This window comes from Manis javanica, chromosome 13 (assembly GCF_040802235.1).
Source record: "Manis javanica isolate MJ-LG chromosome 13, MJ_LKY, whole genome shotgun sequence".
In the NCBI taxonomy this organism is placed as follows: Eukaryota; Metazoa; Chordata; class Mammalia; order Pholidota; family Manidae; genus Manis; species Manis javanica.
Window position 1 is genome coordinate 17,725,024 of NC_133168.1, and position 72,089 is coordinate 17,797,112.

Sequence of the window (72,089 nt, forward strand, 5' to 3'; positions counted from 1 at the left end):
CTTTGGGATTACATCGGGGTCTAAAATGAGTAGACTGGCTTCCCCGACAACTCACCCTTCTCTCTGGCAGTGGTTGCAAAGTGCCCATCACACCTCAGGGAATCAGGTGCTTCTGGATTAGCTGACAGCAGCCATCAGGGCAGTTTGGCCTAATCAGGGTGATTTGCTATACTTACCCACCAGCTGGAAAACATATTCAGAGCTCCAGCAGGTGCTATGGGAGCTGAGCATGAAAAATATCAGCTATAATATGGACCCCCAGAGCCACAATGAAGAGTTGTTCAACGTAGGAATGAGAAATCTGGTGCTCCATACAGCTTCCCCATCTCTCTTTGGGTCCCTAGTGACTATTCTTGCTCCCCACATAGGGCGACCCATAAGTGAGGCTACTTAGCAGATCTGGGGGAGTTGAAACAATAAGAGCCTGGAAGAAGTATGGGCTACGACTGAAAGGAGAGGTGCAAAGGGCCCTGTGAAGGTCTCGAGGACCCAGATGTGGGTTGATTTGATAAAGGCCAGGGTAGTGAAAGGAAAACTTGATGGGTAGCCCAGTAGGATCTTGTTAGAACTGTGGCACCAATTAAAGCCAGAGAAGCAGTTCCAGCCACTGAGGTCCAGGACACAGAAACCGGAGGCAAAGCCCCATATCCAGCCTGTGTCCCTGCAAGAATTCCTGGGGGACAGTACTAAGGTTCCGCCTGTGCCTTCACCCCCACATGATTACAATTGGGCATTATGGTTTGACTGAGATGGTGTGAAGGTCCTCACCTTGGGGGACCTGGTGGGGACAGGAGGCCACATGTAGAATTAGGAATCATTGGTCTCCCATGAATGTACAATGTGTTCTGCCACTGGTGGACACAGGAGCTGAATGTTCTCTGATATATGGCAATTCTGAGCACTTTTCTTGGACCCTTGGTGTGATAGATGGCTATAGGTGTAAGGCAATTAGAGTGAAGAAAGCCCAAATCCCATTGGGGACAGGGTGTTTACCCCCAAAAGAGTATACTGTGTACATTTCTCCCATCCCTGAATATATTTTGGGGGCCAGTATACTGCAGGGCCTGTAGTTACAGACCACTGCAGGTGAGTTCAGACTGAGGATATGTGTGGTAAAGGCAGTTCTGAGAGGACATGCTAAGCCTCCACCTGTAGCTCTGCTTGTACCTCGGCAGGTGACAAACACTTAGCAGTATAAATTGCCTGGGGACACAAGGAACTTGGAGAAACTCTACAGGAGTTGGAGAAGGTGGGCATCATAAAGCCCACGCATAGTCCTTTTAAGTCCCTGGTGTTGCCAGGGAAAAAGCCAGATGGCTACTGGCATATGACTGTGGACTACAGGGAATTGAATAAAGTCCCACCCCCTTTGCATGCTGCTGTCCCCTCTATAGCAGCCCTTTTGGACACACCATGAACTCGGGACATATCATAAAGTTGTGGAGCTTGCTAATGCTTTCTTCTCTATTGACATAGCACGGGAAAGTCAGGGACAGTTTGCCTTCACACAGGAAGGCCTGGAATGGACTCTTTCACCATCCTTCCACAGGGATACCTCCACAGTCCCACCATCTGTCACAGACTTGTAGCCCAGGTCTTGGCAACATGGAAGAAACCGCAAATGCTATGGCTGTATCGCTACATTGGTGATATTATGCTCACATCTGATTCTCTGGCAGATTTAGAAGGGGCAGTTCCTAGACTGCTGCAACATCTACAGGAGAAAGGATGGGCTGTGGAAAGCACCAGGTTTCAGGGACCTGGTTTGTCTGTAAAATTCTTGGGGGTTGTCTGGTCAGGTAAAACTAAAGTTATTCCAGAAGCTGTCATAAACAAGATCCAGGCTTTTCCTCCCCCTACCACTGTGGCAGTATTACAAGAGTTATTGGGTATTTTGGGCTACTGGAAAGTGTTCATTCCACACTTGGTACAAATTCTGAAACCCTTATACTCGTTGGTATGAAAGGGCATCAGGTGGGACTGGGATGAAAAGTATGCAGCTGCTTTTACTGCCACTAAGCCAGCAGTCAAGGCTGTACAGGCCCTGGGTGTAATGGACTCATCAAGGCCCTGGTAGCTAGATGTTCAAGTAACAGAACATGGTGATGGAGGGGGCCTTTGGCAGCAGCTTGAAAAGACATGCCAATCTATTGAATTCTGGTCACAATGATTGAAAGAAGCAGAGCCCGGAAGGAGTGCCCTGTGTGCTCCAAGAGGGACTTACACCAAGTCCCACAGAAACATGGGACAATAATACAGGAGCTGATACCCCTTGTCAGGTGGCAGATAGACTATATTGAGCCTATGCACATATCAGAAGGATATCAGTATGCCATGAGTTGCGTGGACATGGCTACTGGACTGTTGGTTGCTTTTCCTGCACTTCATGCAGATCAGCAAACCACCAAGAGGGACCTAGAGCATCTGTTTGCAGCCTATGACCGGCCACAGGTGACTGAGAGTGATCAAGGCCCCCACTTAACTGGACATGCATTACAAGAAAGGGTGCAGCAATTAGGGATAAAGTGGAAGTTTAATGTACCATATAACCCTACTGGGGCAAGCAAGATAGAGAGGGACAATGGTTTATTAAAATCTGGCCTGAAGTCAAACACCAGTAGTTTATGGGACTGGTAAGTTCATTAATGGACAGTGCTATGGCGTTTGAATGAGAAGCTCCAAAAAGGAGTCTTGAGCCCTGTGGACATGCTAACACGCATTGCTGCCTCTCCTGTACAACTGTATGTGGAAACCAAAGAGGAGTTATTGAAGCCAGGATATGGCCAGCAGAGCAACATCCTGCTGCCAGCCCCAACTCCATAAAGCCCTGGTGACTTTGTTGAGAGGACACGGCCCTGGACATTTTGACATATGGACTAGTGATGGCTGGCCCTTCTGGCACCTTGGGGAAAAGGTCTAGAAGCTGGCCACCTGTGTATTCCTGGAATAACAGAAGAATGGCTCCCAAATATCATGGTAGTGTACCCAAAACAGCCAGGAAGTAAGAGCATCTTATGGGGAAGTTTTGTTTAATCTTTATGGCCAATGCATGTACCTCCCATAGCCCTATATATTGAACCATTTATAACTCCCACTGGGTGGGAAGTGGAGGTGTGGTATACCAGACCAGGATGAGATCCCATTCCTGCCACTGTCCTATACAGGACCACTCTCTTGCATGCATCCTACATGATGGACAAGATTTGCCTATGCTGGTGTCTTTAAAACGTGTATCACACCCTTAAGGTTATTTTCTTCTATAGTCCCTGTGGCCTAGACCCGCCCCCTGGCTGCAGCTGCCACGTGATGAGTGCACTGACTCCCTACTGGTTTAGCTATTGGCCTCCTGTTTAATGGGCATGTTATGGACTTAATTTACATACGACTTTGAACCTAGCTGAATCTTCCAGCTTGAGGATTATCATGATTTTATTGATGTTGTTATTGTATGTTATTAGTCTGGTTTCAGTTCTCCAGTTTTCTCACACAGGGGCCATTGCAGAAGATAGGGAGTAAGTAGATTGTGAGGTGAGATTTCTGGAGGGGTGGGCTGTGGGTAAAACTGCAGTATTTCCAGAATCTCTTGCCTGGGTTTAGTGCTTCTCCCTTTCAATAGGTATTTCCAAGGGGTGGAGAGAAGTAGTCCATCTCCATATCAATAGGTGATGACAAGGGGGGTGGGGAGCGAGGGCACACGTGGACTGGAGAGGTTTGGTGGGGTCCTTTTGCAGTCCAGTCACCAGAGACACAGGAGAGCAGAAGTAGGCAACTGCTTGTAAGCAGTAAACAAGTTTCTCCCACTTTAGTTCTCCCTTTGACTGATTTCAGCTTCAAAGATTATTTGCCCAGCTGGGAATGTATTTTCTCCCCAGAGTTACATTATCAGCTGGTAGTTTTTCTACCTTTCAATTGGTAGAGAAAAGGCATTTTGATAACATTCAACACAATAAAAGGTATCTGCAAAAATACAGTAAACATCATTAATAATGATGGAAAGTTAGAAAAAGAAACATTTCCTATCAAATTGGGAACAGGAAGAATGCCCATTTTCAACATTTCTATTCAACACTGAATTGGAAATCCTAGATAGTATGGTAACAGGGAGAAAAAAAATGAAAACAGAATGACTGGAAATGAAAAAACAAATCTAGCCTTGCTTGCTGATGATATGATTGTCTACAAAGAAAATCTAAAAGAAGCTACAAATTATATTAGTTAAATAAGAAGGTTCAGCAAAGTGACTGGATCTATAATCAATATATAAAATTAATTGCATTTTTATATATACACAGAAAAAGTAAGTTGTTTTGTTTTTTAAAGAGACATTTGTAGAAGTGATAAAATGCATAAAATACCCAAGAAAAAATCTAATCTGCAAAAAAATGTACAAGGCCTTTGTGGTGACCTTTATAAAATACTGAAATACATTAAAGAATACTAAGAGGACAGAACTCTACATCAGATAGAGAGTAAGACTCATTATAATAAAGATGTGAGTTCTCCCATATGTATGGATTCTATATGATTCCTTCAAGGTCTCAACAAGTTATATAGAGAAAATTGACTGATTCTACAATGTATATTGAAAAGCCAAGAATGAAGTATAGCCAAGACATTTCTGTAGATGGATAAAATTAAAGTTTCTGTTTATTGAAAGACTGTAAAGAAAGTAGAAAGCAAAGCCACAATATGGATGTAGAGAAAGTGGAAGTTTTGTGGTCAGGATTCTCACCTGACACTGGTCTGCGTGCCCACTGTGTACATGCAATGCTAGCAGGCACAGGCTTACACACCTATTGGCAATTGGCTATTGTTGACTCTAGGTAAAGAGCTCCGCCCAGTGCTCTGGGGCTGCAATGAGGCAGAGAGGCCCGGAGGCAGAGATCGGCTTGCTGCCTGCCAACTTGCCCTGAGGCACACAGGATACTAGTGCTTGACCTGCCACCATGAAAATAAGGTTGGCTATAAACCCTTTTACTCACAACGTTCAGTTGTCATTTTTTCATATTATCCAATCTAGAGTGAACTTGTCCCCTGCCAAAACCCTCCGGTGAGACATGGGAGAGGATACTTATGATACATGTAACCAATAACACATTATTATCCAGAATCAAATCCCACATCTTCTCATTCTTGCTTTCTCATTATCTGTCTTCTGCAATCAATAAGAAAAAAAAAACCTATATTATATATATATAATAAAAGTGAGCAAAACACATGGTCAGGAATTTCACAGAAGTGGGAATAGAAATGTGAATAAACATGTAAGGTATTCAACCTCAATGGTGATCAAGAAAAGTCCCACTAATATCAAAATGAGATACTTTATACTTACTACATATTTTTCAGAAAAATAAAATAAAAACAAAAAGTCCAGTAACACCAAGTTTTGATGATGATGTGAAGCAAGCAGGTGTATTCTACACTGAAGTTTGGAGAGCAAAGTGTACAGGCATTTTTTTAAAAATAAACTGGCATTGCAAATATAAGTCCTCTCCACTATAACCCAGCATTTCCATTCTTAGGTAAATTTATCCATGAGAAAATCCTGTGTCTTTTCTGGAGACATGCACAAGAATGTTTATAGCAATAAGCACCCTTCAAAATGAAACAGTTAAATTAACTGTGGTACATTCATATAGATATGCTATTCAGAAGTAAAAATAGATTCAGCTATTTAAAAAACAAGCTGGATGAATCTTGTCTACATGATATTGAGTGAAATAAGCAATCTACAGTACAATACCATTTTTATAAATATTCAAAACAGTATTTTCGGTAATAAATATGTGGTAAAATTTATTTGAAAAGAAAAAGTGAGGCAGGATAATTAAATTTCAGGATATTGGTTACTGTGATGGTGGAGGCAACATATGGGACAGAAAGGGAATACAAATGTACATTTTTGGAAGTATTAGAAATTTACTAGATCCTCAGTTGAGTAGTTATGTTTATAAGTATTTATTTTATTAATGTTTCACAATTTATTTACATCAATATAATCTTTTTCTGTTGCTGAGAAGTGGGGCAGCCTGAATGAGGACGGAATGAGAACTGGTTCTCTGACTGGGGTCCATGCAAGAGGTACCCTGAGCAGCTCACAGGACTGCTCTACTCCATCAGTATGTACTCGTAAAGGAGATGGGCACGGTAGGCTCCCTTAGCTTCATGACAGCTGCCCATAAGGTCACTGACCTTCTTTCCTCTGTTATCCTGCCTACCAACTACCTTCTCATAGTAACTTAACTTTCCATGTATTGAAAAGACTGTGCTGGTCAGAAGACTCGCAAGTGTGCAGTTCTTATCATTCATTGTCATTTCAGCTTATATACATCCGTCTCTTGTGAGTTTGGTTACCCTAAGTCAGCACTTAGAAGATCTAGAGCAATTAAGCCCCAAAGATAAGGTGGTATTTCTTATCATGCAGAGTTAAGGGTCACTTAAGGATGCTATGGGATCTCCTCCAAGGTGCTGCCACCCTGAATATTCAGTCTCTTTCCACATCGTGGTTTTTTAACTTTCTCAGATGTAATCCTGACATTTCCATACAATATGAATTTGTGTCAAAAAATGTTTTTTCTTATATAAGATAGAAAAAATATGTCCTTCTGTTCCTATATAAGACGTGTAATACCTTATATTTTGAGGAATAGGTGAATACATATTTTAATTCATTTACTTTTATTGAGTAGCTATCTAGCCAGCTGTACTCTAGGCTTTGAGGTTACAGGGTTTCTACTCTTGTAACAAATAAAGGGATTTTCTCTGCATTAAAAATATGCTTTTAGAGAAATTAGAAGAAGCACACGGTTAAATATTTTTAGAAGTTTGATAAGCAGGAGATGGACTTTAAGCAACCATAAAGGAAAAAGCATGGTAGTGTAGTTGCTTAGTAGCATTAACACATGATTATATAAATACCCAGGATACATGTTTAGGTGATATATTCCCTTTACAGTGAAATCAGACTGTATGACATTACCCATGCTTGTAAAACACACACTTATTATTACATATATGGATAGAGTAACCAGTTTGGATAAATATACACTAAATATTACTTATCATTTCTGGGTCATGGGATTATAAATTACTTTTATTAGTCATACTTCTCAACACTCTAAATTTTTACGATAAGCATCTATTACTCAGAATGATGAAAAATGGCAGTATTTCTCATTGAATATAATAATAATAATAATAGCAACAATGTTCTCAGCTTGGATATGAAGATTTTACTACCAACCTACTTTCAGTGGTGGTGAGAATCTATAAGATTCATGCTGCCTTTTGTCCCCTGGGTGATACACATTCTCTAGCTACTTGGCAGGCCTCAGGGTGGTGAGCAAAGGTCTTCAGTTTCTACTCGTCTGCAGTGTGCCTCACGGTCAGTCACCAGGTCAACCAACTTGCTTTCTCCCAGGAACAAGGAGGAGCTCTTCTGTTCACAAATTGCCGGTCCCTTGGGACAGAGCCAGGCAGGATTTTCCTGGCTGGGCTCGTTCTCCAGAGCTGTTGTGTAAGATTGGGGTTCTGGGGCTGCAGGATGAAGAAAGTATCCCAGGGCCTCAGCCAGCCAAGAGAAGTCAGAACTGGAAACCACACAAGCCAGCGTGTCCCCTCTGAACTGGGGAATGTCACTGTTCCCTAAAACAATATATTTCACTCTGTCAGTCACAAGTGTCTCTTTTTACAACAAATATTTTGTATTATAACCTTAACTAAAGTGAAATAAGATTTATATGCAATCTAATTTATTACACTAAAGATTTTTTTAAAATTAACATTGTGCCCTATATAAAATGTACAAACAACCCAAAGGAAAGTAATTTATATAATATACATGTATATCATTATGCACAAGCTTAGGCATAGTAGTGGCAGAGTCAGATTCTATATATAGAATCACTGTGAATGCACTAGTTATAAATAGAGACCAATAAAGATAGGCTGGTTTAGGACTTAAATGCCACAATGATGCAATTTTCCAAAATGTTTAACTCTCAATTTACGTGGTGGTTATATTCCTGGAAAAATTCAATGTATGTTAAAAACATGACAAAGAAAAAAAACAGCAAAGAACTTTGGATGGATTAAAATGTAAAACACCTATAGACTCTGGGTCCAGAATAATAAAGATTTTTCACTAACATGAATGCTCACCAAAACATGTGTAAATTGTATGGGACAAAGGACAATTTTTGATTGGGTGAGGCTACCCTGTGCAGTGCAACGTCTCATGTCCCAGCACCTATGCCACCCTTGCAATCATAATGACAACGGAATACCCCTTCTCTTACAAATTTCCAAAGCTCATCGGGGGCAGTACTGGTCTACCAGGTTTGAGTTAGCCCATTGCTGTCTTTGAGGTGAAGCCTGGTTAGGTTTTCATTTCACTCCAGCTACGTGTTTGTAGGTGTTGATCATGTCCAGCTCAGTACGCAATTGGCATTTTCTGCCATTTGAAATTTACAAAACTTTCACTCCCAAATTTCATTTCTAGGAATTTGCTCTTTAATCCACTCAACCAATTACATATACAATGTATAAAAGGATGTATATATCACACAGCAAATTCCTCTGGGTAAAGAGTTGGGAGATGGGGGTGTAAAGTCAGACTTTGACTTTTTACTTTCTATCACATAGTTTTTCATTATAATGGGTATGTTTCACCTTTATTAACACAGTAGGTTTTTAAATGCTACTTTTACTCAGAAATAATTTTAAAGACTGAGAATGAAATGATCAATTTAAGTATTGAACCCAGGGCTTGCTTTAGTAACCCAATCAATTGAGCACACTAGCTCCAACATACTACTGTGATGTCACTAAAAGATGTCATCTTGACATTGTATTATCTTTGAATCATTTTTTAAATCAAATAAAATTAAATATACATACTTTGTCTCAGTGTACTCTACCTTTGAGGTGGTTCCTAGACCAGTTTGTTCCTCTGTGGTCTTTTAGAGCAGAAAAGAATTAGTCAGGAGCTGCCCCCACAGAATATTCAGTAAATTCTCCAAAGTCAGCCCCTTGGGGCTCTCTGTAAAAGATGGCGCTATTATCACTTCAAATTAGGCCAAATGTCAGATCACAAATTTCACTTAGTATCTCATTTCTCATTTTTAGTATTTAGGGGACTCTAAGAAATATAAATATCATTGAGAATTCTTTCAGATTTTCTACTTTCCTCCTGTTTCTTTTTCCTTCCATTTTATTTTTCCTTTCCTATATCTCCCATTTGCCCAAAGGACTCCCATCAACAAAAACATCTATTAAAGGGAGAAAGAACTAGAGAAAGGGGAAAGAAAGTCTTCCTCTAGGAGGTGACAGAGAAGAGAACGTTTCAGAGTACTGGACATGTGGCCTTGACATTAGGATTCTCCATACAACAGATCATGATTGAAAACTTCAGAGATCAAGTTTTTTTAAAAAATGACAATTGCTGATGGTTCATTTCCCCATATATGTTCCTTAATAACTTTGACTCTACAAAATTGTCACATGATTTCTATTTCTAGACTATTGTGCTGAGTTGATACATGAGATCATATCTGGCAAATATTAACAGCCTCTAAATCCATTTCTTCCATGGGATTTCTACCCTTACAGCTGTTCTTCTGATGCCTGGAAACCACACATTACATGGAAATGAAGTTACCCTTATTTTCCTCAATACCCATTACAGGGAGAATATAAGTTATGCAGCCTTACAACTCAGCAAACATTTTGAAGAAAAGATGTTTGTAAAGGAAAAATAAATGGCTTTCCAGATTTTTGTGTATAAAGAAACTATGTCCCTATGAGTTGAAAACATAACCCCCGTGGGCAACAATTTGTAGCATGCAGTGGCAATAACCACAGACGGATCAGTCAATTTACCAGCTAAGAGGTATGTCATCCTGCACAGAACGAAATTTCTTTCAACATATGTAGTCATGCATTACATATACCCAGTATCTTTGCTTCAGAGTCTTCAACTTGGCTATTAGCACACTACATCTTCTTATTTGGGCTTTAGATGCAAAGTCAGTGCCTTCAAAGCTCTAAGCTCCACAATTTATTGTTTTCTCTTGAAATGAGCAGAATTACTCTATGTACTTTGGTACAATGTAGAACTTGAACTTAGAATTCAGTGGGCCATTGATCAGACAAATTATTAATGGTAATAAAATCTTTATTGAATTTTTCTTGAAGCTTTTTCCAATGTGTTTCTACCTTTATTATCTTGTTGGACATTCTCAAGGACTGTCTAAGAGAAGTTAGATTAGTGTATTCCCATCTCACAGAATAGGAAAGTGAGGTCTAGCAATAGTAAGCGATAGCCTGAGTCATCAGTGTCATAGCTGGGGGTTAAAATTTATATCCCCAGATGTCTTTCTCCAGATCTCATCTACATCCTGTCTAAATCAGTAGTTCTTTCAACAAAAATTAGAAGACAACATATTTTCAATTATCCAGTGCTGTCGAAACAATAAAGTCTGAGCTATATCTGTTTCCTTCACGTTTTGGATACAACAGACAAGACAATGGACTCACAGACTAATTGTAAACTCATTGGCTTTTGCCAATTCTCATTTTTACTGACAGCTGCAGTTCAAGGGAAAGCTGGTGAACTGCGGGGAGTAGATAATGGGGACTTCTCAAGGTATCAGTACATCCAGACCACTGTGCAAAGCAGATAATCAACGGCATCTGTTTAGAATGGGAGCGACAGCAAAGAAGTCACAGCTGATCCCCAAGAAACCCTCAAAATGTGTGCATTTTGTTCACAAATCTGCTGCTGACCCTGCGGTTTGAGGATTAAAGAACCTCCAGTGATACTATGGTCCTCCCCAGATATTGAATATAGATGCAGCTAGAGTGCAGCAGTAGCCGTAGAAGAAATGGAAGCAAGTATCATTTACAGACAGCCTAAGTTCCAGGCACCAGGTTGGAGTTTTGTGTTTATTATTTCACCTAATTCACATAACGCAATAGACGGTCCTTTCTTTCTCCTTTTTAAGTTCCAACCTGAGCTTGAGAAAGCCATGAGGAGCGCTCGGAAGAGCGCTTACTTGGAAAGCAGGCCAAAGTGACTGATTAAGAAGGACATGTCTTTTCGTATTATTTTTCTATTATTTGTGATTTGCGGATATTATAATACTACCGCTTGCCAATTTTTTAAATGAAATATTTAGACACATAATGTCTGTAGCCTTTTTAATTATAGAGTTCTGATGACTAGTTTGCAGAGTTTAATCAAGCGGGAACAAAAGCTTTATTAACCTGTTTTCTCCTCTTATTTGAACCATGTGCTTGTTTATTATCTGTTAGGACATACCCCTCACATGGTCTGACATGAAAGCATGATCCATCTCCTCATTACCCATCCTCTGCCTGCTGATAAAAAAAAAACAAAACAAAACCTATGAACAAAGGAAAAATGCCTTCCTGTCACTTCTCAGCCTTCTTTGCTGCTGCTCAGCTGGGACGTTAAAGAGTGGGGCTTAATGAAAGAAGGTGAGAAGGTGAAAAAAAAGCCCTAATGAGCATGTGTTAGTTATATGGAAAGATTGCTGAGAAGCAGCAGTGATTTCCTTTGTGCCTAACATAACACAGTGTCCCCTAAGGTCAAAGGGGCCCATCGTCCATCTTTTTCACCCATTCATTCCCTACCCTGGCAACCAGCTTCTCCACCTAGAAGAGATTTCATGAAGTTCAGTTTCTGATGATGGAGTGAAAAAGAATGTCATTTTCCAGGATCAGCTTGTAGCTCCTGAAAAACATGCAGGAGTGGTGAAGGTTCTTAGGTTGCTGCATCACTGGTCGAGCATCTTGCGAGCGAGCATTTCAGATCTCAGGCTAGGGATGACAGAGCTCCAGCACGGTCTGCAGGTTTGCTGACATTTACCCTTTAGACTAGGAATGCAGACGTAAATTCCCATCTACGAATGCAGAGCTGCTGCAAAACAAAATGCTTTAGTGCTTCAAAGGAGAGCCAGCAATAGCTGTCAAAACTCTAAAGCAGTGCTCCAAATTAGAATGAAATCGTGTAGCTATAATATTCTGAAAATGTCTTTAATCAAAGAGTGTTTCAGCCTTGTGGTGTGCACATCACACCAAAAATACCAAGTAAGACAAGAGAGACAAACTTGGAGAGAACTCCCAAAACTCTGTTAGTGATGTTTTTGCCTGACCAGTTCCCAAACCAGGAAATGATTATTCATCATTTTCAAAAGACCACTCCTTTGGGGAGTGGGAGAGAGGCATCACTAACTGTAACAAATGAAAAAATATATATTTAAAAAAAAATGAAAGCTTTAACTATATCTCCTTTTGAATCTATCTCAGGGAGGCAGGACATGTTTCTTTAATGTTCTATGTCCAGTCTAACTATTAACAGTTTGGCAGGAATAAACTGAGATCCTTCTTTGAAGTTGAAATATGTAGCCTTAACTAAGCTCTCATCCTCTCTACATTTCACTGAGTGAATAACCCAAATTACATAGAACGGCAGTAAATTGGCTCATCATAGCCTTGTTCTAATTTTAAAAGGATAAAGAACTAAAAAACCAGACAGCCTCACATGTAGCAGTTCAGGGACTAGTGAAGCCCATCAAAGGGCTGCCAGGGTCTTTCCCCAGAAGGTCACGAGTTCAAATTTAACCTATGTTTGTGGTGAACAAGGACCATTCAAGGTCTTGTGTTAAGAGTACGTGTGCCCTCACCATAATGTTCCTAACAGGGGTGCTGACAGCTTGCATTTGTCATTCTTGCTGACTTTCTCGTGAGCACAGTGGATGGCCGAGCACACATGAAAACTAAACCATTTCCTCCCGTGTGAAGGTGATCCTTCCAAAATGTGAACTCTGAGGTACAGGGAGTATCTTGCTTTCATACTCCCTGCTCCTCCTTCAGGGCTGAGGGAAGAGAACAGCTGGCCCTTTAGTGGTCTAACACCCTGATGAGCCCACGACAGACTTTAAAATTTAAAGACATACAGACATGCCCACAAGAATGGCAGTTTCCAAACAACACAACTCTCTCACTTTCAACAAAGCATTCACTTGTGGTGATAAAATGCCAGGTCACAAGTCAAATTTTGACTCCATTACTGAGCATTATCCTTGAGCTCTAAATGGAAAGTCAGTCCGATTCACCAGCTGTCAGGCTCCTGCCTTCCCCCACTCTGAACAACAAGGGAATAACAGGCTACACAGTTATAGCTGCTGGAATCACTGCTTGATTAGATTCTTAATGATTGCCTCTGTCCACAGGTCGCTTCAGCCAGTCACTCAACAAATAGACTTCAAACTATTCGAATCCTAGGTTTCTGCTAGGAGTTTGACAAAATGCAGTGAAGAAATCCACCACCAATCATAAGACATTTGGGATGACTTAGAGACCCTTAAGGTAATTAGATTGCTCCTCTTTATGAAAAAAAAAAATGGTGTGGCTCAGTTGAGCTATGAGATGTCCATGGATTACCTTTCATTGGTTGTAAACGGTTCCCACCTTTAGATCTGATGTTGATTACGAAGGGGTAGATTAAGTAGGAGAATACCCTGCAAAGGCACCCCAGGATGTGTCGAATTGTGTCTGTGAGGGATGCTAACACCTTGGCTATCCCAAGGACACAAAGCACCTGTCCCCAGGGGAGGGTGGCCAGCACCCATGTGAAATGCTGTTGCCTGAAAGTGCTCCAGGACCCCAGCTCCCCAGTTTTCCTGTCGCCTGAAAGAGGAGCTCAAAGCAGTGAGAAGCGCTGCCTAGATTGTTTAATTACCAGCTATCATTTGAACCTATGCTACCTGCAAGTGGTAACTCTGAAGTTATTTCTTGTCAAGTCACCGGGCCACTGGGGAAATAAGAGTCTGGGAGATGACAAGGAGGGCAAAATTTGCAGATACTTCCTTCTGCCAAGGGTGTGAGGTGATGGTTAAATCTAACAACCATGGACCCTAAAAGAAAATAAGCAACAGATGCTGAAGCCTCCCCACCGCCCTTTTAAATCCCCAGATGGAACTGTCCCGCAGTGGCAGTGCCCCGCGATAGGCTGAAGCCATCTTCTTCCACTGTATGCAGAGCGTGCCCGAGGCCTCAGGTTTAACGCCAGCGCTAATCCCGTATCTACCCACTTATAAATCATTCCTCCATCTAATAAAGGTCCATCGAACTTAACTTATAACCTATTCTATCTACCTCCTAGTAGAAATCGATCATTTCAGCTGCGGGCTCTATCCCAAATGGCCATTTCCCTGATAGGGAAATAGGAAATAATTTTTCTAACCTAAAGCAGTCTGGGGGATTTTCAATGACTGAACTAGCGCTCTGCAGGAAGCCTTTCTATGATTTGGCCTGACGTTTTTTCAAAAGGCACTTACTGCCTTCCCTCCTTCAGGGCTCTGTACCCACCAACCTGGGGCTGCCTTGCCGCCAGTTTTCCTTTCTCCTCGAGAGGCTCAAATTTCCGGAATCTGGCCATGTAATGCAAATACGGGGCCCAAAGGTCTGATGGCTGTGGGTTTCTGGGTTGGGACGCGAGAGGTGTGCGGAGGTCGGTACCAGAAGGATGCGGATGAGGGCTGGGGCAGAATTTGCTGGATCCCTGGAGAGATGTCTTAAAATGAACGCTGAAACGACCACGGAGAAGAGGGCTGGGAACCGAACCAAGTGCCTTCGCAGGGCTCCTGGGGCCGGAGAGAGTTGGCTCCATCAGGTGGAAGCCGGGCAGTTCTCCCTCAACCCAACTCACGAGAGATAAAAGATGTCTAAATAACCAAGACCGCCGCCGCCACAACCCTGCCCTGCCCTGGAGTGGGGGTGGGGGTGCGGGGGGAGCGCCTTTTCCGTTGAAACAGCGGCTGCGGCTTGTTTGTAGGTCCGCAATTCACCGTGATAAATGTAAAGACCAATTAAGGTTTGATCCGTGCACACGGGAAGCAGACGGCGGCTGATAGTGGAACCAATTAACGAGCATGTCCCCTAATTCCTGCAGCGGCCGCCGGGCGCACCGCAGATCCCCACGCGCCTGTGGCGGCTGTCCCCGAGGCCAGCGCTCCCCCTGCCCGGCCCTGGAGGGGGGGGCGTCCTCCTCCAGTGAGAAGGTGCGAGGAGCGGGTGCCCCCGGGAGGTTGGGGAGGGGGCGCGCCGGGCAGGGAGGCGCAAAGCCAGCCGCCTACAAAGCCCAACTGTTGGCAGCTGGGCCGGGCCGGGCGGGTGGGGCGCTCAGGACTGGTCGGCACCCGGCGGGGGCGGCGGGCGCTGGGATAGGCGGTGCCCCGAGGGCGGAGGAGAGGTGGCCGCACGGTCGCCACCAGGTAGCAAAGGCACGGGGGCTGCGCGGCGTGGTCTCAGGGGGCGCCAGCCCGGGGCCGACTCGCTGCTGCCCGCCGCTATAGCAGCCTAGCGTAGTGGGGGTCTGCGGCGGGGGGCCGCGCCGCAGCCTGTGGGCCCCCGCGCCCCTTTCCCTGCAGGCTCAGTCCGCTGCCCCAGACGTGACCCCCGCGCGCGGTGTGGGCGCTGCGCGCGCGCGTGATTAATGGCCTCGAGGTCGGGGGCGGCGCAGACACGAGCCCTTCCTCGGCTCTGCCAGGGCGTGTGGGTGTCCCCGAGGAGAGCCAGGTCCTGGCAGCCGGGGAACCCGGGGGCCGCGGCCGCGGACGAGGAAGAGAAGTGGGCGAGGAGGGCCGGGGGGCTCGTCCCTGCGGCCCCGGGGCGGCGCCGCGCCGACTGCCCAGCGCCAGCAAAGTTTCGAGCCGCGGGCGCCGCGCCGCGCTGCGCAGTGCGCGTGTCCCCCCCGCGCATCCCCTCGGCGGGGTCTGCGCTGCCGCGGCTGCCGGGGCAGGACAAAGGCTCGTTAGCACGTGATGGGCCCGCGCTTCATAAATGGAGCGAGAGGGAGCCGGGGGCTGAGCGCGAGCGGAGGCAGAGGCAGGGGCCGCGAGAGCGCGGCGCGGCGACGGGCGGCCCCACGGCGGGCCGGGCGCGGCGCGCGCGGGGACCCGGGGAAGAGCCCGCGGAAGGGGCGCGGCTCCCGGGCTGCGGGGCGGAGGGGCGCCGGAGGCAGCGCGGTCCGGCTGGTTCTCCGCCCGCCCGCCGGAGGCACACCGCACCCCACCCACCCCGCATCCCGGCGCCGGCGCTGCCTCCCTCCCGCTGCTCCCTCGGCCACCCCTTCCTTCTCCACTTCTTTTCCGCCCCCGCCTCCCCTTGGCTCCCGCGGCGCCAGCCCTCCCCCTGGCCGGGCGAGGTGCCTGGGCTCCTGCAGGGCTGTGTGGAGTCGGGGGCACGTTTCCCTCTGGCGGAGAAGCGGCCCCTGCGCTGGGCGAGAGGTGTCGAGGGAGCTTCTCCCCGAGGACCGGGGCATGCGAAGGGTAAGACCTGGCAGAGTTCCGTTTGAAAATACTTTTTCCGCCTCCCGCCCCCTCTGGTACTGACCCGTGTGGTCCCCAAATATCCTTCGTGGAGTTCTTAATCCGTGTGAGCGAATCGTGCGTCGATGTTTACTTAGCTGTATAGCCCCAGCTTGTGAACTGTGGTCTGTGCTACTTCTGGAGGTTTCCACCATTTACTAGTTACTGAATGTGTGTGCACCTGGCTCCCTGTTTCCACTGATGAGTGTTTGTAGAAAATGTGTAATTGTGCATGTTTGTTGAACAGGCGCTTGAGTTGGTGCTTAATGTCTAGAAACCATATTAACAGTTAAGTCTTCCCAGAGAAATACATTGATCTCAGCAGCAAACCGAGAAATTGTCTAATGTAAAATATTAAATGTCATATAAAGAAATGAATGCCAAATAAACTTTTGGTATAGAAAAATATAGCTACAGGAACCATTCTTTTTGGGGGAACAATGAATATGCATTTAAATACCTAAATTTGAGTGTTGATGGAACCATTTAACTCAGAACAAGCCATTAGATGAAAAAGTTGATGTTGTGTTTTTAAAAGATATTCCTTCCTAAGGCTGGCAGTCATAAATGCATCCCCTCCGGAATGCAGATGTGCTGGCCGTCATAGACATGAGAAACTGTCACTTGGTCATTTGAAAGTTTAAAAGCCACATGCATGTTTCTAAGTTTAGTTTTAAATTGAACAGATGAGAAAAATATCAGTAACCTCTTAATCTTTATGTCTCCCATCTTTTTTATTTCCCTTCAAGTAAGTGCTATTCTTGACTTTGTTGTTGCGTTCTTGATACATTAAGCATCCCTACGCATTTAATCCAATAAGAGATTAGAACAGATTTACTGGTCTTAGAGGCGCTGAAAAGGTATCTCCGTGGGCCCCGTAACTTCTCCCATTTTTTATTACCAAGTTAATATCTTTTGAACAATGGGGGAAATGCAATTTCTTAGTGGAAACTCAGTGCATATTGAGTATCAGTGAGGTGACCACTGCCATAAATCTATTTTGCAGAATATGGAGACACTCAGAGCAACCAACCTTTAAGGTTCCCATAGGACTTTATCTGATTTGAAGTGTTGTTTTTCTAATCCCACCCTACTGACAGTTGGCAAGGGAAGATATCCTGATGGGTTTTTCTCTGTCCCATTTTTTCCTGAACCTCCTTCTGCCTCCCCTGCTCTCTAACTCGGTTAAGAACAATTTTATTAAATAATAGGCCATGTATAATTTCTTAAGTGGCACAAATTATTTTCAGATTGTATCCAAACATGAACAGAATCCATGCACCTCCAGAATTTTGAATGTTGCTTATCGCAGGCAGATTATCTGTAGGCACAATAGCAGTTGCCATAGTTGGTCAAGAGGCTTGAGAATGGACATGGTTTTTAAAAACTAATCCATTTTAAGTTATCTGAAGAACTTACTGTAAAAAGACTTTTTGTTCTAAAAATGTCTCCCACTCCAGAGAAGGAGCAGTCTTGGCTGAGGTATGTATCCAATGTCTGATGGGGAGAGGTCTCATTGTGTTCTTAAGTCCCCAGGGGGTAAAATGTTGCCACAGGAGGAAATGCTCAGTTCTGACCTTTCATAAATAAAATTACTATGCTTGCATACTCATGGTTAGAAGGCAAATTAGATATGTATGTTCCTCTATTTTAATAAACGGCATCAGTTTATGTGCATATAAAAAATATGCTTAGTCCTGTAAATAAACCATAGGGATGTTCTGTTTGGTGTGTAAAACTTTACATTCTGGTGAAAATCTGATCTCACGCTGGAGTAGTGCTTGGCATTGTTTGTTATCCACTGTTTCTGTCTTTTTCTGTTACCCTTTTCCCCGTGGACCGTGTGCCTCTCTGTCTCGCCTGTGAGATTGTTCTTCTCTAATAAGCCTAGCTGCAGGATCAGTATGTTCCTTTTGGCATTTCAAAATGTTAAAATAGTGAAATTGTTAAATGTTACCAAGATGCAACTGCTGGGAATGAAATTCTCCAGAAGAACCACTATGATTGTGGCATATTACAGTCTATTCCAAAACACAACTCTGTGAATCACTTTACCTATTTTCTCAAGAAAGAAGCAGTCCCATTGATTGTGTTGATAAGTGTTTAGCATGCAGTGTCAGCTTATTAATTTCTAAAGCAAAGCCTGAAAAACTCTTCTGAAACAATTCTGTGACATTCTTTGCTTTGACTCAGAATTAATATTCACCACCAGGAAATTTAGGCAGGCTCCCTGGTTGTCTTGCATTTTAGTGTTTGGAATTAGAACTGGAATGCTTGGCCGTGTAATAATAAACTATCATGAAATGTAACTTACAATAGCAGTTTATAGTTCACCGTGCTTACCAAATGTTTCTTCCCAGAAAACAGTTGGCTTAATAAGGAAAGGGGTTATTTCCCATAATCAGCTCTCCAGGAATGCTGCAAAAAAAGAAAAAGAGTAATAAATTGAATTTGGAAATACCTAACAACATATGATGAGTAAAACGAGATTTGGTTAGAGCATCTTGAATTTGGTTAGTAAGATGGAGCCTGTCCTTTAGGTTGCTGCCTGTTATTCTTGGGGTAATTACATTAGCTCAGTTGCCTGAAGAACACAGATGAGGGCTTTATTCCTGCAAAAACGGATGCCGCGTCTCCACCAGTGTAAGTCTGTCTCTTCTATTTTTGCATTCATCATTTTCTAATTGAACTGACAGATTAGTTAGAGTGAAACCAGCCTTTGGGTTTAAATTATTTATAATTCTGTTCTTGACTCTGAAACAACCTGGACCCAACATTGTTTGAAAAACTGTGCTAGGGCCAAGTTTCCATATTGCATATCTGTATTTTGAGGGACTGCAAGTTCTGCTGATTTCTCTTCCCTTTCCTTAAGACTTGTAGAGAAGTTAAATAATAAATCAAAACCAAATGAGGTACTTTGTATTGACATAATCTTAACTTCATATTTCCACCCCTAAAGCCCCCAAATCTCCAGTTTCTTCCTAATCCTGTTCTCAAAATAATGTTAACTTTACTTTTTAACTGCATGACTGCTGTTGTTGAGGGTTGGGAGACTGAACACTTTGCTACTGAACTGCTATTAAATATTTTTATAACCATTTAATTCATTGATCTGTGTATTCTTAGATTAGACTGGGTTAACTTTATAACCTACTATAGACCAACTGAGATTTCTCCCAAATATTTTCTGGACTAAAAGAAGTAATAAGTATCACCCATAATATATATGATATCAAATTATATATTGCATAATTTTAGATGACTGGAATGTATAAACTTTTTATACATATATATGAACAAACTTTTTCATAAATCTATGTTATGACTGACATATAAATTTAGACACATTGCCTTTATATTTTTGAATGCATAATTCAGATTTTACATAACTACTACAATTTTTGGGGAAATGTCCAAATTCAAGGCAGCTGCGCAGATGGACACAGAACACTCAAGGCAAAAGGAAGTATCCACCTTGAATCAAAATAAGGCTGTTCTTATTTTCCAGGAGAGTAGAAATCTGTCCCAGTCTCAGGTGTGTTCTAAGAATCTTGCAGAGATGGCAGGGTGGGCACAATCACATTTGGTTATACTTTTCTCATAAACACTGATTGATGTGTTTAACACAGTTTTCACCAATCTTGGTAATTGTTTATTACTTCTTGAAAGAAAGTTGGGAGAAATACACAAGGTTATTACTATATCACAATGCATATTATACTTGTTATGTATAACACTTTATAATTCTATCACAAGTAACTTAAAACTATAGGTAATTTGTGGTGGATGTGGGGTAAAGGGAAGGTTGTTTTTAGTACCTCTATTGGTACTGTTCAAACAGTTTTTTGTTAGATGAACTTCTATCTAGAACAGTCCTGAATGAATAATAGGTATGTTTATGACATATCGGTAACAATAGGTCAAAACCATTACATAAAATAATCAGTGTGAGTACCTTTAGTTTTTAACAGAAAGTATTAGTAAAAGCTTTCCTGAGTGATATTTTCTCCACTGAACAGGGTCCTCATGGAAAATAAAGTACACTTCATTATAATAGTTTTGTAGGACGCTTGCAATTACATATGTATCCTTGATCTAGTTTTCATTGCTATTTTCCAACTATTTGTAGTTTCCATACAGATTATTAATGAATAACTTTGGGATGCCCTCTAATTTAAAGGTTTCATTTGAATATGTTAATTTAATAATTTAGTGAGCATGGAATTCTAGGTTCCTTGTTGTGGCTGTATAGGTTTTTGAGGGAAGATCTGTTTACTCAGCAAACCTGAGCGAATGGGCCTGGCAGAGTCATAGCAGTTGTTCGGGAATACTATGAATTCTCTTTTAGCCCCAGCTGGAGAAATGTTCACACCTGTACTTCAGGAAGGCTTTCAAAGTTTTGCTAGTTGTTTGTTTTGGGTTTTTTTTTTGTGTTTGAGTATGTGAGTTGAGACTGGTCAGGTGAGAATCAATAATCTTTAGCCAAGTCTTTGTTTTACCTATTGTGCTATGGCACTGTATTCTGTATTTTTGAATAAACTTCTGAAAAGTAGATTTTGCATTTTTTGAATGCAAGAAGTAGATTTTGCATTTTTTGAATGCAACAATTAAGTTCCCTTTTCTCCTAACACAGATGGGAAACCATTTTTCCCTAAGAATACAATATTTTATTATCTGATGTCTTATTTTTCCACTCTAATTTGTATTCTTAATTGTTTAGAGTTTGGATTCGTTGAATAGAAATTTGATATCTTTGGCTTGAGTCCTTGCCATCGTTATCAACTATAAATACCATTTAAAAATTTTTTTAACTTAGATAAAATGCAGTATAGTTTCCTAAATTTGACAATGTAATATCTATTTTTTTTATTCCTACCAGTCAATTCCATGCTACTGCTTTTTAAAGTAAAGCAAAGGCATTTTTCAAAGATGTGCCAGGCAATCTGTTGTGGTAGTTGAATATACAAGCAAATGCTTTCACAAACTGTGTATGAGAGTAATATGTATTTTAATATAATTAAAGTAAAAGATAATTAGGAAATAATGTTTCTCAAAGTTTATGTCTATATGAGAGGGTTCCTCTCTTTATCATTTCTTCATACATCCTTTTCCATCTAGTATTTAGAGAAGAAAATTAGAATCAGTATGAGTTCTGTAAATTGAGCTAAGCTATTAGGAGTTTTTTATTTCAATTGGTGATCAATTCCAGTATGCTTTTTAAAGAACAAATTTCTACTTTCACATATGAACATTGTACTCGGAAACACTGTAACATTAATTTTCTGATGGTTAAGAGGCTAAAAAAGATGTTTTTAATACAGCTAGTGAACCAATTCCTAATATGTAGTATGCTTTAGTCACTCTGCTTGTAACAGCTATGTTTAAAAATTAATCAACGTGACTTATTCTTCATGAGAGAAGCTTAATTGAATGCCACTCTGACCAGTGTATTTTGGTTTATTCCAGTGTGGCTTGTTAAATGGACCAGATTTGCAACTCATTTCAGTGCATTGCTACCAGAACTTGTAAATGTTTTCTTTAGCTTTTGTGTGAGTTGTGGTGAGCAAGCAATATGCATGTGGAGGAAAAGGACAGCTAAGCAATTTAACATATAAGTAAAGTAAGCAAAAGATTGTCCAGAGAATTCTGTATCTTTGCATATGTGGGAATTTGACTTTGGAAGATATACAGTTACTTATGGAAATTGTAGCTAACTTCTTACAGACAAACAAAAACATTGGAAAACCTTGGAATGATTTTAGTCCTCAGCTAAGAAAACTTATTATGAGTAATCTATTACCCATTTTTATTGCTGAAATAATTTGAGAAGGACCATTCTGCCCAGAATCATATATTTAAATGTTTTGGGATACATTTCCCTATGCTTATAACTTTAGGTATTTTTGATAGATATTTGTCAGCTATAAGCAGTGTAAATTAAATAATTACCAAGATAATTATATCCATGAATTTGCAGTGGGTCTGCATTACCTTAGCCTGCTGAAAAATGTCCATTTTAGTTTGTCTTTTTCTGGGTTCATCCACTTGATACACTATTTTATGGTTTTGGGAAAAGAAGAACAGAAACAGAAACATTTCCAGCTTAAAAATAAGTAAGCTGAAGTGTTAACTACTTTTTCCTTTTTTCCTATTTTATGCTCAGTAATTGTGGGTTTCTTCACAATGGTATTGAAAGAAATGGCAAGCAGTCCTGTAAAATTTTGCATAGACTTTGTGAATGGTATTAGCAGAAAATGGCATGGAGCTCTTATGTCTGCATTTTGGGTAAGTATGTATAGTACTTTGAAACTTCCCTTCTTTTCTGGACAAAATGCATAACAATACGTTTCCTGAAAAAGTGCACAGAAGCCCTGACTTGTAGACTTGAAAGACCTCATGAGGGTCCCCACTTCTTGTGCTTATTTTCAGGTTAGACCGTGTTATTCTATTCCAGTCGCACAGAAATACCTTGGTTTTAAAGATCTTCTGTGGGAGACTTTTATCATGAGCACGCTACCTTAGCAATCCATTTCAATGATCTAAAAACCTATACTCATAGAATATTCTTTCTTCCTACATAAAATCAATTCTTAAAGGTTAATTCGATTCCCCTCTCTCGTTTGGTCTTCCTCACAGGGCTCCATAAGCTCTAACAATGGTTCTTAAACTTTAGGGTGTGTTAGAGTCCTCTGGAGGCCTTATGAAAACACAGATGTGCCCCACCCCTAGAGTTTCTGACTCTGTAGGTCTCAGGTGGAACCCGAGAATTTGCATTTCTCGTAAGTTCCCAGGTGATGCTGACGCTGCTGGTCGGGAGACCACCCTTTAAGAACTACTGGCCTGTAATATAAACTCTGCACGTTCTTACAGACCACTGTATGACTTCTCAGACTGTGCTTTAGGATGTACCCTGGAATTTCCAGCCCATTCTCACCTTACTTCCTAATTCTTCATCTTCACACCACTTTTTATGAACTCTTTCAGTTCCTCATTTCTATTCAAAAATCCCATAATTGCATCACACAAACTCTAGGAAGGGTTTGACCTTGAATGAGTAGAGTAGAGCTACCTCGTGGTTTCAATGGCATAAAAATTCTGTACTTGCTTCCAATTTGCATACTTACTTCTTAATCACAACTACATTCCAAAGCATATTTTGCATCTTTAGTGAAACCTGGTTCTTCCAGTTCTGTTTATATATAATTATTTGCATCCTGAAAGAATATTTTTGTTTATATCTTGCAATGTTAGTACACATGGAAATTTTTTTTAACATTTCAGTGAAAGTAAGTGATACATAAGCACCTAAGTTTTAAAGTCATGTTTGCAAGGGTTCTGGATTTGTGCAATAATAAAAACTTATTTAAAATTATTCCAAAGAGAAAATGACAGGAAGGAAATTGAATTATGTAAAAAGTTGCTGTGTCCCTAATTTGTATGAGTATTTGAACAAACATTTGCTTCTCTTATGAAATATTCCATTTTAGCCCCTGTAATAATAGAAAATAATTTTCCGTTCTTTTTCATCACAGAGTTATGGCCTGAGTTGGTGATTTTATATTTGAAAATTGTAAATCCAAATGTTTCATGAAATAAAAATGAGTTGTGTTCGTTATTAGAATTGATTTTGGGCCCCTGAGACATTCCCATCGTACTTTTAGCATCTCTTGGCATAAGCATATCATTTGTTTTCAATAGAACTACTTTCCTTTACTCATCCTTAATTACTTTCTTGAGGCAGAATTCCAAATATTCACAATTAATTTTTATCAATAAATTAAATTTTCTCAACACCCTTTTGCCCCAGAAAAGCAATTAGAGATTGAATTTTTGTAAGCCATAGTAATAACCCATTTTAACCCCCCCATAACATAATTTCTTATTTATGTTTTAATTAATTCAGTTGTAAAATTCATAAAATGTTGTAGCAGAAGTTGCTCAACCAAAGCAAGAACTGTGTCCACTGAATTGAATAACAAATTGATTCCTGAGGGCTTATAAAAGTCACTCCATCTAGTGGTTGAAATTTCACATAACGTCTCTTGACAAATTGTTTTGCAACATGCTTCCATGTGGAGAAAGCCCTTTGGGAAAGATCAATGCAAAGTGACATGCATTTGAGGGAAGGAAAATGTCCATTATAATAATAATTTCATATACCGTCCTTCAAGGTTTATCAACAGCATATAATTAAAATACATTCAAAGTTGTGTATGTCACAAAGATCTTTACATAGCATTGTTATGTAGCCAAGCACTGAGGTTCATAATATATACCCAGACTAAACAAGGATCATGATAAAAAGTAAATACCTGATCTTTGCCCATAACTTCCACTTACCATCAATATAACTTCTTTTTAATACCGAGATAAAAAAAATCTTAGGATAAATAATTGTTGATGCCTTTTATATAACTTTTACATTTGAGCAGTTTCTTTCAGATGGATGTTTGTACGAGAACAAGACTCAGTTTTAATTTCCTAATCATCAACTTACTTTATGCCAAGGAAAACTATCCATAGTTCAAAGCCATTCTGCTAAAGATAGATCTTCCATGTTGCTGAAGCACACCAACATTCACTTAGTAAAAAGGTATTGAGGGTCGTCTACCCTGTGCCAGGTGCGACCATGTAAGACAGGTCCCTCAAGGTGTTCATGATCTGAAGGGTTTAGGCACAGGAAAGACACAGGATGACGCAGCCATGTCCATCATCTCTCTTGCGAGAAAACCTCCAAGCATATGTAGGAAGGGGATTATACCACCCAATTACTGGGGTACACAAACCAATACTATTCGATGTTAAAATATATGCCTATTACATGGTTTCCTATCCTATTCTGCCATCTGTGTATTGGAGAGAAAGGACAGATGGATGGGTTTTTTTTGTTTTTTGTTTTTGATGGAGTGGAAAATCATTTCCCGTGTTTCCTTGACCTAAATCTGGTGCACAGGTGTGTTATATGGACATATATATGTATATGTATATGTATATTTGATGTCTGCAGTGCTAGGCACAGAGTACAGTGCCCAATAAACATGTGTTACATGAAGCATGTGAGGCCTATACATCCAGCAGGCACACGGCTGTAGTAACACAGCTCTGTGCCCTTTGGGTGCTGGGAGTCTCTTACAAGCACTCCCTTGTTGGAGCCCTACTAAGATTTACAGAATTTTTTCTGCCTGATTGCAGCCAAGATTTTAGGAACTGGCCATGGAAAGTCATCTTCCCTCTGGGTCAGAAAACCACACTCCTTGTGGTGGAAAGCAGAGTGATTTCAAGTGAGTCTGAATCTCTCCATATGGGGAATGAAGGTTTTAAGCCCTTGTTTACTAATAACCATCACGTCTCATTCAGACCTAGAGAAGGTGCCTTTTCTATTCCTTGCTGGTAGTGTGGAAACTGTCATTACTGTCCACAATCCTCACAGATGACTTAGGAAGAAAGAAATATCTAAAATAAAAAATAGTTTAAAAGTATTAAAAAAAATAGTGGCAAAGCCAAGTTAGGTTTTATTTATTATTTACCAATAGGTGTTTTGCAAATAAGGTGCTAAACCAGGGTTAGGTATTACAGTTAATAGCTAATTTTCATACTTGGCCCTTGAAGATGTAGTGCTGTGGGCATCCTTTTTACTGTCAACACATCATGCCTTCAGATTTTAATTTTCCACTGTGTGAAATTATCGTCTATTATTTGTCACCTCTCTTTCCCCATATCAATCTTCCCCCCTCCCTTAGAAATGGAAAGCAGAGTGTCTTAATCAGTGAACTAGCCTTTGACATTAAGAACAGGGACTTTCAATTATGCAGACCTGGGTTGAAGTTCCAGTTCTGCTCCCTCTGGGTGGAGACATTGGGCAAAGCATTTTACCTCTCCAAGCCTCTCTTTATTTCTATGGAGAATGGGGATTGCAGTTGCAACTACAATATTAATTTAAATATTAAACAAAAATAACATATGTGCTTTGTGCAATGCCTGGAACATGAACACTCAAATATTTCTTACTGAGAATATTTGGGAGTTGGAATTTTCTCTCTTGTCCATTTAATCACCCAAACCAACAATTCACTCTGAGAGTTGAACCTGAAGAAACAAGGACTTGGTTTTTAGTTGGACTTAATTTGTATGCTTACAGATTCAAAGAGAGTACACCTCTTCAATGAAAGATAAACAAAAGTAACTGGAAGTATGCTGCACCATTGGACAACATGTAGCACACATTAAACTATTGCTGTCCTTGGTAATTAGCTGAAAAGATAACCTATCTACTGGGTTCTACATATTTTATGGCCCAGAATAATATATTGCTTTTGACTTTTAATGACCAAACTTTATATGAAGATAAAGACAGTGTTATGGAATATTTTGTATATGGACCATGGTTTCCATTGAATTGAAAACTTTGCATGTCCTCTTTTATGGGAAGACTTCTTCCATTACGCCTGATAACTTTCTTTACCTATTATGTAGAAATGGTATCACTCTCCAAAAAAGGCAAATGCACTTAGACAAAACATCTAAACAGCAGAGCAAAATTAAGTGATAAATTGGTAAATCGAATTGGTTATAAAAGTCAACAAGTCATTTCATTTATATCACTAATTTGTTTTTGTGATAGGTTTTACTTATAGCATCATCAATTAATAGTGCTTAATCAGATGTAGTTTAAAGGCATCATTTCTTATGCTCTGAAATTCTTTATGTTTTAACAAGCCTTTGAGTGTTAAATAATTGTGCAGAGTTCAGGTTGAATTTGAACAGAAATATAGCCTGGTAAGTGTCTTAATGTCTGTTTCGTTTATATTAATTGATACTTTTTTTTATGAGAAATCTAACATATTGTTAAAAAGACTAGACCAGAGGAAATGGTGCATTTAATGACTTCAGTTCTACCTTACAAAATAAATAAAAGCTAAACCTTTGAGAATCAACCAAGCATTACTTGCATAATGGAATTTTCTTTTCTATGTGGGAAAAGGACCTGACATTAAGATAAGGAAGGATTATGTATTTTTGCCTGATTTCTCAGGATAATTGAGTCAACCCTTTGTTTCCTTTTGCTATAGAAGATAATGCAAAAAGTGACCAAAGTACTTTAATAATTTCAAAACTCTAATGGTTAAGTAAGAGTTAGAAAAGACTCAATTGCCCATTGAACCACAGCAGAGGCAACATTCATTGAGTTACGATGTTGCACCATGAGATCTGCCACGTATATTGAGGACATGCCTTAGACATAATGCAATTAGAAGGGTCAACTAAATTTTCCTTACTAACTTTAGAGAAATATATTAGCGAGTTATTTTTCTTGATCAAATTAGTAGAAACCAGACTTGTTCCCAGAAATGAATGGAAAATTACAAACAAATACATCTACTGGCACCTTCATTCTCTTGAGCCCTTCACAAGGCTCTTTGGTGAGGCTGGCCGAGTAGAACATCACAGACACAACAAGGAAGGCAGGGAAACTGCAAGGTTAAGCAAGGGCCTGGGACTCCTGCCTCTGATAGACTGAGCTCCTGTCAGTTCAGAAGCTATGAGCTCCGCATCATCTCCTTACAGCATTTGCAAACTTAGAATAGTAGAGAAGTGGCCTTGTGGGCCGAAACAGTCTGCAACTCTGTCGGGAGCATCAGTCCTTCTTTCTGATGCTTTTGGAGGCTTTACAGCCCTCCTGGGTTTAACTTCTTGCAGGGAGCAAATAACTGCCTCCTGCCTCTTCCTCCAAAGATAATGCAAGGCCAGAACAGCAAGGATTTTGACTCCAGGTACGATAGTGATAAATACCTTTATTATTGAAATGTTTCTCCAAAACAAAGAAGGTCCTCAGCAGGGCAGTGAGGACTAAAATAACCTGCTATTAAATTGCACTGATACGAGAAAGACTATTTGAAGTCCCATCTGGAGGATTTACTCGATGCTCAGCCTAATCATAACATGAATGTTTTCTACCTCTAATGGTTATAGAAACAAAGATAAGGACTATGGGCAGACTTTTGAAAGAAACTCTGTGCTGCTGCCATACCCATGAAGTTTCTTTGATGATTGCATGACCCGTCAGTTGATGTGTAAGTTTGGGGATGGTACATGGAAAGGTCAGTGTGCATATAGAGTGACGGCCAAAAAGAATAGACATTATTATTAAAATTTTTTTAATTTTTAAAAATAATAGGTCCAACACATTAAAATATTTTTATTTTTATAGAGGCATGGTTTATAGCTTAAATTGTTAGAATATGTTGGTTACATTTTTAAAAACAAAGTTCTAGGAAAATACCCTTAAATGTCATTCAATCATCTTTTTACTATAACTGTAATAAAAACCAATTGCTTCTTTAATAGGTGCATCTATGCATCTTGCTAGAAATTTCCAATTATGACTTTCCCACTAGCAAACAAAAACAAAATTAATGGCAGCTGCATCCCCAAAGCCTAAACTATATTACTAATGAGCTCTCAAAGAAAACCCTCAATGCAAAAAATAATCAGGTAGAAATTACTGTAATAATACAAATGTAGAAATAAAGGAAAGAATTACTGAGCTGCAGAGAAGAGTTTTCCTGCCATGATCCCATTAACTGTTAAAATTGCCTGTGCACAGTGGTATTTTGACATTACTAAAATTCTTGGACTGCACAAAATCCATGTTATTTTTTAATTGTATTCTTTAATTAAATTTGGCTTATATTAGATAGAAACTACTCTGTATTTCATAACCACCCCATGCCCTGGCTCAGATCTTAACAAGCTAGTGTGTTGTAATGAAAATGCTTGGTTGTATTAAAATGGGAAATTATGATCACATATGTGATCTCTAATATAGAGTTTATCACAGGCATACACATTTTGCATTACTGAAATAAGGTCAGTGACCCTTTGTCTTCACTGAAGAAGCTTTCTAGATCTTCCAAATACTGAAATTTTCATCCTTGAAGCCATGCCAGTAGGCAGATTTACCTAGGTGGGCTGGGATAGGAAATGGTGATTTAGTAGGAAGCAGTCTTAATTACTATTGACAAAATACCTTAATTCATGTTTGGAAGAAGCCAGAAGATTTGAATATAATAAAAAATGCAAAATAGTTACTCTTCATTGTTAAAACAGTACTTAAAGTGCAAAAGCAGAAACTGAGTCTGAGAGACATGGGTTAAGCTACAAACTCTTTATATACTGAACAACTTACTTGGCATCTAATGATCTCTGTCTCCTTATGGAGGAATGGGGATTATGACAGGTTAATGGTAGGATATATGTAAAGTCTTCAAATGCCTGGAATATAATAGACATTCCTCCCTCACCCATGTGAGCATCTTCTATTTGCTTTGTGCTTTAAGTGCTGAGACAAAAATCAAAACTTAATAAGCAGCCAATGATCTAATAAGGCAGTGAATTATCTTGAAATGTAATTAATAATGTATGACAAAGAGTGATAGAACTAAATAATGATGATAATAATTGAAATATACTTGAGGATTTGAATTTTTTGCCAGACAGTATGTTAAGTGCTTTATGGTGCTTTTTTTTTTCATTTAATTTTCATTTTGTCATAGAACAATTCTATTATTTGGGATCATCATTATCCCCATTTTGCAGATGAAATCCTGAGGCTTAAAGAGATTAACTGCTTGTCCAAGAATGGCTCTAACAGCAATCTCAGTCTGCTAGCTCCTAATTCAAAGTTCTCTCCCTCGAGTTTGCTTTGACTGGTTGCAATCAGTGGGGAGAAGAAGAGAGAGGGCATCACTGTTAGGCTAGAGAGATGGTATATGATAAAGGTTAAAAGCTGCTCTAGACCCATGGCTATTAAACCCTTCATATGAAGCTGGCACCACATGATGAAGAGATAACATTTTGGATACATTGGGTTAAATAAGATATAATATTAAAATTAATTTTGACCTTTTACCTTTTTCTTTTTACCTGAATATTGGAAACTTTAAAATTGCATATGTGGCTCACGTTACATTTTTATTGGACAGCACTGTTCCAGAACTGGAACAACTGGGTTCATTCTGGTTCTGCCACCTACGATGGCAAATGACTTATGCCTTTCACCTGTAAAATGAGGATAGTAATGGCATCCGCCTCACAGGGCCGTTGTGAAAATCATCTGATACACATAAGGGGCTCAGAATGCTACCTGCACATAATAAGCTTTCCGTAAGTGCTGGAAGAGGGAAAATCAGCAAGTCTTAGTGGTCTACCTGATTACAGAAGGAGGAGGAGGAGTCCAGGGTGAGTCTAAGGTGTGAGCTTGGAAAATTAGAAAGGAAATTCACAATACCGTAAGAAATGTGAAAAATGGCATGACTGAAAGTACTTCGCTGCAGCATTATTTGTGATAGCAAGAGATGATAAACACCCTAAACTTGCATCAGTAGGAGGCTGGTCACATTCATCTAACAGATGCTTAAAGCAGCTGCTAAATGGAAGGGTTTTGTGCACTAATGTGGAACTGTCTTCATGTATACTGTTAACTGGAAAAGCCAGATGCACAGCCATATGTATAGTATATTAGTGTTTGTTAAAAAGAAAGTGAAGAGTGAATATATGTATTTGCTTGAATATGCATGGAATATCTCTGGAAGGAGTAACAGGGAACTACTTGCTTCTGAGAAGGGAAACTGATTGGCTCGGACATCGAATGGAAAGGGATCACCTCTGCTACATGGATCCTTCTGTGCCTTTTGAATTTTGAATCATGAATGTAATACATGCATATAAATAATCAAAATTGCAAATTAGTTTTTAATTGGGAAGTGTAAAGGGATAGTTCTTTACTTGAGAGAAGATGACTTATGGGATGGAGGTCATGGACTGGCTCCAAACAGCTGCTTGGAAATGCCGGGCTCAAGCTTTGGTTTTCAGGCCAAATAGCCATTGAATTAATTGCCTTCCTCTCCTCTAATTTTAAGAAAAGGCAAATAAATATGATTAAATCACTGCTTGAATGCACCAGTGAATAAAATTCAACTGCCACCTGTTAGGTTCATAAGAGCATTTCTAAGGGAGTGCCCCCCCCACACCCCCTTCTCTTTCTCGTCTGCAATCATGGTATCAGGCTGGTGAATCATACAAAAAAAAGACACCATTCCTGGGCTTAGAAACCACATTCCAGTTATAGAAATAAATGTGTAAACTCGTGATTAAATGATGAGATGAGGCCTGTAATAGGAAAACTGAGAGAACTAGCTCTGCCTGGTGAGAAGGGCTGGTCAAGGAGCTCTCAGAAATGCAGGTAACTTTGGCTCGAAGCTTTGAAATATTGGTTCCTTAGCAAGCTTGGCCAATGAAGGTTTCAGAGAGAGAGAGAGAGGTAGGGGGAAAGGGGGCAGGTGTGCCGGTGCAATCCAAGGGCAGCACCCTGTCTCCAGGAGCCCAGAGCTGTGGGAGGTGAGAGGCCAGGACTGTCAACAGCTCTCTCACAAATTGCGGCTGTCTTCTGTGTCCCTCTGATGTTGGATGACAACTTTCATCTGTACATGGAGTTTAGCAAATAGAAGTTTTTGAAGAGCAAAGTTGACTCAGGAGACGTGGTGCAGTGGTGGGACCCACACAACATTTCCTGGAAGAGATGATTTGAGGAAGGTATGAGAGCGAGACAGATAAACAGGGGACCTACGGTCACGTGACACTTAGCGGTTGGAGGCAGCCTGGGTGGGCACTCAGGAAGGATTTTAGGTGAAGGAATCAGGAAGCACTGGACAACCAGCTTGGCTGTTGGACTTTGGTCTTTAATTTCTGCAGCCTTTATTTCCATATCCTCGGCAGCTGGCCTTTGGCCCTCGGATACTACCACTACCCTGACCTCACTGGGCCTGTCATGCTCAGTGCACACCGGGTGCCCCTTTGCAGTCTGTACGCTCGGACTCCCGAAACTGGTCAAGCAGTTTCCAGCTCCCACATGCCTTGTTCTAGGACAGCGCAGGAAGGGTGTGCAGAACTGGGTCAGTAGCCCAGCCTGGGAAAACTGTGATTTCCTGAGTGGGAACAGAAGTTACCCATGGAAGACTCAAGGCCTTTGGTGTGGCGGTGCCTCTTTACTGTCACTGCAGGCTGCACTGATGATGTAAAAGGAGAGCTGCAGGACCTTGAAGGAGCTGAGAGAGCCCTCCTGACTTATGTGTCACACCTGCTTGTGCACCACCTGGTAAAACAGAGCCAGTAAAGAGAAAAGCTGCATGGGATGAGGTCTGGAGAATATGGGCCTGAAAGAGGAACCTTGTAAACAAATTTGAATTTGTCCTTTAGGGCAAGGAGGTAAAAACAGGGGAGACACATCATCAGCCATATATTTTATGAAGATCACTGCAGCAGCTGTCTGACAAGTGATCAGAAGGGGATAGACCCAGGGAAAGGCCAGAAGACCTGTCATGGGGCCAGTACTCTAGTACTGGGGAACAGCAGCCTGGACTCAAGGGTGGCAGAATGTGGGCCACATTTAGCACCTTGTGCCTATTACAAATTACTCAACAAATTACAAAAAATACATCTTGATGCTTAAGATATTAATTTAATTTTTTTCTTTGCCTCAGTGTCCACCCACACCAATCCTACATACTCTTGGCATAAACATCCTTTCTTTGGGGAAACCTTCACTCCCCTAGACTGCCCCCACAGCATCCTGTATGTCTCCAGTGAGAGCGTTTCACCATGCTTCCCCCTAATTGTGGGGTCATCTGTCTGCATCCTCTGCCACACTGTGTACTTCATGTGGTAGGGAATCTTCATTGATCCTGCTGTGTCCCTAGTGCCTAGTACAGTGCCTGGCATGTAGGGGGTGCCCCAAAATTTGTTGAATTGTGAATAAATGAATCATTAATCCACATAGGCAGGATCTCTCTATTTTAGCAGGAGGAGTCGTAACTTAATAATTTGTTGCAAGGTAATGACTGTGTTTCTTCACTCCAGTGCAGTGTGATATATTTAAGAATAAAACAAAGACAGTTAGCAAAGAACATATTGGTTTTTATGGTTATTTTAATTATCGCAGATGCCAGTCAGTACTTGTGATACTTTTTTATAAGGTAAAGAGCCCAATAGCCATGTTTTACCCAAACATTTATAAATTATAAAATCAATTCTCTGGCTGTTTTATTTTGAAAGAAAACCAAATTGTTTAGCTTAGAATTGAAGAGCCTTTAAAAATCTGCCCCCTCCCCTTGGTCACCCTTATTCCTGGTACCATCCCTTTGGAGGGCCCTGGGCTCTGTGAGGCCCGTCTCCTGTCTGCCAGCGTGCCTGCACCACTGTCAGGAAGCACTCGCCAGTGCTCCTTTCCGGTGTTAAAGCCCTTGTTCTTCCCATGAGCCTCAGTGCAAGGTTGCCCTCCATGACATTTCTCTTGGCCAGCATGGAGGTTTTTAAAATTCACCTCAGCCGTGACTCCATGCAGAAGTCTCCCTGGCTGAGGAGACTTGCCTGATGGAGTCAGAACTAGAACCCAGATCTTCCCACCTGGGCTGTGTGCTTCCTCTGGTTCTCAGCAGCCTCTTTCTCCCCCTTTACACACAACACATAAGCCACACAACTGGACCTGATTCCATTCAGTCTTGTTTGATTGTCCCGTACATTCAGTCTTATCCGTGTAACAAGGTGATGAAGTCCTCAAGAGCAGAGACTGTGTGACATGTTGTGGCTCTCCCTCTGCCCACCAGCACCAGGACACTGTGTGCTGTGACACAAGCCAGGCGGTGAATCTCTAACCCTCTGCCGAGGTGCATACCACGACCATGGCCCTCTCCCTCCGTCATGGCTGTCGGCCTCTGGGGCCACACAGGGACTAAACTGTGGTCCAGACAGCTTCTGTAATGAAAGAAACAGCATTCTGGTGTATGTCACCACGTCACCAACTCTGGGTGGCTCTTCTGTGAGAGACTGACTCACTGTGCTGACTGAATCTGACAAGGATTTCACCTGTGTTCAGAGACGGGAATGAACAGAGGTGAAAGGACATGCTTGGGATGCGGACAGTAGGTTTCATTTTATTTTTTAGCTGTGGTTTTCTTGCCTCTCAGCTTATGTGTGTTCCCTCTTTTAGGATTCCCTGCCGTGGGTCTCCATCTCAGTCATTTTGAGTTTGGCCTAATCAAAGCCGGAGGTGATGAAGTCGATCCTAGATGGCCTTGCAGATACCACCTTCCGCACCATCACGACAGACCTCCTCTACGTGGGCTCGAGTGACATTCAGTATGAAGATTTCAAAGGCGACATGGCGTCCAAATTAGGGTACTTCCCACAGAAGTTTCCTTTAACTTCCTTTAGGGGAAGTCCCTTCCAAGAGAAGATGACTGCAGGAGACAGCCCCCAGCTGGTCCCAGCAGACCAGGTGAACATTACCGAATTTTACAACAAGTCCCTTTCATCCTACAAGGAAAATGAGGAGGACATTCAGTGTGGGGAGAACTTCATGGATATGGAGTGCTTCATGATTCTCAACCCCAGCCAGCAGCTGGCCATCGCTGTGTTGTCCCTCACACTGGGCACCTTCACGGTTCTGGAGAACCTTCTGGTGCTGTGTGTCATCCTTCACTCACGCAGCCTCCGCTGCAGGCCTTCTTACCACTTCATAGGCAGCCTGGCGGTGGCAGACCTCCTGGGGAGTGTCATTTTTGTCTACAGCTTTGTTGACTTCCATGTGTTCCACCGGAAAGATAGCCCCAACGTGTTTCTGTTCAAACTGGGTGGGGTCACGGCCTCCTTCACCGCCTCGGTAGGCAGCCTGTTTCTCACAGCTATTGACAGGTACATCTCTATCCACAGGCCCCTGGCCTATAAGAGGATCGTCACCAGACCCAAGGCCGTCGTGGCCTTTTGCCTAATGTGGACCATCGCAATCGTGATCGCTGTGCTGCCACTCCTGGGCTGGAACTGCAAGAAGCTGCGGTCGGTTTGCTCAGACATTTTCCCGCTCATCGACGAGACCTACCTGATGTTCTGGATCGGGGTCACCAGCGTGCTGCTGCTGTTTATCGTGTACGCATACATGTACATTCTCTGGAAGGCTCACAGCCACGCGGTCCGCATGATTCAGCGCGGCACCCAGAAGAGCATCATCATTCACACGTCAGAGGACGGCAAGGTGCAGGTGACCCGGCCGGACCAGGCCCGCATGGACATTAGGCTGGCCAAGACCCTGGTCCTGATCCTCGTGGTTTTGATTATCTGCTGGGGCCCTCTGCTTGCCATCATGGTATATGATGTCTTTGGGAAGATGAACAAGCTCATTAAGACGGTGTTTGCATTCTGCAGTATGCTCTGCCTGCTGAACTCCACTGTGAATCCCATCATCTATGCTCTGCGAAGCAAGGACCTGAGACATGCTTTCCGGAGTATGTTCCCCTCGTGCGAAGGCACCGCGCAGCCTCTTGATAACAGCATGGGGGACTCGGACTGCCTGCACAGACACCCCAACAATGCAGCCAGCGTTCACAGGGCCGCAGAGAGCTGCATCAAGAGCACCGTCAAGATTGCCAAGGTGACCATGTCTGTGTCCACAGACACGTCTGCCGAGGCTCTGTGAGCCTGACCCTTCCCTGGCAGCAAAGGAAAAGAAATTCCTTTTTTTTTTTTTAAGCTCCAAATCTAGAAGAGTGTATCATCTCATCATTGTGTTTTTTTTTATTATTTTACAATGCTCAGTGAGAAGGTGGTTGTCACCATGAGCAGTTATCAGTTCTCAAACATTTTAGTAGGTAGGTCCTCAAACTCAGTCCTCTCGGGGTTTACAGTGAGGAAAACCTGTTGCTAAAGAGACTGGAAGGTCCTTCAAAGTCTCAGTGAAACAGGAGAGAAGCCTTTGGCTACAGAATTTGAAGTTTAGATATCCATAGAAAAATGCCATCAAATGAGTAATGCCTGTGTGACCACAACTTTTATTATAATGTGAAACGTATTTGTCTGAGTATTAGAGATGTCCATTTTTACAGCAGTTATAGTACTAAAGTAGACCTATTTTGTAAAATGTGTCATGTGAAATGTGTATCGGTGTATACTGTGTGTCATTCATATTTGTCTAGCTCAGCAAAACTGAAAGGTAGACTTTTCTGAGAACAATGGAACCCAAGCAGTGGATATATGTCAGCGAGACCGCTTTCTAAACAAATTATGGCCCGTGATTTAACTTCAGAACCCGTAATATTTTTTTCAAATTTCTCTATGTAAATTTGACATTGAAATAAACATAAAGGTTTATTTTTTATTTTTGTCAATACAACAAGGAGAATTTGAAGACTACCCAAAGTATCGAGCAGAATTCATTGACACGTAAAAATTTATTAGCCCTGCATTTTCATACAAGGACATTTATTATCTTCTGGAAAATAGCTGTTCTGTTGAGTGATGGATTATAATCAGAACAGAAGAGAGAAAGCATATTGACTTTTTTCACTGGCATCTCTGACTTTCTTTAGTCTTTAGCTACGATGGGACCTCTTAAGATAGCATGTGTCAATCTTAGTGTATATTGTCATCACTGTGCAATTGCTGTTTACTTGAAGAGTATTGCATCCTTCTTCCAGGTTTAAGTAGATTTCATGCCTGGGAGGCCAAACACGAGTCTTCATTTCTTCTTCATTGAGAAGAAGTATTATCTGGATCAGTAAAATTATACTGTGTGTGAGTGTGAATATAAATGTGTGTATGTGTGTGTGTTTATCCTGTAACTGTTATAGTAATGTCATAAAGTGAGAAAACTGTGACCAAGTGTAAACTGTACCACTTGCTGCACTCTTGCGCATGAATTCAGTTTCTGAAGTGAAGTTCTTCCAGAAATCTTGTTGATAAAAACATTGACCATAAACATTCAGAAAATTCCCTTCCCTCCTTAAGAGCTTGGGTCAGTATTACTAATTGACCTTTCGGTATTCCATGAACAGTGTTTAGACAGGACTATGCAGTGATGAGCATTCAAGTGGAGGTCTGCATTTACAGAGTTATGGCAGTGCATTGCCATGTAATGCATGAGAGCTTTTTGGTTTCTGAGCACCTACGATCAAGACCATGCACATGTAAGTCATTAAAAGGGAAGCAGTTCTAAAAACACCCAGTGGTGACATTTTTCAGTTGTGCACGTAGGCAGTGAGATCTCAGTTTAAGGTGCTCTGTATACCACTTGCTGAAGTAGGACTTCCAGGTGTGGCCCACGTGGCTCAGGAGGCCTGTCAGACAGGGGGGGAGGCAGAACAAGTCAGTGAGGAGCCGCCCACTTGGAGCTGAGGCCTGGATGATACAGATACAGAGCTTCACCCAGCTGCCCCTGGTGATAACCCAGTGTCTGGCTTTGGGTGGTTTGGGCTATGGGATAGGCCTCTCCTCTGCTCCTGCTTAAGCATAAAGAGAGGTATAGCTTGCTTTCTTCCTATGCCCCAGCCTCAAGCTCCTTAACGTGCCATGGGTGCTCAGAATGAGGCCCTTTCCCAGTAAACAGTCATGCTGCTCAAGAAGCCACCTGACCCTGCCAAGCTACTTACAGTCTTCTCCTTATACAGATAAAGCATGGCTCCTGCGGGCCCCAGAGGCCTGCATAGCCTGAAATGAAGTGGAGAGCTAGCCTTTATCTGGTGATGCCTAGCCATCTAGACACCGCAGCAGCCTGATGGGGGCAGTGTCCTTTCTTGCAGTGTGTGGCGTAAGGCTGAATGTGGCTTCTGGACCAAGCTTGGGATGTATTATTGTCTGTCTCTACAGCTTGAATCTGCTTGCTGGTTCCCTCTCTGGGATATACAGGTAAGGGCCTAGGGTGCTGGAGGATGAATAAGGTCATTTTAGAAGAAGGAGAAAAGACTATTTAAAAAAAAACTCACCAGGGTCTAGCTTCCATTTAAGAGTTGCCACTCTTTGGTCCCACATTATCCTGAGTATTAATCCACACATCTCAGAGCTCACTAGGCAGTACCAACTCTTTCCTTATGGTGATGGAGATCTGGTAAAGATGCAATTCTTGTTATTGGTAGAAAAACTCAAGGATTAATTTTTGAAACTGTACTTGTATGTATGCAATGTAGATTTTATAGTGTGTTGTGCTTTCAAGATTAAATCACATATAATAAATTAAGGGACAATGGGGCTGACAGCACTAAACTTGGTGCTTATTGATATTCTAAAAAATATCTGTGAAATATCATCATGTATGTGTTACACCACTGTCATTTTAAAACACTGAAATTAGTCTGACTCACTTCGATACTTTTAATATCATTTCCTAACCCAAGTGACTCAAATGTTCTCCCCAATGAATATACTCATTAGAATTACCATTCATTAGTATCATTCATTAATTAGTCCCTTAATCAGACCCATTAATTTAAATATTATTTAGATTTCAGTAAGTTTTATAAAGTCTAACTTCAGAGTTACCGACTCTTCTCTGAGGGTAACATACTTTTCTTGACTGTGCATTTCACCATCATGTGTCTTCAGAAAGGGCCAAATTCCCAAACTGCTCAATTTCTTCAGAATAATGATGAATCTTTCCATCTTAGATTGACAGTTTAATTTAGACAAGAAGGACTGTCTCCAAAACCCTCTAATTTTCCATTACATATGAAAGAGATGTCAAAGACACTTGGGTCTGGGAGAAGCTGCTGACATATGCCTACACTTGAGATGGTTACCAAGCCCTCCCATCACCTCACGTCAGGTCTATCTGGCATTAAGTGTCAAGGAATTTTGGCCTCTAAACCCATGCTGTAGGAATTAGGCCCTGGATGAGTAGCATTCTAGTTACTGTCCTGTTGATTAATTTCTGCCATTCCATATCTGTAAAAGAGACCACCAATATCATGTGCAAAATTAGATTTCTCACAATCTAACTGTATATTTGTATGATATTTTTAAATCTCCTAAATGCTGGGCAATGGCTATCAACAATTGTCTTGCACTAGCCTTCTAATGAAATGTTAACAATGCCTATTATAATATAGACAAAACATTTTGTCTACTGATTTGGGCTGAATGTATGTAAATAGGTTTTAAAAAAAGTCAGATATTTAAACAGTGGCCTACAAATCAGTAATTTTCAGATAGAAGAGTTTCTTTTTACATTGCTGTGGCATCCTAAAAGCTATCTTCACATAAACTTAGTGTACTAGGCCTGCTGGGGATCAGAGGCCCCAAGAAAAGAAACCTTTTCTTGTAATAATATGAATCAAGATACCAGATTATCTGGATTCTTCTTTCCAGTGTTTCAAGTGGAAAACATAAGTATGGTCTGTAAAACTAACATTATTACTTTTTCCTCTTAGAAAATATTGTATTGTTAGATGTTTGTTGAGCTGGTAACATCCTTGCAACTGCTGCAATATCTTCGTTAATAATCTGTATAATACTTTGTACACAAGTACTAGTAAGATTGTTATTCAATGTAGCTTACGTCATTAAATTACTCTAGCACAGTAGTACTTCTGTAATATTTACAATGTATTAAGCCCACACTATATTTTATTTCAATGATGTAATTAAATTGTTATTTATTCAAAAAGAAAACATCCCATCATGTCTATTGTCCAAAGTTACCTGGAATCAAATAAAAATTCTAGATTATCACAAAGAACGTAAAATGCCTTTGAATCTTACCTTACTTCATAGTCTGCTGTTAAATCACTTGAGATTTAACTTCTATAACATGTTGAACAACTGATTTGTTCCCAAAAAGCACTTATAACTTAATTTTAGAAACGGGGAGAGATTGGATTAATATATTCATTTTTAACATAGACAAGAATGCAAAAAAAAAACACCACCTACATAATCAAGAAGGAAAGCCTGCCATGCCTTTTGCATTATTTCATTAAAGACTTTGATGATTTTGAGGTAAATTTTTTAAAAATATACTATTCACAATGTGTAAATCAAATTGGAACTTACAGATTTAGTGAAATATATATAAATCCTTAAGGAATTTATGAACATCGTATACTCTGAGCCATGTGCAGGGGATAATTACACAATTGTTATTGAACAATGAAAGAAAATAGTCTGAAATTTTTATAATGAAGTAAAAAAATGAAGTTTACATGACTAATACTATCCGGAATAAAGTACATTTGCTGTCAACTTTAGAAGAAGGTTTTAAATTTTTCAAATGACGAACTGGCAAATATTTGAAAATAGATTGCCTTCATTTTTTGAATAACTGTACTCAAAATTCATCACTGTCCCTCTTCATAAACATTCATAAACTGCCTTAGCTGTATGTTTCTAAGAAAAAGCAAATAATGTGTTCTTAGCTCTTAAATTTTATACTGGCACTTGATGGGAATACGATAACCTATTTCAGTATCTTCATATAATATCTTGAAACTCAAAAATGACCCCCCCAATGTGTTACCCTCTATACAGATATACACATTTGCAATGATATAGAAATAGATAAACAACTGAAGTATGCAAGAAGATCCACAATGTCCCTCAGGGATGGTTCCAACTGAAAAACTCCACCCTCACTTCTAGAATATCTATAAAGGGAGTTTCTCCTAGATGGAAGGTGATACATGTGAAGTTCTTGACTCCATACTGGAATATAGAAAGTGAACAATGCTCACCATCATTGTTCCTCAACTCCCTGCCTCTGAATGCTGGTAAGGGAAATCGGGAGTGAACGTATCTGACCAGTTTAGGAAGTGGTAAGATGTGCAGAGTGGGCAGCTCTCTGACCTCCCTGGAAGTACAAATCATTGGGCTACTGTCTTACCCACTTCAGAGGTTTCTAGGTAAGGTCAAGCAATGAATGTATAGGACTACAGGATACAGAGTTCCCTGCAACCTGTCTAAAGGAAAACAGAATGACAGGAAGGAATGAGAAATGGGATGAATAGTTTAAAAAAAAAATAATTGCAGTCCTAGATTAAGAGAAAAATGAGATTATGGGACTCTCCAGTATTAATTGCAGCACCTTGTTAATTGCTTTGAACATGGATGCTCAAAGCATGTTCACAATCATGCAATCATGTTTAAAGCATGAATAAAGCATATGAATAATTTTTCTCAGCACTGAGAAATAGAAGACTAATGCAGCACTTCGGTTGAATAATAGTAATGATAGAATTCTTAACATGTTTGGGTAAGCCTGATCCATTTGAAAATGTTCAAATGTCTATTATCAAGTACATAATCTTTTTGGCTAATATCAGAATCATGACTGAAAGAGGCAGCTATCATGTAGGGAAAAACACTGGAGAAGAAATTATTAGACCCTGGATGTAGTTCTGAATCAGTCACTTTCTAGCTGTTTGGCCTTGGACAACCTACAACCTCTAATCGGGTTTTCTCCTCAGTAAAAATGCCAGCTCTGAAAATATCAGTAGCATCAGATGATAGAAAGTGTTTTGAAGAGCTTTGGAAACCAATGTGTAAAGTATTAGAATTCATCCATGTTCAAATCATTTTATCTAAATCATTCAGTATGTCTGCATCAGTCCTTCAGCTAATAATCAGGAATAAAAAAGCTACATTTTGTTGTGCCTACTGAGTGACCAGCTTTGTACTAGCACTTTACATTGATACTTTACATATATATTATTTAATCCTCAAGCAACCCTATGATGTATATATTATTAACTTCACATAAGTGGGACGAAAGCTGAGTGAGGTACAGATCACATAACGAAGGTTAGAACCCAGGCCTTCTTCATTCCAAAGCCCATATTATTTGTGTTAAACCCCAGTGACTCCAGTCATTCATTCATTATTCATTTAAAGCTGTATATTCCACAAGCATGTATTGAAAACTTCCCATATGCTAAGAAATGCATACTTAATGAATATCACTTTTACTTACCAGAATGCCTAGTAAAAATAATGCCCCAAATCTGTTGTTTTGTAGTGCAGTGCCATATATGTAAGCCCAAGCGCTCAAGTCTCTTGCCCATGTTCACATGAACAGTTAGTGGTAAGTTGAATCTCTGGAGCTCAAGTCCAGGACCTTTGACTCTAAGCTCTGGATCTTTCCATCACACGCATAGAAAAGGGGAATGGAGTGTGATAAGGTGCATGGCTCTAGCCAGACACTCACGTTTTCCTTCCTTCCTTTCCAGATGGCAGCAATTCAAAGACTTTATCAAATCCATTCTGGATGTTAAAATAAATTAAATTTGTGATCTTTATTACTTGGCCTGGTAAGAATCATCACTCATCTTGGGTAGCCGAAATAGTGGCTAAGAAGTTTGATTTCGTTTTACCCCAGAGCTGGGTGCTACAAATATATTCCTGATCCCACCTACATTAGCTGTTTTTCCAGTTCTTTGGCCACCTCCTACAGCAAAGTTCTCGTTTTAATTCTTCTAACTTAAAGGAAACCTGCTTTATTTTTAACTTGTATGTAGAACAAAGCATCTAGGAAATAATACTCTACTAGTCGGTGAAATGTAACTATTAAAGTTGAAAAATATGACTTAGCAAGTATTTACCAAGAACCTACCTTGTAGGTGGCACTGGTAGTAATGGCTAGCATTTATCTCATATGAGATGCATTATCTTATTTAAACTTCTTAACCAGCCTGTGAGGTATTATCATCCCCACAGACAGTAACCTGCCCGAGGCCACACAACTAGTAAGTGTAGAGTATGGATTTGCCCTTAGCCACTACGTTGCTGAGTTGATAGTCACAAACCAATTTCCATTTAGCAAACTGTACTGTGCATTCATTCTGTCCAATTCAAGCAACATTTATTGAGTATCTACCATGAAAAGTCATCAAATTACCTAAGATCTAATGAAAAAAGGTCAACACTTAAACAAATCATCTCAATGCAATGCAATCAATGCTGAAATAGAGGAAGCGATAGGAAACCAGTAAGGGCAGAGTAATGGAATTAGGAAGAAGAGGTGATACCTGAGCTGAGTATTGAAGACCAAGTGAGAGCTGGCCAGGAAAGGAGGAAAGAGAATATGGAGATACAGGATGTTATAGGGAGTGAATAATGGTGGGGTGGGGGAGACAGGCCAGTGATTTAATGGGGCATGTATCCAAAGAATGACACATAGTCTCAGGTGGCAGGGACGTGATACCCACAGGACAGTGAGGAATGAAGATGAGGACCAGGAGCCACATCACCAAGGGCCGTGGATGCTAAGGAGATTCACTGTTCTTGGTGCATCTCACTGCAATTTACAGAGGCCCGAGCAGATTCCTAATATTAGTCAAAAAAGGTCAGAGTTTAGCCTTTTCCCTAGTTCCACTAATTCAAAAAGATTTTTACAAAGCATTGCATACATATGTAAAAGTATCACTTCCTGCTTGGCCCAGAAGGTGGGATTGGAGGCTCCATATCCTGTTTGCTCATTAGCTGGCCACAGACTTTTCCTCTTGATGACATTAATGTCACTGTTAGAAAGAGCATTATTCACTAGGAACTGAGGGACAGCAATTAGCTCCCCAAACAGAGCAGTCATCAGTCACAAAGTGTTCCTGGTCATCACTCACCTGGGCTGGGGCAAACCCTCTGACCTCCGATGACAGGGACAGTATTGAACGCCAGCCCTGGGGGCCTCCAAGCCTCTGCCCTCCTGCCCCCTTTGTAAATAAGATGACTGCTGCTACAATTGCCTGGTTTACCCGGAGAGACACAGAAATCCTTCAGGGAACAAACAGATGAGGACTAAGGGAGAAAAGCTTTGAAAACAGTCCAAAGCAACCCATGCCTCCACCTGCCCCAAGTGTACTTATTTCATTCATATTGAAAACACAGACTGTTTTTCAGTTAGGAGTTTGAGTTTATAAAAGGAAGGAAAAAGCTGAGAACGTCTTTGAATTATGCTGTGGGGAGGGGAATAAAGTTTTAAAATATTCTGGCATTAAGCTTTTCCCAAATTAATTGCGTATTTCATGGTTTTTCTAATGATTTTTCCATACACATATTCACAAAGTTTACACAAAGGAACTTTTAAGGGAAGTGGAACTTTGCCATACAATTTGATGATAGATTTTATTACTTGCACCGATAAACCTAACAATAGTTTTTCCAGTTTGTGCCTCATTCAAATCTCTGATTATTCTAGAAAGGGACAGACCCTTTAGCCATTCAATTCAGCCTCTGATTGCTTGTCTTGTTAAATCTCAGTCTTTCAAACCTGGGTGGCTGTGAGCAATTGGTCTTACTTGGTTCGTGCAATGTAAATATTTTCAAGTATTAATCTCTTCTCACCGATTGAGGAATTAGAGATGTAAACCCTTAGAAAATGCCCTCCATTTCCTAACAGAGGAAAACCCCAATGTGTTTCACCATTATTCACTGAAATTAGGTAAATCCAAATTTCCTTTGAATGACCCAGAATAGGACATACTTACTGCAAAATGCCACCATCTCCCAGGGACAGTCTCCAGGGAGAGATGAGCAACATAGTGCATGTGGCTGTTAACAGCGAATATGAATCAACAAAGGTCTTGGCACATGCCTCCCCTTCTAGAAGCCCATCCAAGAAGATGAGGGATACATTAGCTTCTCTTAGAGCCCCAGTTTCATGCCTCTTTGGTTGAGCTTCTCAGTGCTCACAGCCTTTATGATGTCCAAGTTGAAGAAGAAAAGCAGTATTCATATTCGAGAGGAGGACTGTTGGGCAGCGTTTTCTTTAGCAACAATTCTGATAAGTCCCAAAGCATGAGAGCTCTTTGTGGTAATCGCATTATGTCCAAGCAGGAGGAAATAGGAAAAGAAATATTGATTCTGAGAAACTGATTATGAAGTAAATTCTTTAACAAGGTGGCCTCAGGAGATGCCTGCTGTAGATCAAACACTTTCATGAGGCTTTGTGTGCATGTTAACAGACCACCTGTGGTAGTTTGAAACTAGAAACAAACAATATTAAGGTTAAAATGCAGTGCCCACCAAAGGAATCAGCCTCCATGGCATCCCTTTTCTAAAGGGTGTACACCTGGCCTTCTTTAAGGCTGAAGGGTAACTAGGTCTGCTTCTAGGGGTGACTAAGCATTAACCAAGATATGACTTCTCATCCTAGATACAAAGAGGAGAATAATACCAAAACCAAGGAGTAGTCATGAACCAAGCGACTGGCAACAAGGTTCAATGTCATTATTCTCACTGCCATCATCTCTGACAGCAAATATTGCAAACAGTTTGAAGAGCAAACCCTTTCCTTTGTGTCTAGGGCTAGATATTCAGAGTGTACCCAATGGATGTCAGGCGCAGGCCAAGAGAATCTAGAAGCTTCGGTATCTTGCCAATGGGTTTCAGCCCCGGGAAAGTTCATTATGGATTTGGTGAGACCCAAAAATGACAATGGAATGTTCTTGGGGTGAAAGGGTTTATACCCAACTTTATTCCCATGGTGGCAGGTCAGTCACTGGAATCCTGTCCACCTCATAGCGAGTCTGCATGCAGCAAGCAGGTCTTTGCTTCTGGGCCTCTCTAACTCAGCAGCCATCTCAGTCTCTGTCCTTGGTGCTGCCACCACTCCAGCCTCTGCTCCCCCGCAGCCATGCAGTCCTGCAACCATGCAGCAGTGCAGAACCCTGGGTGGAGCTCTTCATATAGAGTCAATAAAAACATATTGTCACACATGTGCAGTGAGCCAGCCAACCAGGGTCAGATTAGAATCCTGGCCATATGAACTTTCATTTTCTCTACAGTAGGCAAAATCAGCTTTATTATACTTTAAACACTCAAAAATTTTGTGCTTATTTTTCATGGAATTATATGTTTATGATGGAACTCTGTAGCCATCTGCACAAATGACATCAAGGACAGAGCAGTCATCTGAAAAACGGGAGCTAAACACACTAGCTTTTGTCCAGGCATAGAAGAGCAAACAATAGGTATAAACAGCAGAAATGAGGATAACATTTATAAATGAAAATGAGTTTTTTCCAACTCTTTGGGTCTAAATGAAAATTCTGTAGGCAAATAATTAAAGTATCTGCAAAGACAGTAGATTTATAAATATAAAATAAAAGCAAATAGGTCTTTCTTGCCCAAACATATATAAACACAATAATCAATAGATTTAACATTACATAAAGCAAGAGCCTCTAAACACGGCTATATGCATGGGTCATTTGCTTTTCTCCTGTATAAAGAGAAGAAATGTTCAAGAATTGTAGGAACCTAATCAGGTTGAACCTATATTCAATTTACAAGCACTTCTCAGCTTTGAATGTGGAAACAGCCAGGCCACCTGTAGTGTTCCCATGAGAGAAGGAATCAGTTCATCCACCAGGTAGTCAATGAAAAGCAGCTTGGCAGATTCAGCTATACAGGTGTTTTAAGATAACTTGATATATTCAAACTCAAATTCATAAAAAAGATAAATGGAGAGGGAGTTATTTCTTCACAAAAATACTTTGCACCTGCAAAAGAGCTCATAAGAGAGAATGCTTTGAGTTGCTAATTTCTCTAGTGGATTTAAAATGTAACTAAATGTTCATAAATCCAATTTATAAGACTTTTCAGAAATGCTCTATTGTGGAAAGTGAGATGTTCCTATAGTTTAAAAATCTTTCAACCATCCAGTCCTCTAATTCTACATTCTTGCATAGATCTCTCTTCTGGTACCTGGAATTATTTGCTATGTATAGATATGATGAACTGAATGTGTTCGTTTCTTCAGGGCCTATGACCCCTCTGCAAATTTGAAATTGTGTTAGGGATATGGGAAGATCTCAGTCACTCACAAAAATAGTGAATGGAATAAAGGAAATAAAGTGAGTAATGAAATCCATAAGTAATCCGCAGATGTCCAAATCCTTGATAGCCAAATACAAAACATTCTGTAAAGATTTTTCCACTGATGCTAACAAGTGGGAGAGGAGGCTGATTAAAGTCTGATGCTTCTATCATTGACCTCCATCTGCTAAGAGAAGTAACCGGCGGGCAAATGGTCAGAGAGCAGGTGGCGCAAGGCCTGGGGAGCAAAGACACTGAGCAGACTTCATAATTCGCTCCTAAACAACAAGGAGAAGACCATAAACAAGGCAGAAGCAAGCGAGAGGGTACCATGCTTCCATTTAGAATGATTTTGTCTGTGTCCTCTGGGTGCTGAGAGGACCAAGCACCAGAGTGGTGCCTCGGATCCCCTCCCAAGAATGGCCATCACCAGGCTGCCCCTCGCACTGTGGCCCCTGGGGCTGCAGAGACTCCGTGAGCACTGGCAAGGATGCCAGGCCCGGGCTCAAGGCCTGACTTAGTAGCTCCATTTGATCTTGCCTATACTTCTTCCCTGCCTCACATAGGAGGCCCCAACAATCCTTCTCTTGGCCGCTGTGCAGGGCCAAGGGGCTAGAATCATGATGAATTGGATCACTTAAGTCTGTAAAGTGCAGTGTTGATGTAAAGTTTTATTTGGGAGGGTTCAGAAAATGAGATGATGCAAGTGATGTCAGGCCGACTGGACTGTGTCAGCCCGGGAGCCTGCATTAGGGCCTGATGCCCTTATTCTCTCCACCTTCCCTACCTATCTCCAGGAGTGCTGACAGCCTCAAGTTTGGAGAGTGTGTTGTTTGCAGAAAAGGAAAGTGGCAAACCTCTGCTATATGCGGAATTGCTGTGAGGATTCTTTTTAAAATATGATTCTGTCTTCTATGATCAAATTCAGTGCCACCTAGCTCTCCCCAGAGCCTCCTGTGTGTCTCAGGAACAGTCTCTGAGCACAGAATTCACATATAAAGTCAAACTCTTTGCAATGAATATAATTTTTTTCCAAAGATCATATATATGCAAAAAATTGAAGGCACTAAAAATAAAAAAACAGATGATTCCCAGTGGACTGAGAGGTATACTTGAAACTGATACTACTACTCAGTACGGATTTGAGATCTAATTTTGGGAATCAATTTTGGGAATATAGACTGAAAATTTTAACTTGTACATTTGACTTCCAAAAACAAATTGGGCCATGATTCCCAGCACTCAAATATCATGTGATGGTATTTTGGTATAATTGCTCATTGCTACATTGCCCTTGAGTTTTTAGCCAGGCAAAAGCACTGTGCAAAGTGTAAATTGTTTTACTCTTTCCTTAATGATAGTTGACGTGACTCTACCAGAACTGGACCATTTGTTTGTTTATCTCTATGTTATTAATTCAACAAACATTTGTGCAAATTGATTGCCTATGCTGGAAAAACAACTCAAAGCCCCTTGAACGTTATAGAACTTGATCATTTATAGTATATCAGTGATCTTCTGCAGTTATGATCTCTAATTCCTTTATTTTGATATCCATTACATTCTTTCCAACATGGCTATTTTTACCAAGTCCCGTGATTTATGAGATGACTTGTAAGAGTGTTAGGATAGAGCAGTATAGGTGATACAAGACTTTCCACTAAGAAACATTATTGATTCTGTTCATTTTACACCATACAGGACTAGTTCACAAGGCAGGGAAGGGGGGATGGTGGATGTTGATCCCACAGATGAGGGGAATGAAAAGTTGCTAGGGTAAGAGAAGCTGTGATTTCTCCAATTAGAAATGAATTCAGATTGGCAAGATCCTTTATTAGGCAAGATCCTTATGACATATTTAACTTATCATTTATATCTTAGTGTAAATGTTTTAAAATAACAGCTCCAATTATATATACTTTTTAAATAAGCACTTTTATTTCACTTACTATGTGCTGGACACTATTCTACATGTTTCCTAAATCAGTATTAGCTGACCTCATAATAAGAGCATAAATCTGCAATACTTAGAAAAGTTCTTCCCCAGTTTTTTGTAAAATACAACCTGCATAGAAAGTCATATTCGTATATGACACTCACGTAAACTGCTGAATCTGCTAGTGGCTGGAAACCACAGCCCTGACCCACCCCAGCCCCCTTAGGACTGTAGAAAGCAATAGTTGAAGCTTAAAAACACACCTGTAACCTATTTCTGGCACATTTGCTGGGGGCATCTGACTTAAGGAGGCTGAGATTTATTTTGGCAGTTATATAGAGTAGGGAATTTTGGAGCATGAAATACTTGGAGGAAGTTGGAAAGCTTTGAACAACTAGAGGGTATCAGGAAGTCTTGGATTCTTTTAATCTGTCTGAATATGAAACGAGAGGGTTTTTCTTCATCAGTTGCTAAGGTGGCAGTAGTCAGATTTAAAAGCCACATGGTTCTGGTACTTAGGGAGGAAAGCCTGTACCTATGATATACTACATAAAACCTCAGTTTTAAATAACATATGTCTACTCTGCAGATTCTGATCTATTGTCAGTGTCCCCTTCAGATCAGACAGCAGGTCTCTGGTAATCCTCCTGGGCACTTGATCTCACTGGTGAGAAGGCTGCAAGACTGCTCCCACCCACCTAAGCCTAATGCCTTTTAAGCTTTCAGAGTTCCATCAATGAATAAGTGCTTATTTCTGCACTGGGAATTTCAATTTCTAAATAAACATTATAGTAACATTGTTTCCAAATAAAGATGGCTGAAACATGATTTTGATGGACTACAATGTGAGAATCCTGTATGCTTTTAAAGTTAGTAATAATGCTATTGTTCATATTATAATATTTTCTTCTATTTGAAAATTATTTTCCAATAATTTATTAGTTTCACTCAGTTGAATGCATCGGCCCTTTGATCTCCATGGTTCTTACTGTAGGTACATTCTTCTATTTCCCAGAAATAACTGCTGTTAAGTCAGAATCTTTTGTTTCTGTTTTAACTTACATAATTCTTCTCACCAAGAAGCCAGAAGTCATTCACAAATTGTTTTTTAAAAAACCTGTCAGACAATAGCCATTACCTGCCATTTACAGATGTAGATACTGCCATTTACAAATATAGATACTAGAATCATATGAGAATTCCTCTGCTTTATGGTCATGTACAAACACATAGTAGTTCTAGCCACTATAATAACCTCTTTAAATAATGCAGAGATGGGAGGTGGGGGAGTGAGTGGAGACTAGCTGGAAGAGAAACAGTCCAAAGGAATTCTTCCAAATAAAACCAGTGCATTGAAAATGCCTCAATCTCACTGCAAGCATATCTGAACTTGCAGAATAACTGAAGTTAAGTGCAAAGTTTATATATAGAAGTTTCTCCACTTGTGGCAGGTTAGACTGCAAAAAGCTGATACATCCTTTTGTCCATAAATCAGAGGCTTAAAAGCAGTTAAATTTTGGAAGCTCAGCTGATTAAGAGTAGATATTCTAAAATCAGAGTGCCTGGCTTCAAACCCCAGCTCTACCACTTTGTGACCTTGGGCAAGTTGCCTAACCTCTCTCTACTTCCAGTTTTCTCCTTTTGTAACATTTTGAATGTTCGTAAGAAACTATACATAAAGGAGAATGAGGCAACCATTGGAAGCTTAAAAACTAACCATTCTGATATTTCCTTATTATCCTCAACATCTGTCCCCCAAATAACCAGTTTACTGTAATAAAAAATTTGTTGAGACAGGTGACTTCTACCTTGACAACACCCACTTGTGTCATGGGATATTTCTTAGCTCTGTGGCAACCAGCCCCTACCCTGCTGCCCCCAACATGGTCTAACCTGTAAAGCATTTAGAGGAAGTTTTCCCATGGACATCTATAGGAAACTTATGTATGTGGAAGCACTAGCCTAGCAGTAAGCCAATTACATCATCAAGTAGTTAGGGTCAGGTGAGGATTCTGGCCATAGGAACTTCCCTATTTTTTCCTCAAGCTAATTATCTAAATTATCCAAAATAAAGCTTCTTATTTTCTACAAAGCCTTAATTATAACTTTACGAAATCTTAACTTCTATCTACTTACATCTCACTAACACTTACCAGAAATACTTGATAATCTTTCACTCATCTTTCACTTTGGTCTAACCTTGGTCAATTACCAACAGGGGGAACCTTGGACCTATGGAAACCTCCACTCCTCAAGGCAAAGTGTCACTGGGGCACTTTCATCATCACTTAGTTATAGATCAAACTCCAGGAATGCTAGTGAATTCACACTGAAATATTAGGGATCCCAAAGTGGTTCCAGTATTCTGGCCACACACACAAAGACTTTCCATCTGTCAGTTACTTACTTGTTCTTCATCTAAAGAAAAGGTCAGTGTCTCCACTTGGGCATTTACTTTAGGACCACATTCAGATGCTGCCAAACAGGGATTAATGCCAAACAGCCATTTAAACCCTGGATTCAAAATGATAAAATGATGGACAGCCCAATCCACCCCTCTACCTCCAACCACCCATCAAAATGCCAGCTGTGTCCAGTGCAGAACACTAAGAGACACCCTCTTATATTTGATATCAAGCATTTTCTTCCATTACAGAGATGTAAAAGTATAAAAAACTACTACACCCTTACTGGCAGAATACATATTTTCTCCTTCTCCCCCTTCTCCCCACCCAATGCTGGTCACTAAATGTTGCATACGGTGACCCTTAAGAAAGAGAGATGTATTCTTGGCTTCCAAATGCATTTCTGGCATCCAAATGCATTCCTCCTTGTGCTTTATAGATAGCAGTTATGTCTAGTTAAAAACAGTTCTATTAATGCTATTTTATAGGCACAACATGGGTTGACCTGGTTACCTAATGACCATATATAACAAGATGTCTATAGGAAAACTTCCTCTAAATGCTAAACCACCACCTTACAAACAAATGTTAGGGACAAAAATTACCTCTAGACTAGATTTAGCCTCAAAGATGCTGTGATTATCTGAACTGTTGCTTAAACTTCCAGTGAGTCAGCAGCCTGACTTTCCTTTGAGGCAGGCAGTATCAGGGATAGGCCAAGAACACACCAGCAGTCTGTCTCTCAACAAGCTGTGATAGAATTGTTCATTTGCTCTGGTCTGACCTGGATCTGTGGTACTCTGAGGCAGGCGAATCATCGCATTGCTCGGAGTGAATTTATTAAATATCTCTTAAACATATATTAAGATAAAGGTTGAGGATTACTCAGGAGAAAGGTCTAAAGGGAGGTCAAAAGTACTGTCCCAGTTTGTATGCTCAATCACAAAACTAAAAGCCTTGCAATTAACTGAATTTACTTTCTTTAGAAGGTACTTTATGACCAACCACTTAGTTACTTTAAGTAGCATAACAGTGGCCAGTGGCAAGAGCCAAAGGATGTACTCTTGGCAAAGTCAGCCCATGTGTATAATTGGCCCTTCCTCCTGGTCTTGGGTACGTCCCTGTCTTTGGGCCTTTGGGTAATTATGGAGCCCCCTGCTGGAGGCAACAGGCCCATATTCCATTTCCCTAAGGGTGGTGGAGATGGGAAATCAAACAGACTATAATTAGTTATTAATTTCTTTCTGAAGATTTTACCAAGACTCAATTTAAAAAACAAGGTCTTTTAAACCTAAATTAGTCTTCAGAAAATCCCATGAAAAGCTGAAGGCACAGTAAGAGTACCTGGATCCAAGTAATTTTCAATGGCCCCATTCCAAGTGCTGTTAGGGTGTTTCAGTACAATGGAGAGCTCCCTCTTCTCAACGCAAAAAAATAGAAGCCAAATGCCGTGATTCTCAAACTTTAGCTTGCATCAGAGTCAGCTGGACTATTTACTAAAGTACAGATTGCTGGTCCCCATTCACAGAATTTTCAATTCAGCTGGTTTGGTATAGAATCTCAGAAGCGGCATTTAGAACAAGTTCCCATGTGATACTGATTAAGACTGCATTTTCTCTACCTCCTCTTGATATTTTAGCATTTCTCTGCCTCCTTTTAATATTTGTCTCCTTCTTTAAGATGTAAGTCTCTTGAGGGAAGGAACTAAATATGTTTTGTTCATTACAATAACCCTAGTGCAGGAAAAAATGGAAGTTCCTATGTCCAGGATCCTTACCTGTGTCTAAACTACTTGATGTAACTGGCCTGCTGCTAGGCTACTGCTACCACACTTGTAGGCAATGAGCTATTATGGACTGAGTCACTATATAAAGAGCTCTGCCCAGTGATCTGGGTGGAGGTAGAGATGGACGAGGATTACAGACCAGCAGACTGCAGGATGTAGATATAATTCTAGTGCTCAACCTACCACTGTGAGAATAAAGCCAGGTACCTTTTGCCCCAAGAACATTCCATTGTCATTTCTCGGTCTCACCGAATCCATAGTGAACTTTCCCAGGGCTGAAACCCTCAGGCAAGACACCTGGTTACTTACAGTGTCTCAAATATCTGTTAGCTGAATAAATACTGTGATATTTGTTACTTTCCTGTTTGCTTCCATCCCTCTCAAAATCTCTCTCTTAATAAGAATAGTAGCTAAAATAACAAGGGCTGATGTTCATTAAGTGCTTAAAACATACTAAAAATTGTGCCATGTTGACATGCATAATCTCTTTTAATTATCACAACCGTCTTCTGAAGATTTGATATTATTTCTCCCTACCTTTCGTAACTAAAAAAACAGAGATATGGAGAGATTAAGTAATTTGAGACAGGTCTTATTAGTAGTAATTGCAGATCCAATATTTAACCCAGGAAGTCTGATTCCAGGTTCCTAACCACTGTATCCCTGTACTTTCCTCATACCTCCCTGTAAAAATCACCATTTGCTGTTTATGATCTGCTCCTGCCTTCTTCTTTACCCATTCCTTTACCTCCACACCCAATGGCCCAGACATATAATGCTGTTTCACCATGCATTTTTGACTTTTAATGGTTTTCCCTATTTATGGGTTCTGGAAAAACTCAACTTTCAAGACTCAACTCAAACATCTCTAACTCTACAAAGCTTTTTCTGATGGCTCTGGATAGAGTCATATCACTGGGTGAAGCTCTTTATATAGTGACTCAAGCCAGTGGATAGGCTTGACCACTCCCTCTTATATACCCTATATATAGAGTATATGGCCAGGATCCTCACCTGACCCTAATCTACTTGCCCACTATGTGCATGCAGTGATATAATTTGCCTACTGCATAGGCACATGCTTACACACATGTTGGCAATGAGCCATTATTGTCAGTGTTACTATATAAAGAATTGCTCCCCAGTGCTCTGCCTGGAGGTGAAGAGGTGCAGCTGGTGGAGATGGCTTGCAGACTTGTCAGATTTGGATGGGGTTCTAGCACTCGATCAGCCACCATGAACAAAGCTTGGTATAAGACCTTTTACCCTCGATGTGCCATTGTTGTTACTTGGTGTCAGCAAATCCAGAGTGAACTTGCCCAGAGCTGGAAACCTCCAAACAACACCCTGATTGTAACCTAGTCTTTGACAACATTTTATTGCTATTTTTGTGCTACTCTGGTCTGCCCTAGAATATGAGCTCTAAAAGGTCAGGGACTGCATCTTAACTGGGTTTGGTATCTTCAGAACTTAATATAGATTTTCATAGTGCATATTAATAAATATTGCATAAAATTCCCTCATTCTCAAAATATTTATTATTATTGTATGAAATAAAAACATCTATTTCTGATGTATAACCTCTCATCATACTAATACTTATCCTTTTAAGCATTTACAAATTTTAATCTTTATGATTTCATTTCCAGAAATTCTGTTTAATTCTTTCAAAAATAGTCTCAAATTTATTATGTTCAAGACTTGGATTAGCTAGTTGTCATTTGTTTTTATGTCTTGACTCTCCTTCATGGTGATTCATTTCCTCGTGTGGTTTCTAATTTTTTAATTTGTGAAACTCGTCTTCTGCAGAGCCTATGTTTCCCTGGAGATCCTGATTGCTCTTAATGTGGAAGAAAAAAATAAAACATTTTTGAGGCCCTTTCGGATGTGTTTTCACTGGGGATTTTAAGCCATTTGATAGTCTAAAATCAGCTTCTAATGCTAATTTCATGGTTTAAGTTCTCTGTACCACCCTGGTAGATTAAATTCAACTCTACACCAACATTTGGCACAACCCATATGTGGCTTTAAATTTCTCATGAGCAACACTTTACCCTTTCCCTGGGGCAATAGACAAATAGTATGCTTTATCTTTGTTTTTCTGAGGTGATAGGGAAACTTTTTCTAAATTTCTGACAAACAGAGCAGCTATTTTAAGACTCCAAGCTCAATGCACAGAGTTCTTTTTCAGTCCCAGGCTCACACAGATCCAAGACCATGTCTCTGTTCCTCAACCTCTGGATGCCAGGTTTATTGCTGATCTGAAACCCACTTGGGAAAGTGGTATCAGTTCCTACTCATTGCTCTGGTTTTGATTTCTCAGTTTTCCCCACTTGGGATTTCCTTTGCATTTCTTGAATGAACATATGTATTAAATGATTGCCAGAGAAACATTTTTCTAGCATGTGAATTAGCATCCTTGTCTTTAGTCTTCCATGTTGTTGAAAGTTCCACTTTAGATTTTTAGGGTATTTTCATATGCTTTTTCATGTGATCCACCTAAGAAATTTCAAGAAAGATTAGTCATGTCGCAGGTCCTCTTGCATTAGGTAACTCTGTAGATTAAAGTAGTTTAAGAGACTTACCTGAGGGCTCATGGGTTGTAAGTTGCCTTGCCAGTTTGAAAACTCAGGTCTTCTACTTTTAGTCTAATGCAGTGTAAGCTGAGGCCCGAGGAACCAGTCAACACCTGGTGAAGGCAAGGATGGTGTCTTGCCAATGGGTTTCAGCCCCAGGCAAGTTTGCTATAGATTCAATGTGACCAAGGAAATTGACAGCAAAACATTCTTGGAGTGAAAGAGTTACACCCAACTTTATTTTCAGGTGGCAGGTCAGTCACTAAAATCCTATTTACTCAGAGCGAGTCTGCATGCAGCAAGCTGGTCTCTGTCTCTGGGCCCCTCTGTCTGCACAGCCGTCCTCTGGGCCTCTCTGCACAGTCGTCCAGCACAACTGTCCTCTGGGGCTCTCTGCACAGCCATCCTCTGGGACTCTGTCCTCAGCGCTGCCACCACTCCAGCCTCTGCTCTGCTCTCCTGCAGCCTTGCAGCCCTGCCACCGTGCTGCACCCAGGGCACTGGGCAGAACTCTTTATATAGAGTCAACAGCCATGTATGACCTACAGGTGTGAAATGAGCTAGTCATCCAGGGCCAGGTGAGAATCCTGGCCACAGGAACTCTCATTTATCCACAGATGGCCTTTTGGCAGGTAGTCCTAAAAACACCAACTTGCTCTTTTGTGGGCTGAACACTGGGTTTATTCCCTTGGACCCTGTCTTGCTCCACTCCTCCCTCCCATAGCTCCATCCTTTCTCCTTAGTATTTAAAGGAATATTGACCACTCTAAAATACACTAAGTGATCTTCTCCACTAAGCTGCCCTCTAAGCCATCTCTCAAGCCTCAGGAATTTACCCAAAGCTGCCTTTGTCCATAAGAATCACTCTCCCTTGCCTAATTGCAGTGAGGAAGCCCATCTCCACACTACATCTTTCTGCCTCATCTCCATCCTTTTGCGCTCATACATCATTCCCCACACATGCAGTGAATGGGGGAAATTAGGAAGATAAGACAAATTTAAACTGCAAGAAAATGACTTAAAGACCTGTGGGTCTATGAAGAATTCTATGTCTGTCACAGAAATTCTGTCTTTGTCAACCCATATTATTATACTGTAGGCTTTCCACAGGGTGAAAACTATCCCTAAATGCAGGTGCTGAGACCTTTGGGTCCCATGTAAAAATAACAAAGCCCGCATATGGAAGACAATCACGTCACCCCCTTGGAACTGGCCCCTTCCAATTTACCCAGCCAAGGGGCCATAGGTACCCTTAAAAAGTAAGAGTGAAGCTCTTATCAGAGAGTTCACATGGCTCACCTACCTCCCTCTACTCAAATATTTTTTCTCACTTTTGGAAATGATTTGAATTGAACCCTCTTAATTCCTGTAATGTTTGGCTTTGCATCAAACATTTAGCTGTTTTTCTCTTAGACCTGTTAGACTCTCTTAGATTTGGTGAGTTGCTTCCAATTGTTTTCTTTGGTCCTGACTATCCCTTTGAGAAAACGTTCTGGAAACATTTTTTATCACCTTGAAGAATTCAAGTGAGAATAAGAAACACTCTGTCAGCTGGACCTCAAATGACTCCCTCTCCAACTTCCACATAGGAAGGGAGATCAAACCGTTTTAATCCTTAACACCAATGCAATACTCATGGAGTAGATAGTGCAGATGTATATATAAATCCTACACTAAATGTTTTATAACACATCCTGAATAAACTAAGAGCAAATGTCAGATCCTCACACTACATGGAAGGAAATTTTGCACGGCCAAAAAGCCCTCCTAAAGCCAATCAAAAGTCTTGCAAGCTTCAGATTTCATTACAAGCAGAGAAAAAAGAAAATATTTACAAATGAAAATCAGAAAGCTAGGCGCCCCTGAGTATTACTTTGAAAACATCTTGTTAATTAGCCTTTGTTGTTCCTTACCTTGGGTCAGTGTATGCAAGGGCAACCTATGTAGAAGCACTTGTTTTTCTCGAATTGCTCATTGCTGATAAAAGATGTCTGTGCCAAAATGGAATGTTTAAGATTATTTTCTTTTTGAAGATGACACTTGTCACAGCATGATTGCCAGCAACAAGGGAGAGTTAATGCAAAGAGTTTAATATTACCACGTCTGAGATGTATTCCATTAGTGTCACAGTGTGTTGGGTTAAATACATTCTTCAAGCATGTTATGTCTCTATTGTCCCTTCATGCTTATGGGCTGCTGCACCAAAAAGAATAAAAGGGTTACCTAGCTGTGACCTGAAGAAATGTTAGGTAGGAAGCTATTCTTTTAACTTATTATCATTATTATTATTATTATTATCAGCCGAACTCAGACAGCTTAGATTAAGCAATCGTTTACTCAGCTGTTGACAATGTATGTGTTCAAGGTCAGAGATGACTTACATGATTCTACCCTACTGTCATAATCTCCCTGAAGTTCTCACGTAGCTCCTTCTGATGGAAAGTGTTAGGGAAACCAGCTTGGGACATAGGCTGTTTTTTCTTCCCCTTTGGCTCCTCTACAGAACTGACTCTGGCCAGTCAGTGTGGCCTGAGAACCTGACACGTGTGTGGAGAGAGAACTGAAGGTCACAGAACATGACAATCTTGTCCAGCAGGAGTCCACTCATGTGAATCTAGGGGAGGCAGCGAAGAATGTTGTTGATGAATGTTAGCACGGCTGCCCTTGAAAGGAAATGCTTTCTTAGGGGTGTAATATTGCTTTATCCTGGGGCTCTGCAGGGTTTCTGTGGCATTGGGCTCTTGTTTGAAAATTCAAAGAATTCTCCTGTGGCAAGCTCGGCTATTCTAAAAAATAATCAATTAAGAGCCCAAGTGCTTTAGACACTATAAAAGCAAGTCACAAGTGTCCCTGGTTTGCATCTGAAAAAAAGAAGAGAAATTGAATGTTATTTTAGTATCAAGGACAGCTGTCACCTAATGGGGTGAATTCTTTCCACAAAGAAACTATAAGCAATGGAAACGCCAAGGTCCACCATTGTGTTAGCACATTAAACTAAATAATATGTTCTAAATATTTCATTGTGTAATTGACTTGATTTTATTGCTTTTTTAGGAGTGTAGCAATGTGGAGGGAAAGGTGACTGCCTTTTTGCAGGTACCATAGTCCTATCGGTTATACGTTAGTATTTTCTCCACTTGGTTCGACTGATTTCCCAAAGAGGTTTTCCCCAAGTGTAATGTGTTTTGTTCTTACTTATGCATTTGGATATATCATCCTCATCGAGCTGTCTTACTCATCACTGCACCAGCTTTATCAGTATCTGGCAACAGCTTGACCCACACCACACAGTCAGATTTCTGTCGTCTGCTCTGGATGGGAACTGTCAGACATATTCTTCCTGGCCAATCTCGGTGGGAAATAAGCGTGGAATATACCACCTCAGAGAGCCTGGAAAGTGGAAGGGAGGGGAAAAGGCCCTGAGCTGCACATTGGAATCAAGTCTTGCTCTTGCCAGGAGAGGTGAGGATGTTGTGGAACCCCAGGAAGATTACAGCTCTTGCCTGGGGCAGGAAATGTGGTTCCAGAGCTTCAGAAAGGAGGGTCTCTGATGAGGCAGAGAGGAAGGTCAACACTAATAATAGCTGACATTTATCAAGAGCTCAGTACCACGCATTCTAAGTGCTTCACGTATATTAGCCCATCCATTCCTCACAACAGCCTGTCTGTAGATGGAGCAACTGAGGCAGAGAAAAGTGTAGAGACGTGTCTGAGGCTGCAGAGCTGGCAGCAGGGTATTTGAGGGCAAGCAGTACGCCCCATGCTCATTACTTGTCAAATTGTATTTAATCTGCTTTGTATGTCATTATCAGTGCAGAACATGGGTACTAAAAGGAAGGAGGGTCACAAATTGAGCAAGTATTTTGAAAACGCACACCATGTACGGAATGCCGTGACAAACAGTGATGCCAAAGAAAAAGAAATATTTTGATCTCTAAGAGCAGCTGTCTAACAGAACACGTCGGGCAGGCTAGAATGATACTGTCAAGATTGTTGCTGGCGATGGCGGCGGCGGTTGGTGGCAGCGTGTGTGTGTGTTTAAGTGAGAAAGACAGAGTCCGGTGCTCGTCAGTTCTGTTTCCCAGTGGAGTCCCAGCTTCTCCCTCACAATGGACCCTTAAGTGCAGATGACAGTTAACATTTCAATCAGTTGTGTACTCACGGGGATCTTTCCCGTCCCCTTCCACTTGGGGTGCATACATATTCATAAGTGATGAACATGTGCCTCTTCCTTAGACCCAATTATTTTTTAATTCTTGTTAATTCTCCTATCATCCTTTAATCCCTTTCTTTCAAAGTGCTTGTTTCCGTCTCTTCCCCTCAGACCACCTCTTGGGTGTGGCTGCTAGACAACTCTGCAGCCACTATCAGGGAAGCCCTTTTTCAGGCCGTGCTTAATATTTGAGCTCAGAATTTAGGTCACAGGTTCTTAGCTGCCAGGCCCGCTGTCTCTGCCGTTAAATCCCCTAGCTGGGTCACCCCTGACAACCTGATCGGGATGAGATGAAATCCAGGTGAGCAGTTCTAGGAGGAGAGAGACTGAAGCCAAAGACCAAGAAGAAGGATGTGCTGGAGAAATGTCACTCGGCGCTCCGGGAGACCCAGAGGAGCTTCGCTCAGAGAGGCGGGCACGACGGGGCCAAGTTCCCAGGGCGGGAGAGGCCTGCGCATCCTCTTCCTCGAATAATGATAAACACCGAGGGCCCAGTCCGGTCCCTTTGACTTCACACGGGGCCCCCAGACCTGCAAATACAAGGAAGAAGCAGCTGCACCGAGGAAGCAGGACTGATGACGGAAGTGCGGCGCCGAGTGCAAAGAGAACGTGCGGTCCGCGGGCAGCTAAGAATGTGTGGACTGAAATTCTGAGTCTTCTGTTCAAGACTGTGATAGCAAAGGGTCCAACCAAATGTGTGGGACCCTGTGCGACTCAGTGAACACGTCCCCAGGGGGAAGAGAGCTGTTTATTTCACAATTAATAATTGGGTTTTGCCAGTGGGCCTGATAAAGAAGATGCGTGATGATGACAGAAACGCTGCTGGAGAACTTGCAGAAAAATAGAAATTTTACAAGCAATTGTCAGACATAAAAGAATTCTGTGATGAAGTCATATGAGCGGTTAATAATCTCCCCAGCAGCAGAAACCTATCCTGTCCATGTGGGTATTTGGAGATAACTTCAAACTGAAAGAGACTGCCCTTGAGGCCACTGAGTTAAATTGAAAGGTAGTAGGAAAAAAAGAAAAAGAAGAGGGAGCTGGTAAAGAAAGGGTGTGGATGTGTTTGTGTCATGTGCACATGGGTGTTGTGGGAGAGGGAGAAAGAGAAAAGAAAACTGTGAAAAATGCAGATGTATAAGCCAGTGGGAAATTACTATAAGTTAAAGAATCAAAACAAATATTTAGCTGCAAATGACATTCTCATGAAGAAAAATGTTTGCTCAGTTGAATGCATGAGGGATGCGCTGGAAGAACTCTGATTAATCGGCTTGGAATTCCTTAAATTAGTAACTAATGAAAAATAAATTTGCTTTTTCTCTCCTCATTAATTTGTATTATGTGAAGGAAATTACATTGACAATAAAACTTAAGTAAAGAACTGAACATTTTGTTAAAACCAAAGATACAACTGTATTATTAAATAAATGCACAGCAGTCCCTCTCCACTTAGTTACTATTTATAAAGTACAGTGAAATTCCTGGGTGAAAAATGCTATAAAATTGTATGTTATTTAGCTCTGATTACTCGTAAAATGACCACAAATGAAAGGGTACACATGGTACATAGGAATCTGTGAGAAAGATGTCTTGTAAAGAAAAAAATGATACTGGTGATTGTTTTCCTGATTCAAAGGGTCTGAAAAATCTCCACTAGGACAATGACAAATGCATATGCTAGTTCTGCACAGTGCACCTCCATGGACCGTGTTCTGGGGTCAGTGAGGGCCAGAAGGGGTCGGAGGGAACTGGTTAACAACTGCTTTTCACTTTGGAATTTGTCCACCTCCTGCCCCAGTACCCGAATCTGACAGGATCGGATAAATGCACCTAGAGGATAAGCCAGCTTGTCAGTGTCCCTGGGCTGCTCATTACCTAGTAGGCTCAAAAGGGAAACTCCTGTAGATTCCTGGAATCTGGGCCTTGAAAGACCTTGGAAAGAATCTGGTGCTTGGAAAGGCTGAGTCTTCCTGGGATGAGCCATAAGAGTAGACCTCCAAAAATAAAGTAGCCAAAAAGAAAAGCAAGATGAGGGAGGTGCAGAAAACAGATGCAGGCAGAGGGGAGAGAACCCCTGCAGCAGGTGGACACAAATGCATTCTTGCCTTTGCAGAAAGCTATGATTTAGGGTTTTGTGTGTGCGCGCGCGCGCGCGCGTGTGTGTGTGTGTGTGTGTGTGTGTGTGTGTGTGTGTGTATGGTGTGTGTCCTGTGAGTTGTGGGATCTGAGCAGGAACATGCCTTCCTTGAGAACTTGGCCTAAGGACAACATAAGAGGAGATGTGACCTATTTGTTTCATGAAGAAATAAAAAATGGAAACCAACTGATGACCTCATAAAGTTGAATGTGGCGTGGGAGGCAACTCAGGACATTTGTAGAGCAAGGCATTCAGCAGTTGTCAGCAACCAAGACAAGGAATCAATAATCAGGACTTTAAAAAGCCTGAATAACTTTATACGCATAGCTTCAGGGTCACACGGAGATAGGAAGTCATTGGTTCACATGGTTGCACCCCCCTTTCTCTTTGCTTTTAGGTGACATGGTGCCCTTCGACTGAGCCCATAAGGTCTGTGCACCAGAAAATATGGTCACAGTGATCAAAAATTGCTTCATTTTGGACTAACACTAGCATGGCTGTAAGCACAGCCACCAGGTACTGGCGGGCTGTAGTCTGTACCAGGCGGCTGGGCCTGCAGGCTAGCCTCTCACGAATGGTCATTCCCCAGGCTTTGCAGTGAATAGTGGGCTGGCCTTTGGGTGTCCTCTGGGTACTGAGAAACGGAAATGACTCCTTGGTGCAATCTGGTGATCAAACAGAATATGTAAAGGAAGAGGCTATTAGGAGTGGAATTGGGAGAGGGAGTCAGAGCAAAGCATACAGGGTGCTGAGAGGCGATGGAACATGCAGGCAGAGATGGGCCGTGCACCCTGGTATCCACAGGCCCTTTTACTCTGAGATTACAGAATGCCATGATTTCCTGGGGAATAGGGAGAAAAATTAAAAAGTGTGTGAGGAAAGCAAAGCAAAAAATAATGTAAAATTTAAAATTAACTAATCTTTAAATTGCATGTTCTATAAACTGAGCACTAGGCTAAGAATTTTACATAATTTTTTCTTAAATTCTTACCACAACCCCAGGAGAGTGGCTCGATCTCCAGTAAAAAAGTAACCATGACAGGCAACTGGTGCTAAAGGGAAGTAAGGAACTCAGCCCAGTACGCACTTCTGGACAAAATACCCGAATCTGCCTGCTTCTGTCTGCAGTCTTCACCTCACCACTGCACAGTCCCCTCCAAATACTGACTGGAAAAGGGACTGACAGGTTGCATGAATCAAAGGACCAGAGAGAAAAGGATCAGGCAGAGGATGTTTTCAGCCTCTGAGAGTTTTAGAAGAGACTGCAGATAGGAGATAAAGTAAAACGTCATTTATTAGTAAGAAAGGACCCCATCATTGTCCAAACAAACTATCAGGGAAAACGTTTTCCAGCTCAGGATCGGTTCCCCGCAAAGTGGAAATAACCAGCTTTGTAGGCTGACCCCTTTCCTGAAGGTTTAAAGGAGTATAAGCAGGTAGAATTGTGTCCTCACAGCTTGAGAGGCGGCCATTGATGGAAATAGGTATGGTCTTTCTTTAAATACTGTTCCCTCTTGAGTCATCCCCCTGTGAATCACAGAGCTCCATCTTTAGAAAACCAAATGTAGCGCATAGTCCACTTTCCTGGCAGCATGAAATTCCCATGATGGCTGCTAATCACTTTTTATTTTTTACTGTCTATGCTTTGAAATGGAGAAGAGTATGTTAACTACTTGACAAAATGCCTAAAGCAGAGAGGCCTTAAGCAATGTGAGTTTCCCTGCTCTCCTTTCCCTCAGCCATTCTTCTGATCCAGGGGTCTCTAAAGATTTTAATAGCACTCTCATCAGTTTAAAAAAAAAAAAGGATGAAGAGAGGAAGAAAGAGTGCAAAATCCAAGAATGTGTCCTTGCGGTGGCTACTGTGATGCTGCACTTAAATTCCCTCTTCAGGGCTGATCGTGTGATCCTCTGCTGCTGGAAGTTCGCCTGCTGCACCCTTCCCTGGGAACTGCCCCCAGTGGAAGGCAACTGCCTGGCTCAGGGTGCTGTCCTCTCAGAGGGTGGCCAGGGCTAATGACTACCCATGGGGAGGTAGGAAGGCCCGGGCCCCTCAACCTCAATTCAGAAAGATTCTGAAAGGCCTTCTTAGCTCCACAGCTCACAGTAGGATGTGCTGAGGCATCAGCTGCCAACACATCGCCGGTCCCCTTCTCCCTCCGCCCTACCTGATGGGTGGATCTCCCAGGAACCCTCCCAGTCAACCTTCTGAATGAGCTCTTTCTCTCAGAGCCTGTGTCTAGTGAATACAACCTAAGACAATCCTCAGTAACAAAAAATTTAGTATTTTATAATGAAACTGCACTCAGATGTTGGATATATGAATACCATACTCAAATTTATTTCATCATAAAACATTCATGAAACATAAATATAAAATAAATGCAGAAAAAATAAACATATGTTGAAGGTCTAATATTTTCTTCCCACATTCTAATGAATTGTCTTGTTCAACCTCTCCTCTTACCTTCACACACACGCACACACACACACACACACACAAAGAACATTGTTTTTAGTCAGTAAATACGTGAAAGACTCAAGTGTCATGGAGAATGTAAACATGATGTTACAGTGTAGTTGGGAAGAAAGAAAACACTTTTACAAATAACCAGTGTATGGGATGCACAGGGAGGAATTGAGGCATGTGTGTAATAACAAACAGGAGACAGAGACACCACGTAAACCCTAGGATATTCCGGGGTCAGAGGCCCTCCAGCTGGGGGAATTATGGGAAGTTTCCCATAATAGGATAAAATGGAGTGGTAGTATTTCTAAAGGAAAGAGTTAGGATGAAAGATAGGCATCCCAAAAAGGAAGGAAGATAGGTGAGGAGACTGCAAGATAGTTTTGCGACATGAAGAGCAGAGAAGCTCCAGGTGTGTAGGGTTTATGTGGGAAAGAAGGTGATGCTAAGGCCAGAAAGGTGGGTGAGGCGGTCTCGTGTTGGTGGAGATGCTCTGAATGCAAAGCTAAGGGATATGGGCTCTATTATGTTGGCCAATAGGAGCCAGAAAAAGTGAAAGTCTTTTAGGAAGATTAATCTGGTAGCAATGTGCAAAGAAAATGGGCAGAAATTATAGCCAGAGCACAGAGAATTTAGCACTAGAAGGAAAAGAGATTAGCCTCAGATCAAGTATGAACTGGGGACATAAGTGGGAATAGAAAGAAAAATATTCACAGAAAAGATGTCACAGAGAATAAAAATATACATCATCTGAAGAATAAGGAAAAACACCACCAGAGGACTGGGTTGTATGTTTCAGTAACTTAGAGGATATGGTGTTGCTACCAAATGTAAGGATATCAGGAAAATGACATGTTTGTTCTGAATTTTTGACTTAGGGTGATCATGCACCATCTAAGTGGAAATATGTAATAGTTATACTTGTAGGGCTAGAGTCAGGAGAAAGGACAGAACTAGGTACATACGTTTCAAAGCCATCTGCATAGCAATCCTCTTTGAACACCTGAGAAGGTGTGAGTGTCTTGAAGAGAGAGTCCCATAGGACCAGTCCCCAGAGAATGGAAGAAAGGACAGATGGGTCTGAGGTGGGGAAGGGGACTGTTAGAAAGCAAGGAGGAAGGAGATCTCAAAACAAAGCAAGAGCATTGGAAAGGTTACTGACACTGCAGGAAGTCCAGGAAGAGCAGAAACCATCAGGTGAAATGACTAGGAGACAGTGCAATCATGAGAACAATTTGATTTGAGGCAGGGAGAAGAAAGGTGTGGTGAGTTGAACACAGCTTTCTTTTTAAATCTGGCTGTGGATATAGTGAGAAAGAATGTGGTGGTCATTGAGGATGCACAGTCACACACAAAAAAGGCATTTTCAAGGTAGGGAGGACTTGTACAGGGAAGAGGAAGAAAATGGTGATGCTAGAGAGAGAAAGGGTGGTGGGTCAATCAACTAGGAAGCAAGATCAGCCAGTGCATTGAGGAAGAAAGGCTGCTTGATTCTCTGAGCCAGCAGAATATGAGGAGTATGGGTGGAGAGACACCCTCTGCAGATCTGGTCTGAGTCTGCCTGAGTTTTGTTGAGCTTGCACACATTCCGTTCTCTAAGGGAGAGAATTAACCACTACAGACACCTCTTTTTCCCTCACACATTCACACACATACATCTACAAACTGACCAGCTCCCACTGAAACTTAAGCAAGGGCAGTGCTTTGGCACTTGTAGAAGATAAGAAATTAGATTTCTGGGTGTAGAGAAAATGAAAGTTCCTATGACCAGGATTCTCACCTGGCCCTGGTCAGCTTGCTCACTGCACACATGTGGGCAACACGTTGCTATTGACTCTCTATAAAGATCTCCGCCCAGTGCTCTGGGCAACAGAGTGGCATGGCTACAGGAGAGCAGAGCCTGGAGTGGTGGCAGTGCTGAGGATAGAGACAGACGGCTGAGGGGCAGAGAGGCCCAGAGGCAGAGACCAGCTTGCTGCAGGCAGACTCGCTCTGAGTGGATGGGATTCTAGTGACTGACCTGCCATCGTGTAAATAAAGTTGGGTATAAACCCTTTCACTCCAAGAACGTTCATGCCATTGTCATTTTTCAGTTGCACTGAATCTGTAGTGAACTTGCCCGGGGCTGAAACCCATTGGCAAGACATTGGGTCTCTGCTCTGCCTTAATTTAAAGACATTGCTGTCACCTCCCACTGAAATGCCACCCTCCCCTACGCTGGTCCTTCCACACTGCTACAGTCATAAGACGTAGGCTTAGGAAATAAAGGAAGGCTGATTTGTCTCCTGCACTCCAGAGCGTGCAAAGCTCATCTTCTCCCGACGTGAAGGAGAGGATCCTGTTTTTGAGATAGGACTGTGTTAAGTGCTCTCCCTAGGAAACACTACCTTCTGAGTAACAACAGGATATTCCAGAATTTTCAGTAGTCGGGGGTCGACTGGTGTTGCGTCTGTAAGGCTGTCTAAGTACTTTTCTCCTTTCTTCCACTCATGCACATAGTTGGGATAGGCTAGAGTGGACTCTCCCCGAGATCTGGACGATGCAAATGGAGACAGCCTGTGGATACATGATGGAGGATGTTCTGAGAATAAGGACCTATCTGGAGAGAAAGGCAAAGCCAGGAGTGGAGTGGGTTATGGAGCAAAAGGTCTAGTTCAAATATTAATCCTTTGACTTGACAGTTTTGCAAGGCCTTGAGCCAGTAACTTGAAGCCTGCTTCATGTGTTGATTTCCTCACTGGCAGTAAAAGGTTAATACCACCTACACTGAAGAGTTGTTCTGAAGATTGGAAGGGAGAACACCCGGTGCGTAGAAGATGCTCCAGAACCAGGAGGGGTGGGCAGAGGGGGGTGGCAGCCCAGAAAAAGGTGAAACAACCGTAAAAGGAAAGCTTCCTTCTTCTCCGCTGACTCGAAGGGGGAAAACCAGTGGAAAGTAAGAAAAGAAAGATCATGTTTTCCACAAAATGTAGGATGGGCAAACATAAATTTGATGTAGGAGATAATAGAAAAAAGCCAACGAAATGTCCAGAGGAGTGGAAAAATATGCCCAAAGATTCTCATAACAGCAAGGACTAAAATACGATTGGAGTTTCTGAGAACCCTGGTTAGATTGTCTTTAAATAATTTGGAGGCTGTTAAATTATTTGTAAATGGCTGAAACAACAAAACCGTTTTGGTACTTGTATTCATGCACTTTTGGCAAACTCTCCACACATTTCTGAAGGAAAGCAGGATGCAGGCAGGGAGGGCTACGGGAAAGATTAGAGTTTTCCAGATGTGTGACCCCAAAGGCACAAAAGAACCAATGTAGCCATGAGCTGGAGAGACAGGGAATAGAATGAATGGCGTCACACTGGTTCGAGCTGAAGAATCTATCTTGGTTATGAACTTGAAGGAACTTGGGAGGCAATGAGTCACCACAGCCCATTTCATATGCACAGAGAACTTGGAACAAAATCAATTCCACGCTGGAAACTAGCCAGTTACCTGGAGAATGTTGAAGTGAGGAATGTTTCTTATTCAAAAAGCAGCTGAGGTTATTCTCCAAAAGCCAGACACAGGCAAGGAAAGGCAATTAAATCTCTTTGTGCCCTCTGGAGACTCCTGTGGACTCTGGCTAACTTAGTCCCATAATTTGCTGAAACCTCTGCTAAGATATTTCACTCATAACTGACCAAAGATAGCGTAGCTACGAGAGTGGGCATCATTTGGAGCCCACACAAGCTCGCTGACACACACCAGCTTGCACACGCATATATAACCCATGCTCACCAGAAGTATGCTAGGAATTCGCTCTGGGAAGACGGAGCAGGAATGGAGACCACACAGAAAGGAGACAGGAAAAAGAACTTTGCTCCTTTTCGTCCCACCATATCCTTTCTTCCCATTTAAGTGCATCTCCTATGCCTCCCCTAATGCGGCCTGAGGAAGTGGTTGGGTGAAGTGTGCAAGTGTCTAGAGGCTCTTCCTGATTTATTCCCAGCCACAGGTTTGGTGACTGGCCTACTCACACCAATGCAGAATGCTTCTGAAGAGAGAGGAATCGAGCCACCACCACCCCCAACTTCCTCCACTCCGAAGCAGCACAGCCCATCCTGCCCTGGGACACATAGCCACACATACTGAATCTAATACTATCTTGACTGGGTGAGGAACTCATGACTTTTATCCCTGGCAACCCTGGCAAGTCCTGGGACCAGGAAAGGAGCTGTCCCCCATCTTATAACATACTTTCCTGATTGTCACTTGGGTCCCAAGGACCTGGGACAGAAATACTTCAAACAACATCTATAGCAAAGATGTCCTGTCTCAGAAAAGTGGTGATAATTAACAACAACAATAATTCCACCCAGAGTAATAGCCAAAATCTGTATGATGGCCTGCGGTGCCCTATAAGGACAGTCCCTTGGCCCAGCCACAGCCCCTCACACGATCTGCCCCAGCCGCACGGGCCTCCTTGCTGCGCTGCCCTTGGAGCACACCAAGCACATGTGGCACGGCTGTTTCTTCTTCCTGAAACTCTCTCCTGAGATATCCACTAAACTCCCTTGCCTCCTTCAAGCTGTTACTCAAATTTTACCTTCTCAGTGAGGCCCACCCCGGTCACCTTATTTGTGCCAGCTGCCTGGTCCCTGCAGGCACACTGGCCACCCTTACCCTATTTGGCATGTGCCTTTTCCATAGTTTTCATCATCTTTGAACATATTATATACATGACTTATTGATTTTGTTTATTGTTCAAATAAGTAACAATATAAGTAAATTCACTAGAATATAAGTAAATTCCATTAGGGCAGGAATCTTTGTTTTATTCAGTGATGTATTCCAGTGTTTATATATTCCCAAACTCATAGTAGGTATTCAATAAATATTAGTTGAATAGATGAAAGTGCCTAACTCTATGCCAGGTACAGTTCAAAAAGCACTGCATTTCATTTAAATCTCATAATAACTCTTGTAGTTATTTTTTGGAGTTTAGAGATGAAGAAGTTGAGGCACAGAGAGGATAATAACTAGCTCAAGGCCACCCTACTTCTAAGGAATGGAGCCAGCATTCAAGGCTATGCAGTGTGATTCCAGAGCCCACACTGAACCGCATCGCAGGAAGCCCACATTAGGAGCCCAGGACTAAAAGAAAAAGGTTCCAAAAGGAGAGGTGATATTTTCTTGCTTCCTCTATGGCAGAATGATCTCAAACACTCACAGAGAATCTGTTACTGCATTGGGATTCTAATAATGCTTTCAGAGTCTTGTAGCTAGGATGAAATTGAATATGCTAATCACTGTAAATAGTAGTTCCATTTACTAAGCATATTAGTGAGTCTCTAGATTCAACAGGTATTAAAATATGTTAATATGGTTACTGAAGAAATTGTTGACCCCAAAGGGTTCAATTTGGAGCAGCAAACCAATTATCTCAACCAAAAGTTACCTGCAGTGGCTCTGGTTGCTTTTTGATATGTTGATGACTTAAAATGTGAACCATCCATTTATTAATTTCTGCTTGTTAAACTTGAAAAGTCTCTGCCATATTATTTTTAATTGTATCAATTAAAATGAGAGTCACATACATACTGTGGATGTCATTATATGCATGTAATTTATCAGATGCTGAGGGGAAAAAAGGCCATGAAGATATTACCATTATAAAGTACATCAGTGAATTAGGGAATATTGTGGGGTTTTGACCCTCAGACTGCAAAAATAAAAAACAATAAAGGATAATAAATGTTCTTATATATAGAACCACCTAACAATCTAGATCATGTTTAAGAAGAAAACCCAAATTAGCTGCTCCTTATTTTTTGAATTATAGTAGAAGATATTTCATTTTTCATTTATTATGTAGTTTATACCTTGGGCTGCATGTTACTGCCCACACTTACAATATACTATCAATACTATGATGTAGGAATCCAATGAATTTAACATGGTGTATATTTTTGTGTCTGGCTTCTTAAGCTCAACATTGTATTTGCAAGATATTATTACCATATTATGGTTAGTGATCATTCACTTATTCACTTTGATGTGTAGTATTCTATTTTGTGACTGTATCAACACATATTTATCCATCTTATGGTTAATGGACATTTGGGTTTTTTCCAGCTCAGAGCATTATGAACAAACATCTATTGTTATTTCTGTACATGTTATTTGGCATACATATAAATGCATTTCCATTGTATATATGCTTAGGAGAGGAATTAATGGCTCATAGTTTATACATATGGTTAGACTTAGTTGATGATGCCTGTGCCCCAAAATTGGTTCTCAAGGCAAAGACTTGAATGCCAGTGGTTTCTGTAGGCGGCAATTCTAGGAAGCGCCGATAATGGAAATGAGGCATAGGAAATGAAATAAAGTCCTTAAAGAGTGCATTATCAACCAAGTTACTACTGGAGCTTAAGAGGACATGTCTGAGTTATCCCAAATGAGGGGTGAGGAAAGTAGGGTATTTTTCTCCCAAATTCCTATCAGTCATTGGTTAACAGGTACATTGCAAGGTCATTAATTCTCTGGCATTCCTAGCTTGCCCTGCCTGCAAGCTGAGTGTGCTCACATCCAATATAAAGCTCTCAGGCAGAGACTCAGAGGTAAGGGTAATAGATAGCCTTCCATATTGCCTCACCTGAGGGTTTCAGCCCTGGCCAAGTTCCCTCAGGATTCAGTGAGACAAAAAATTGCAACGGAATATTTTTGAGATAAAAGGTATTATACCATGCTTTATTCTCATGATGGCAGGTCAAGTGCTAGAATTATGTCCACCTCCGGGACAGTCTGCATGCAGTAAGTCCATCTCTGCTTCTAGGCCTCTCTTCAGCCCCAGCCCGAGAGCACTGGGAGGAGCACTTTATGTAGAGTTGATAATAGCTCATTGCCAACACGTCTACAAGCATGTGCCTGTGAGCATGCATGCGTACAGTGGGTGAGCAGACCAAGGACAGGTGAGGCTCCTGGCCATGAGCTCCTATTTTCCCTACATACATGTAGAGCTAATGCTGAGAAGATAAGGGCCAACAGAATCTGCTATAATAGCTGAGCTCAAAAAAGAAAGTAAAATCTCTGGCAAAAATAAGAAATCAAAGCCAAAGCAGTAACAAGGAGTGAATTACTGCCCAAAAGAGTTTCAGATTGTATAAGGGCTCTAAAGTTTTGGGGCTGGGAACCAAAGACATGAACTTGGGCCTATATGAGGCTACAAATGAATTCCTTGTATAGAGTCCTTAGCCAGAAAATCTGCCTTATTCATAGGATGGTGTGTGGAAAATGGAAATTCCCATGGCCAGGATCCTCACCTGACCCTAAATTACTTGATGATGTAACTGGCTTGCTGCTAAGCTAAGGCTTCCACACCCATAGGCAATGAGCTATTATGGACTGAGTCACTATATAAAGAGCTCTTCTCAGTGCTCCGGGCAGAGACAGAGACAGAAGTAGATTACTGACCTGCAGACTGCTGGATTCTAGTGCCCTAGATGTGATTCTAGGGCTCAACCTACCACCAGGAGAATAAATCCATGTATAAACCTTTTTACCCCAAGAATCT

General features: G+C 41.3%; 1 protein-coding gene across 4 annotated transcripts; it reads left to right on the forward strand.

The window, feature by feature from the left end:
• Positions 1-14,966: 14,966 nt before the first annotated feature.
• On the forward strand, positions 14,967-39,971 carry CNR1 (cannabinoid receptor 1). Of its 4 annotated transcripts, none has more exons than XM_017670100.3 (2): positions 14,967-15,089; positions 34,441-39,971. In XM_017670100.3, the coding sequence occupies exon 2, from the start codon at positions 34,504-34,506 to the stop codon at positions 35,920-35,922; it is 1,419 nt and encodes a 472-aa protein (XP_017525589.1). In that variant the 5' UTR covers positions 14,967-15,089; positions 34,441-34,503; the 3' UTR covers positions 35,923-39,971. The 4 variants fall into 4 exon arrangements, with proteins under 4 accessions (XP_017525589.1, XP_017525588.1, XP_017525591.1 ...); XM_017670099.3 differs by lacking the exon at positions 14,967-15,089 and adding an exon at positions 16,235-16,358; XM_017670102.3 differs by lacking the exon at positions 14,967-15,089 and adding an exon at positions 17,554-17,879.
• The last annotated feature ends 32,118 nt before the right edge of the window (positions 39,972-72,089 follow it).

Excerpts from the sequence above, each read along its gene's own strand:
- CNR1 (XM_017670100.3), top strand. The coding sequence starts at position 34,504 with ATGAAGTCGATCCTAGATGGCCTTGCAGATACCACCTTCCGCACCATC.